General features: G+C 36.1%; 6 protein-coding genes and 3 long non-coding RNA genes across 14 annotated transcripts in view; 5 read left to right on the top strand and 4 right to left on the bottom strand.

The window, feature by feature from the left end:
• Positions 1–2715: 2715 nt before the first annotated feature.
• LOC135800693 (netrin receptor DCC-like) lies at positions 2716–24336 on the bottom strand. Its single transcript, XM_065313998.1, has 13 exons — positions 23752–24336; positions 7673–7999; positions 7469–7610; positions 7332–7400; positions 7064–7269; positions 6474–7007; positions 6056–6403; positions 5540–5998; positions 5302–5486; positions 5013–5247; positions 4705–4952; positions 4572–4646; positions 2716–4508 (listed from the first exon to the last, which is right to left on the bottom strand). The coding sequence occupies exons 1-13, from the start codon at positions 23840–23842 to the stop codon at positions 4245–4247; spliced, it is 3183 nt and encodes a 1060-aa protein (XP_065170070.1). The 5' UTR covers positions 23843–24336; the 3' UTR covers positions 2716–4244.
• On the bottom strand, positions 9414–10009 carry LOC135800669 (uncharacterized). The gene is made up of 2 exons (XR_010550209.1): positions 9563–10009; positions 9414–9500 (listed from the first exon to the last, which is right to left on the bottom strand). It is a non-coding gene; the product is annotated as an uncharacterized lncRNA (long non-coding RNA).
• A 597-nt stretch (positions 24337–24933) lies between the features above and the next one.
• Positions 24934–25584, top strand: LOC135800441 (uncharacterized). The gene is made up of 3 exons (XR_010550152.1): positions 24934–25081; positions 25138–25369; positions 25428–25584. It is a non-coding gene; the product is annotated as an uncharacterized lncRNA (long non-coding RNA).
• A 359-nt stretch (positions 25585–25943) lies between these two features.
• Positions 25944–28344, top strand: Fkbp39 (FK506-binding protein 39kD). Of its 2 annotated transcripts, XM_065313912.1 has the most exons (5): positions 25944–26203; positions 26316–26512; positions 26573–26780; positions 27102–27158; positions 27253–28344. In XM_065313912.1, exons 1-5 carry the CDS (start codon positions 26194–26196, stop codon positions 27996–27998), a joined length of 1218 nt encoding a protein of 405 aa, XP_065169984.1. In that variant the 5' UTR covers positions 25944–26193; the 3' UTR covers positions 27999–28344. The 2 variants fall into 2 exon arrangements, with proteins under 2 accessions (XP_065169984.1, XP_065169985.1); XM_065313913.1 differs by lacking the exon at positions 27102–27158.
• Positions 28345–31371: 3027 nt separating this feature from the next.
• On the top strand, positions 31372–45951 carry form3 (formin 3). 2 transcript variants are annotated; one of them, XM_065313324.1, is made up of 13 exons: positions 31372–31904; positions 39978–40209; positions 40268–40427; positions 40491–40524; positions 40657–41536; positions 41595–41656; positions 41712–41900; positions 41961–42061; positions 42118–42188; positions 42244–42351; positions 42413–42483; positions 42556–42935; positions 42996–45951. In XM_065313324.1, the coding sequence occupies exons 2-13, from the start codon at positions 40027–40029 to the stop codon at positions 45368–45370; spliced, it is 4614 nt and encodes a 1537-aa protein (XP_065169396.1). In that variant the 5' UTR covers positions 31372–31904; positions 39978–40026; the 3' UTR covers positions 45371–45951. The 2 variants fall into 2 exon arrangements, with proteins under 2 accessions (XP_065169396.1, XP_065169395.1); XM_065313323.1 differs by having other exon boundaries at positions 39991–40209.
• Positions 45945–47930, bottom strand: msl-3 (male-specific lethal 3). Its single transcript, XM_065313325.1, has 8 exons — positions 47654–47930; positions 47534–47602; positions 47367–47476; positions 46775–47311; positions 46519–46713; positions 46325–46458; positions 46179–46263; positions 45945–46126 (listed from the first exon to the last, which is right to left on the bottom strand). Exons 1-8 carry the CDS (start codon positions 47753–47755, stop codon positions 46066–46068), a joined length of 1293 nt encoding a protein of 430 aa, XP_065169397.1. The 5' UTR covers positions 47756–47930; the 3' UTR covers positions 45945–46065.
• Positions 47931–48455: 525 nt separating this feature from the next.
• The window catches only part of Tomosyn (syntaxin-binding protein tomosyn), a 62945-nt gene continuing 39311 nt past the window's right edge, over positions 48456–72089 (top strand). For 3 of the 4 annotated variants that reach the window (XM_065313220.1, XM_065313219.1, XM_065313221.1), the window contains exon 1: positions 48457–49453. In XM_065313220.1, the coding sequence (XP_065169292.1) occupies positions 49331–49453 (123 nt within the window). In that variant the 5' untranslated portion in view covers positions 48457–49330. Of the gene's footprint in view, positions 49454–72089 lie in introns of all 4 variants that reach the window. The other variant, XM_065313218.1, reaches the window with a different exon arrangement.
• Positions 53408–53999, bottom strand: LOC135800974 (uncharacterized). The gene is made up of 2 exons (XR_010550263.1): positions 53728–53999; positions 53408–53663 (listed from the first exon to the last, which is right to left on the bottom strand). It is a non-coding gene; the product is annotated as an uncharacterized lncRNA (long non-coding RNA).
• On the top strand, positions 68275–70143 carry LOC135800662 (phospholipase A1 1-like). Its single transcript, XM_065313962.1, has one exon. It carries the CDS (start codon positions 68282–68284, stop codon positions 69155–69157), a length of 876 nt encoding a protein of 291 aa, XP_065170034.1. The 5' UTR covers positions 68275–68281; the 3' UTR covers positions 69158–70143.

Here is a 72089-nt window from a genome sequence, read left to right on the forward strand (position 1 = left end):
GCAAATAGGCCCCAAACGTTTAATGTTAGGTTAATAAATACTTAAACAGTTCGTTTAATTCTACATCGATTATTTTCGTAACTTTTTTTTCTAAGATTAACCGTTTAGGCCCTATTTGCAAATTTTAGTGAAAACTGCATTAGATATCAAAAAGAGAAATCTTTTGACTTTTTTATAACGAAATATTTTATTTCAACAAATACAGATTCTGTAATAATTAGAATTTTTGAATTCTGTTTTTGATTTTAGACAGTATATTAAATTTTAAATCGGAAACATGTAACACAATTGAAGATTAAAGCCATTTTGTCACGTAAAAATCATTTTTTTAAATTAAAATTGCAAATAAGGCCTAAACCGTCAATGATAGAAAAATCATTACTTAAATATTCAATTTAAATATTTAAATCTTTCAATTATTTCAAAAGCTGCACTAGCTGAAAAGAAGATTTCATCATAAAAAAGGCAAAAGATTTCTCTTTCTTATTTTGGGAATTAAAAATTGCCGGAAAGAGCCGCCAAAGAATTAAGAACGCAACCGACGGCACACGACAATCATAATCTTTTTAATTTGTACATTAAACGAAAACGAAACAATGTATCGAATTGAAGAACAACGGTAGGATTTGAAATAGAGACAAAATTATTTGTGTGGTTAAAGACCACGCGGTTGAAGTAAAAACAAGTTAAGTCAATAATGGATTTGATTTTCATATGGCTGAAGAAATGCGAGAACATACCTTGATGCAAAATAAATTTTGGCGCGTTTGGCATATGCAAAGAAAATACGAAATAAATATGAAATACGGGTATGGTACAAAAAGAGTATCCGACGGCCGACGGAACATCACTCACGCTTTACCTCTGCGTATGTACAATCCGGGCTTAAAGAACGCCGCATATCACTCGCGCACAATCGAAGGAGCATTTAGAAACAGTATGATACATAACGCGACAAAAAATGAAGAAACTCTAAATATTGAGAGAAAGAAAATGTGCGTCCAGATTACCTGCCGACAAAAATGAGACTAACGTGGTACGCACGCCAACTGCGTGGCGACCGCACAAAACTGCAGGAGATAAAGAAACTTGTTTGTTTGTACCTAAACATTGATACTTTCAGTGTGGTGGTGCAAAACATGAGAAGAATTGTACTCAGACTATGCATGGAACTATTAATTTTTATTAAATTTTTAATCGGATTCTGATAGATAATTTAATTCTACATCGTTTATTTTAGTAACTAACATTAACTGTTTATACCCTATTTACAATTTTAGAGAAAAATGCATTCGTTTTTCGTAGACCTTTTTGTTCTTGACATAATCGCCAAAAAAATCGACCCTGTTCTTCGACCGAAAAATCAACTTAAGCGCAGAATCTGCATCTGGAAGAGTCGCATGTCACATCTCGATCGAAAAGTGATCAAAATCAATGAAATGACAAATGTTTTCCCTGTTCCTCCAGGTGCTTCCAGGAAGAATAGACCACCAGTATTTTTGTCCACCGCTTGCATTTATGTTTAGTATACTGGTTTTTGCTGTTCTTTCAGCGACGGCACATTATTTCGAACGAATTCCTGCAATGTATCAACATTGTATCGCAGCTCTCGTTTTAATTCTTGGTTGAATGCATCGTGCATCGATCGATTTGGCGCAATCATTCCTACTTCTTTTCTGTTGATTTTCTTTACTATAAACCTTGCTGAGCCCGAGACCTTTCCAACGAATGCAAAACCGTGGAAATCGGTTGGTGCGTTCTGGAGTTATAGCGTCAGGAAGGAAAACCCAACTTATTTTTATGTAGTAGAAAATGATGATATACCAATACAACTATCGAAATAAGAACAAATGAATCTGCAGACCGAGTGAAGAACGCGGATCAGCCACCGTTTCAGCTGACAATCGGTCCAAAACTGCTAGCAGTCCGCTAAACTATCCAGACACATATTTACTTGAGTCCGACCGAAACTGGTTTTTCAGCCGAAACCGCAACTGTAACTTACATTTAAACATCTTTTTCTACTTCCATTTATAAAGCGCCAGTTTTCCACGTTTTTTACCCACTAAAAGTGGACATTACGTACGGGGCGGAGCTTGTGCCTGCGCATTTGCCTACGGAGCACTACTTTGTGGTTCTAAGAACCGTGCAGCAGTTGACGCTATAAAGGTGGAAGTAGAAAAAAGTTGCTTACACACTTTACTGATAAGCATGGAGAGAAGTCCAATCTGCATATCGTTTAAAATGCCCGAGGTAAATAGAAGACATTGAAATTTAAAAAAAATACAAACGCGCTGTACGATGATGTTCCAAAGATTTAATTTGAAAATATGAAAAAGGACAAAGAATACTTACTTATTCACTTATAAACTTACCATTCGATCTTTAACTGATGTGGGTTGTAGAAGCCACATATCGTCGATACAAGATTGGACGTGACAATTGATTGAATTTCTTAAGCAATTTTAAATAATATGTAATAACACAAAAGGACAACGCTAGGTTTGTGTAATTAACTATTGAACTATTAAATTGTATTTCAACCGATGCCGAATCAAATTCACATAAAACATGTCGACACCCGCGACTACAACAGCCACGTGCATCGAAAGTCTTTCCGCCTGGCGCGAAGTATGCGCAGTAAGTTTTACGTATATGTCGGGATTGAAGAGCGCGCATCGAAACGAGACCACAATAAATATAGCACAAGCAATATAAAAACAATCAATTACACTTTTTTTGCATTATGTACAATATAATTATACATTGTATAAATAATTAACAGGTTGGTTCCAAATACAATATAAAATCTTACTGCAAATAAAATAAAAACACAATTTTTCTTTCAAGTTCAATAAGTTTGCGGCTTGTAAATAATATTAACAAAAATTGGAACTAAAAACTTTGTAAACTCAGTTTCCCCTCTCAAATATAATACACACACTCTAGTTAAACATTCAACATGTAAGGAGCTTCTGTTGTGATCTTTGTCTGGTTGTTTGATTTGGTTTAGTGGTTTACACTTCGTGCAACAACATAAAAAGAACTAAGTAGTTAGCGGTAATAAGACACCCTGAGAATAAAACGTAAATATACATATATAAAAAAACTTAAAAATTATTCGTTTGTACAAATACAGGAAAGTTCCAAAGTTCTCGACAGTGTGTACGTGCGTATGTGGGTAGTTGCAAAATCGAGGTAGATATTTTGTATCGTGGTAAACCGGATAAAACTAACGTGCGGAATGTACTTTTGCTTTACGTGTGCAACTTTTAAGTAAGACTGAAGTTTGGTAACAGATAAGCCCTCAACCCTCAAGTCGAGAGAGGAATGTAACGAATATTTCGCGCAGCAGAGAGCGACAAACTATAAAAAATTGGTAACTTAACAATCGTCGTTGTAAAAAAAGTCAGTTTTGTTTGTTGTGTTTTTGTACGAGAAAGGCACAGGTTTTAAGAGTGTGAATATTTCATAAAAATTCAAGCACGTCCGAAATTTATCGAAAGTTTTTTCGTATTGGTTTGTGTCGCATGGTAATAAATTGAATCGAAAGTATGAAGTCATTTCCAAGAAGTTACATCAAACATTCATGTCAATAATTTTCAAAACATTAACCATTCATTAAATGTAAAATGTATCATCCAAGTGCTGTTTTGTTTTTGTAAATTTGAAATATTCGATGTATTGATGATAAAATTCATTCCTACCAGTCTTGTCATTTTTCATGATTTTCAAACCTTGTCTTGTGTTTTACGATAATTATGTATGTACAAACATTAAATGGATCGTCGCCTAACACCTAACTAATCTACACGCTGTAATACCAGTTATCATAGTCATTAATTAATTCTTAATTCAGGTACTGGGATATTTTATGCTAATAATATTGTATGTACAGCTGTTTGTGCTGTTCTTTTCATCTTGCAAACTATTTTTGGCAGTTCGGTAAAGTTTCAAGTTTGTGTGTGTGGTAAAATAGTAAATAAACTAACAGTTAACTTATAACCAAAACATAGAACCATAGCCACCAGTTTTCGTAATAAAAATTGAAACAAAACAACTTGTAAATGTTTAAAGCTACTGCACGAGGCAAATCATTAACTTATTATCAATATCAACATTGAAATACTGCTCAGTCGTTTTTTCATCGTTTATAGCTGCAATTGCTCGACCCGCCACGTTTGATTGTTTCTTTCTGTCCACTTTCAATTGTTCTATATATACGTTTACAGTCGCCCTGTGCTTCAACCATTCGGTTCGAGCGTGGGTTGTCGAAGCGATGACGCGGATGAAACAGAATCATTTAGTAAAACTGTGGATTGTGTCGAATTCAAGGTGTAATTCGTGTCGACACCGTTTGTTTTTAGTGTGCCATTGCCATTCGCACATCCTGACTTTGTTATCGGGCACACCTTTTGCAGATTCGAATTGGAATCTTCTTCATACTCTCGGTCACTGCTATGTAACGTGCTCAATTCATCAACCTGTTTTTTAGCTTTCTTATAGTACTGCAATAGAAACACCAAGTTAAATTATTTTTGTTCATTAGTTCAGAATTATGAAAACTTTACTTGAGGATTTTCTGTAATTCTTAAATTCGTGGCGTGCCCGTTCAAGTAAATACCATTTGGATATTCTGCACCACCCTGCGTTTAATGATGTAAGCATAAAATTACTGCAATTTCCGTAATAAAATACATTTACCTTCGTGTCCAGAATAGTTGTCGGTAGCATTGAAATATGACCGTTTCCGTTAGATTCTACCAACTGTTGCAATTCGTGAGCATTGTGACAGCGTTGGCCGTTGACTTGTTTGGGCCTGGTCGCAGATCCCCCATTCTGAGCAAACCTTCGATTTGACAACATCCGTCGTTTGAGATATTTAAAGATGATAAACGTTCCGAAACAAGCAAATATGCCAATAAATGCTATCCCAATACCTATGGCAATACCTATAAAATAAACTCATTGTAAAAAAACACTAAAATTCCGTTGTTTAGAACTAATCTTACCAACACCCTGCCTAAAGTAAATGTCATTTTGAGTCGCTTTTCTACCCTCAATTTCATCGTGAGCCACAAAGCCACCATCAAACGGATATTTGGTGTTGATCGTGAGCGGTTTCGTGATGCTTCCGTCTCCTGCATCGTTCACAGCAAAAACTTTTACGTAGTACGACTGATCCGGATCCAGACCATGAAGAACGGTGGAAATTACGATTTCGTCGGAATCGTAATCCCAGCAACCCTAAAAACAGTTTATTAATTAACTAAGTATTCACTTCCATACAACCCAACTTACATCATTACTGCGTGGCATAAGGATACTACTTTGAATCCAATTTTCTACCGAAAGACTCAAATTCATCGAATGTCGGACAGAATATTTTATGATTCTGCCATTTGAATGCGATGGAGGTGCCCACTTGACGCATGCTGACGTGCGTGTTAATACTTTATATTCGAGCCCCTGTACTTCGCTTGGTACTGTAAGTCGCAACTAAAATAACATATCTTCTTAAATTTTAAATATTACTTACCATCGGACGGAGTTGATATAAAAAATGAGTGCGAAAATAAACTCGATTGTTCGCCCAAATGCGCCTGCAGTCTCACCTCGTAGTTAGTTCTCGGGCGTAAATTATCCAATAGTACAGTCTTGCCAGTCGAATCAAAATCTTCGATGATTTTGCCATTGACTTCGCAATTGCTGCGAACGTCCTGTTGAACGTAGCACAAAGTATACGATGTTTTCAACGGGTTCATGTCTGTCCAGGAAATATTAATACTGTTTGCAGTGAGCACATTCGCGTTGATCTGAAGCGGTGGAGTCGGAGTCCCGTCAGATGTTTCATTGTAGACGCTATTAAGATGGTTGCCCTCACCTGGTTTTGCAACCAACTCGTTCTGATCGGGCATTGAGTATTTTACGACGTCGAATGCCCGAGTGGAATTTATTGATCTCACACGAAATTCGTATTTTTCTCCAGAGATTAATCCTATTATAAAACACCATTAGTGATACTCTGCCTTTTTGACACCAATAATTTACGTACCTATTATATCCACATGAAAACCTGTAACATCCATAGAGTTAACACCATCCGACGTAATTTTCCTCCATTGAACCTGATAGTAGTGTGTAGTTTCATTGCAGGGATTGAAATCACTGCTCATAGCCTCCCAGTGTAACGTAACAGAACTGGCAGTGTTTAATTTAACAGCCAAGTTTCGCATCCCTCGCACACCGGTGTTGCAAGTCACGTTTGCAAACTCGTCACTCGCCTGTCTCAGGTAAGTTCGGATCAGGAAAGTATACTGGGTGTTTGGATGCAAATGTTCGACCAACTTAAAACTTTCATTCCCAACGAAGTCTCGAAGAGGTTCAGATGCAACCCCAGGTTCTAACGACCATAATAAATCATTCGAGTGTTAGTAATGAATTATTAAGATAGTAGTTACAACTAAACTAACCTGTTTTGTGAGCTATGACAGTATATGCCACCACATTAGGCTCTGCTGTCCATCGAAGACACATGCTTTCAGCTTCATACGGTAAACAATTAATATCCCATGGTTTGCGAGGAGTATTGCTAGACGAGTTTAATCTTACAGAAGCGCCAGTCCATGCACTCCCAACCTGATTTTCAGCTAAACACTGGTAAACACCACTGTCGGAGGCCGTTGGCGAACTGATCAGTAACCCCCAGTCGAATTGTCTTGTCCGAATGTGTGATTCAACTTCAAATGCGCGTCCGTTTTTGAACCATTTAATTTTGGGGGCGGGCACTCCTGATGCTGTACAATTCAAACGGATATTTTTTGCCAACACATAAATGCCGGAAGATGGTGTACTGTTGAACACTGGTGCCTGATGAACATTAATGTGGTATATCTTTTTTAAGCTGCCCTCAGGCGCGGAAACTAAGCAGGTGTAGCTACCACCCTGTTGGCGGGTGATGTTATGTATAGTAAAAATACTGTTGTTTGATACCATAATGTCCTTGCCTAATAAATATTATGAACATAGATATAAATATATTTGGATTTTTTAAAATATTTACCATTAAACCAATGAATATGTGGTTGGCGCGTTCCATTAGTGATACAATACAATGTGACATCGTCACCAACAACGCTAGTGATATTGGGTTGCTCGTCGAGGGGTATTATCCCCGTTGCTGGTGCGCCTGGAAGGTTGCTTGCGACCGAAAGGTAACCGGCTTGAGACTTTTTGTTCTTTTTAAGTATAGTATTAACTACTTTGCACCTAAGAGACAGATTAATGTTACATGAAATATATTGTCTTAGATTCGCACACAAAAAACGTACCTGTAAGAACCAACGTCCGTGGAATGTACATTTGTTATGAGTAGTGAGCCCGTAGGTAGAGGAACATATCTACATAAATCCAAAGCAAAGGTATGATTATTTGTTGCTTCAATTAAGAGGTAATAGTTTTAAAGTACCTTTTGTTTTGAGGTAGCGGAACTCCATCGCGCTCCCATTGAACGGCAGCTTTCGGAAGTGAATTAATACTACACGGTACAATAATCGGTTGCCCTTCGAGCGCCTGCATGTCATCAGGTTGGTGACGAAATTCTTTTAAATCTATATGACATCAAAAATGGTTCGTTAAAGATTTTCAACAAGAAACATATGTGCAAACTTACATGCTATTTTAAGATTGACAGTTTTGATCAAAACAGCGCCGTAGCGCTGATGTTCGGCGAGGCATTGATAAACCCCTTCGGCGTTGGTGGCGTTCAGTCTTTTCCCTAGTTTGAGCAAGACGAGCGTACCATTCTTGTAGAGCTTCCAGCGGCCGTCGTCCCTGCTTAGAGGCGCGCCTTTGAGCAGCCATCGAGCTTGGACTGTCCCTGTCGGAGAGGAAAGCGAGGCGCGCGTCCAAAATGTCTCCAAATCGCATTCTAATCGTGCTGTGTGCCCACGAACCACAAAATATTCTTCGGCATCGTGTGCGACATACGAACCACCGACTGCAAGTACAAGAAAAACGCACATAAATAAACGAGGTAATTTAATAAAAGGACTTTTTATTTGAAATTAACTATAGGCATACAAGAATACTAATGCAACGTGTGTAGTACTCGCGCTTGGTTGCCTTGCTTAATCCGGTTATCCGGCTGAAATAACGGGTAAGCGTCGAAAATTTCCTTATGCAAACAAAACCTGCCGCCTTGTGCGAAGTAAAAAGTTTAAATCCCCCTGATTGACATTACGCGCCGCTGGGGGTGTTCGCCGCTATAATAAAAAAATAAAAAGGCATTATTCCAATCCGCTCCATGCCCCGTTTGCACCACCTTCGCATCTTGGCTTTTCCTCATTCCTCATTTTTTGCGCTCGCAGCTTTTCGCGTTTTTTGTCTTCCCAACTTGCGTCCGCCTAGAGGACGACGGTAAGTACTTTTCGAGGGTAAATGTATTGCCTCTTCAATTCAATCTAATCTCGTTCGAGAATTCTAGCTTCAACTTCCACTCCTTTTTTCAACTTTTTTTGATAGTTGTAACCTCAATTGAACTCAAGGAGTCTGGGTATTTTTATCGCCAAAGGATCAATCCAATCCATTTAAATTTCCGGTAAATTTTGAGATTAATTACGTGAGGTCGGAAGGTTAGCGAAAAATCCTGCCAGTAGGATTAAGACAAATCGAACAAGCGAAAATGTGCGAAACGAATGAAAAGTGGCGTTTGTTCACAGGCCATGTTAAACTCATATTTAATGAGTTCCTCGATGCGAACAAAAACGGAAAGGTTTGAGCGCGCTCGTCGAATTTTCAATCATTATTAGCACGTTACACGCCAAGAATTTACGGTCGATGACGGCTAATTCTTGCGTGGTGAAAAATTGATATTATTAAATACCAGCAACCGAATATACCCGAACAATATGAGCCGCTTATTTTGAAAGTGGCCTAACTCCATTTATCTTCAAATCGAGATATTGAAAGTTTTGCGTTTCAATGAATTTAAAAATATACGTATAAGATACTAAGGAGTCATACTGCTTAAGCGTTTCTAAGGATGTTAAATTTAAAGCTCCTGTTAAAATAGTGGCAATTATTAAGTAAATAACGTGCGTTTCCTTATCAAGAATGGAGTTGGGCCACTTTCAAAATTAACAGCCAGATTCATTATAAAATTAGAAGATGCCCAAGTCCATTCAACATAATTTAAGATGTTTCAATTTGAAAAAAAAAATCGTCTTGGTTTCATAGACAGCTTCGTGAAGTAATACATTTTGTTTGCTAAAATCTGCCAATCCCCAAAACTTCTCAAAAATATTCTTTCTTTCTTCTTCATTATAATTTTTTGTGCACGCATTCCGACTACCACAATCTTTGTTTTCGATTTTTTTTTTCATGATCAATACTTCCGGTTTGACTGCAATATCTTTTTCCTGAATTCCGTTTAATCTTTCGCACTTTTTGGATATATGGTGCATCTATCTTTTCTCCATTGTTATTTGAATCTTCATCCTCTGACGATTAATATTGTTCTATAACTCTTTTTCTTATTCGCTTTTTTTTAATTATTACTTACTATTTCTTCTTCACTATCTGAACTAAGTGGTCTTCTCCAGTTCTTCCTCATGGGTGCAATAATTTCTATAATTTAATATTAAATTTTAAGTTTTATATTAATTAAACGTACAGGTTAATTAACTAACGCAATTGTCCCAAAAATGAGGTGAACTTGTAAATACTAATTAATTGAAATTACCTTCATCGCTGCTTTCCGACATTATCAATAGTAAATATCCTGATGTAACTATAAATGGAGTTAGGCCACTTTCAAACTACACGTCTTAGTTATTCAATTAATTCGGAAAACTTATGTGTAAAAAATGTACCGTATTTTCTCTGAATATAAGCAATCTGAAATGCGTCACTGATAAATAACCTGAAGTTGTACTTGTAACCATGGTAACCGGTAAAAAATTGAAAAACGGAGTTAGGTCACTTTCAAAATAAACGGCTCATATAATATTGGTTGCTTATAAACCTAATCATCTCATTTGAATGTTTATTATTTCATAATATTATTTTTATTCAAATATAAGCCATTTTCCATAATTTTTTTATTTATTATTGTGTCATATTCCCAGCTCGTCGCGCAAATAAAAAATCATATTCGCCTACAACAATAAGCGACCATTTGTGAATAATAACAGCACAAACGACAAAAAAAGGCGCCAAGAAGAAATGGACGTGGAAGTGTTATGGCCCACACGATTCGCACAACAATAGAGTTATTATTGGCGTGCGTGATAAAGCGCGGCGATAAGAAATCGTAAAAATTCCTTATTGGTACATTCATCGAGAAATCGAACGAGGGCGCCAATGGGTGTGCAGCGCAATAAAATCTGAAATATTCCAAATTATGAAATCAAACGATAAGACGATAACAACCCATGTTGTACGTTGTTAATGGATTGAAATAACTCATTTCAGTCCCACTGTATCATTCTATTTCGAACCCCAGACATGACACAAATTACTTAATTACGAATACATTAGATACCACAGTATAAACAGATTTATCGAGTTGCTATAAGATATTCTTAGACTTCGTGACGTTTTCTTCAAAATTTGTTCTGATATTCATCGCTAATGTGAGCAATTGTGGCAATTGACAATTCGCTCATTTTTCCCGTCTTGATGTACGTGATTTTCTTTATTGCTCCGCTGTCGTGCATAAATCGGCAAGTTGAAATGATGGCGTGCTTTCGGAAACTTTCCGAGCGGGCCCATAATTCATTTCACAGTTTCCTCACTCTCCTCTGGCGGTATACGACATTTATTTCTAAATCGATGAAATGCTCGCGCACATGAAAGTTGGCACGCCACGACTACCTGACTACCTAAATCATTATCAAACGATCGTCAAAAGTTGCAAAGTTGAAGGATAGCACAAGAAATTCTCTACGCAACCGAGAAAAAAAAACAGCAAACAAGTAAGATGAAGGAAACGTATGAAACTTAACAAAAAAAGTTTTATTCACTGGAGTTTTATGGACGATACTCTTCTTAGCCCGCTCTCGCGTCCAGGGAAAAGAAAGAAAACGTTAAGGCACGAATCGACATTACATCACCGCGTATGCTTGAGAATAAGGTCGCGGATAAAGGCGAGAGAAGTTCGACTTAAGGTTGGTTAAGGTTAAACGCAAACAACAAGGGCAAGGGCAAACCGGGGGCGCGAGGTGGACCGGCTAACGACGCCATGAAAAACGATAATTTACCAGATTCGCAAAATTGGTCGAAGAAAAAGCACTAAAACGCGCAAATTATGAGTTATTATTCGCGGAACTCGCTTCGTTTCTCAACTTGATTTAATTTTCCTTCACAATTTTATTGATGGGTTGGTATCATTGAAAATACGTAATCAAGGTAACATTTTTTTTCTAGTTAAACAGATTGAAAAATGTTTAATGAAGTGAAAATGATCGGGCCATTGAACACATTTTCTTACCAATCATTCAGTATTATTTGGAAAATCAGAAGAATGTCTTAAACTTGGAAATAAGTTCAAAATAATAGGTTTCTTAAGATTATTAAGGACATGAAAATAATGTTGACATTACTGAATTAGAAAATGCATTTCATAACAAAAACAACAAAATTCGCTTAATGCAAAATCTTGATTTCTGTTTTTTTTGACAGTTGAAGCAATAAAATCCCATTTCCTTTTTCAGCTGTCTCTTAAATTTTCATCTTCATGATATTTTTATATCTTACAAATATTTTGTAATATTGAATAAAAATCAAGAAATAAAACCAACCGAGAATATCCCAGAAAAACCATTCTTTTAGCCAAAGAAAATGATAATATAATGTATCGCAAAAACAAAATAGAAAGAAAACCGATGCCAAAAGTTAATGGAAAAAAGTGAAACTATCTGTTAAATTACGTTGAACATAAGTGTCTCCACATGAAATCCACATGCCTAGCAAATAACAAAACGCAACAAAATAAGAAAAACAAAGCAAAAACTTTTTCATCAAACAAGCTGCCAAAGTTATGAAACAGTAATGAATATTTCGTAACTTTCACTAACTTTAGTTAGAAGAATTATATTTCCTATGACATTTCTTTGACATATATCTCTGAGTTATGATAATAAACAAATAAAATCATAAACAGGTAGGTGACATTATAGTAAATGTCAAATTAATCATGCAAGAGACGCAGAAGCAAGCAACATTATCGATAATAATGTTAAAAGATATAAAACAAATATGATTCGTTTTTTAAACATCTTTTATTTGTATATGAATTGGCACGCGATAAAGCGTAGATTACGCTTCATGCTTTGCAAATAGTTACAAATCATAAAATTTACTCATCAACTGCTGAGCATATGCGTAGAAAGTTAAAAGTTGAGTCATAGCTTCCTCTCACACAAGAAAACAAACATTAACTCTAATTTTATGCACCGTTTTAATATGTATTTACAAAATTACGTTACTAGGCTTGTATCTTTTTAACTTACTATCCTGTATACTATGACATAATATTTACGTTTTTAGCCGAGATATTACGTTGAATTTTTTCGCTCAAAAGCATGCCAAAACATTTGTTTTCATCTGAGCTGAACCTGGCAATGTGGGCAAAGCTTCCTAATTATGTGTTATGTTGTCTTCGACTGTATGTCAATGCCAACGAAAATAACTCGTCGCCCGTAATGTTTTATTAATTTAATCTATTTCTTTCAATGCGTAGTTTAGACGCAGTGATGACGTGAAGGTACCAAATTTATTTGATTTTTATTTTCCTGTATGAAACTTTAAATGTAAATGTTATATTGAGCCATAAAGTTGGTTAATGATAGAAGCACTTTTTAGGGGATTAATTTCAAGTTGGGTTTAGTCCTGTCGGTTTATACGTAATTTTATACAGCTACAGTTTGTTATCCTGTCATAGTGTTATTATTTTTCTTCCTTTATTCCTGCTTTGTTTGCTGTTATGATCTGATGTGTTCTTGGCAGGCGTGTTATTTACCGCCTGAGGACAACAAGCACGCCACAACGTGTTACATCGCCCGGCACAATGTGGCATTAGTTATCCTGTCGCAGGCGCGAACATTTTACTATACTTTACAACAACTGCTGCTGCTCGCGTTCATTTTTATTTTTACTTTTATGCTAAATGCGCATAAACCCAGCCGCGCGCGCTCACATTTTACTGTCCTTAGGGATCATCACGAGCAGAAAAACCATCGCAAGTTGAAATAAAACAAAACGCGGAACATGGATGAGTGTGGTAAAAAAATGTACGGTTACGCTATTCGACCACGAGAAAATTGCGATTTTCGTGAGGAATGAGGGTGGAGAGTCAGCCGCATCCATCAAGCGAGCTGGCACGTGGCGGCCACCGATCCAGAAAAAGTTTTGTGGAAATGTTTTTACTCCAACCACATGTACTATATTTTATAACATTCGCCGTGTTTTACCTTTTTATCTAAATATGTGTTATAATTATGAAATAAAAGATAATGATAATGCTTAAAGAATGTTACGCGTTGCGAGCTAATTAAATGCACCGCTCAACGTTTTTCGCATGGCTAGTTAGAAATCTACACAAAAATAAGAAAAATTAGAAGATAAAAACATAATTAACCGACCAAAATGGTGTTGGTTGTAACCTGTAGACTCATTTATCTAAATTTCCCTCCATCTCTCAAGGAAAAAAAAACTAAGGAAAAATATACAAAGCACAGAAAGTAACGCCATGCACAAAAGCGAGGATTTATAAAAGAAACCCTAAAAAGGAAAGTCCTGTCGAGAGAAAACAATACAAAGGTAACTCTGCAAAGGTTGTTTGTTCTTTCTATGCGGAGAAAACAGGAAAAGTTACTACAAAGAAAATCTTATAAGCGTTTTTCTTTGTATGCCGCAATTACTTAAATTAAAATTTAATACACTATTTATTTAATCAGTTTGAAGTGCATTACGCCTTCTGCTTGTGGTAACCTTTTGCTTGTTGAAACGTAGAACGTTGGCACAACGGACCTAGTATACCTTTACACCGCAGCGCTGAGAAATGGGAAACGGAGCGAAACGAGGGCAATCGCATTCTTCGTGTTCTCACGCTCGCATCGCCATCGTCATCATCAAACGAGCGCCTAGAGTACGAATGATACTTCAACCCGCAGCAGAAAAAAAACGACGCAGTACTAAGAACCAAGAAGTTCAACACACCGAGGAAAATTATACAGAATTCAAATTTAAGCGCTAAAGTGTACCGAGATCATGTGGAAGGCACACAAGAAAAACTAAATAGATAGAGAAGCAAAAGAGATGCACGATGAGGAATGCGTGTGTCGAAATTTGTTATTATACCGCGTGAGGACCGCGAGGCAAAAATCAAGTACAAGGTCAAATACCTAAACATTCTCCAATAGGAAGCACCTAAATCTAAATATTGAATACAAACCAAAGGCAAAAAACAATCAGGTGATTATAGTATGAATTATTTTAGTTTGAAATACTCGCTGGTATTGGTATTTTATGAGTAATTTAACACATTCGTTATGCTGCGTAAATTGATCTGTTTTTCTGCCGAATGTATGCAGAATCAAACCAATATCTCACCTGCCTTCACCTCTCTTTGAATTTCAAATATTCATCATCATTAAGTCAACAAAAAACGCGATAATTCAGAATAAAGCCGTTGATGGTAGGTATTATCATTTCATTATCACATGTACGCACAGTGTGCGTACCAAAGACGCTTTGCATGACAATAGTCGATTGTTTATTATTTGGCGAAAAGTGCCACCGTTCAAAGATGAACATTGTCCGTAGGCGACACACCAGGAAATTACTGTTTACATTAAATTTTCAAATTTCCATGCCTTGATAAATTCGCTCCATCTGTGTGTGACAGGTTTTGCACGTGCCGGAAGAAACACGCAATTTTCGTTTGAAAAAAAAAAGCACGTGAAAATGAAATAGAAAGCAGCGCGTGTATAAAAAGCGAAAAATCTTTTGTTCGCTCTGTTTGTTTGGCAGTATCGTTCGCACGCGAGTTTCTTTTGTGCGCGTTTCATTAACGAGCATTTTATTAATTCACTTTTTGAGGCTCGCGCGATCATGGCCAAGCCTCTGGGACAATCAGGACGCATATCAATAAACGTTAGCGATGTCTAAACAAAAACGTCGCGGACTCAAAGAGAAAAAATCCCTGGGCAAATTAATACTGAATGTTGTCCCCGAAAGTAACACAGAAACAAGCAATAAAAAAAAAACGAGGAATAAGGGAGCGAAAGCAATGTAATTTATTTGACTTGACGGTTCGGGTTCATTAAACAAGTGAGTTGGGATTTCGCAATGCAGCCAAAAAATCCACTTCAGATATTCTGCTGACCAAAACAATTTCCTTGTCATTTTTTTCTACCCCGACTTGGGGATTTACTCTAAAACATCAGAAAATTTCTGCTTTTAAACACAATATAATTGTTGATATTCTTGCAGCAGCGATAGGTCCGCAAATAATTTATATTCTCCGTAATTATTGAGGGAGCTCCCAATATGCCCCCTGGGCGGGGTGCTACACGCCGGTGAAACACTTGTAAGCGTTCGATTATTACATAAAACGCCGCCGCCGGCTCGGCAAGAAATACGCGCACGTGAATCGATTTCCGGTTCGAATATTTTCCGGACAGCCAAAAATAAAAAACCAAGACGAAGCAAACGAGCGGAATAAAGACTTGGGAAGCAAAACGTAAATAAAACAAGTAAACAGGATCCAAACTTATACCACATAAGAATTTGAAGGAAGAGTACCCAACCTGTAATATCAATTTGATGAAAGATGATGGCGGCTAATGGAGCCTGATGAGATTTGTTGTAATTTTTCCTGACGCTGCCTTTCAAAGCAAAACAAAACCGACCACAGCGGAATAAGAAAAATCAAGAGTAGACAAATTGAAAAATAAATCTTCCAAGAAATATATTTCCATCATCATCAATAGTTTTCCGAGTATTTACTGTCCTTTTACAACAAAAGAAAAATAATGAAGGTAAAAGCGGATAGAGTGATTTGTCCGCTTGCACAATAACGAAATGTGTAGGTTGGTTCTATATCGGCAGTTTCCCGGTAAAAGTTTTTCCGTCTCTCAACGTGTCCCGAGTTGTGGGCCTGTGAGTTGCGATCTGCGATCCGCGACGGTCGTCATGCCGACGAGCCGAGCGAGGAACGTAAGGCGTCGCGGCGCATTTTTCCAGCAACCTGCTAAAATTGAAAATCCGGCGCGACAGCTCAACACAAATCCATTGTTTTCCAACTACAATACAGGTGAATTTATAGGTATCACAATTCCAATAATTAATTCAACCACTAAATTAACACAATCACTAAATCACATTAAATACAAATCAAATAATCGTGTATTAATTCTCTCATTAACACACTGTATAACAATATGGCAATAACCTGCTGATATATTCAACACGCATCTCACCGTTTAATACATCATTGTTTAACACAAACCAAATCCAATACATTGCCCCATTTACCGGGAAACAAACAAATGCAAATTAAAATCCCGATTAGAGTGAAATTTGCTTTGCAGATTTCGTAAATTTCCTGTTTTCGTCCTCATCTCATTAACACCTGTACAAAATGGAAGAGTACACTCAACAGCCTCCGGCAGGAAAGCTCTTCAACAACACAACATTGCTGAACAAACAACAAAAACAAAATAAACAGGATGAGCAAAATAAACAAGCAGAAAACATTAGCGCTCATAGATTCAACGCCCAAATAACAAGATTTAATTGAAAATACCGTACCTGCTGTCCACGGAAAAAAGACGAATATATACGAGAATAAATTGATATTGGGGATGATAGGACTTGACCCCCTCGGCGATGCGAATATTGCGCATGAACCCACCAATACTAACTTCATACAAAACATAATGAAAACGTGCGCACAAAAACTTCCTACACATATCTATCTACGCCTTTATTCTTCTTCAATGACATCTTAGAATTTCCTTCGAGGGCAATTTTGAATAACTGTCCAAGAAATGTTCCACCCTGAGACGTTCCGCATGATTCCCTAATAATAAATTCCTCCACGATGTAAAACGTGTGGAATTTCTCATGAATAAATTTTAACGCAATGCAGCAGCGAGTCCAAAGCTACCCAAGAAGTTGATTACTTAGCATTCATATTTAATTCAGGATTTAATTACGCCCAGCAGATACAAGTGTACGCATTTTCTCGTTGATTAATTTATATTCCGCGGACGTCTTTCATCTGAAACCCATTCGCATGTTTTCGAACACCGCTTCGAGGGGGTCAGGCCCTTGAGTCTAACACTCGCAAGCCTTTCATCTCGAAATCGAACCCATCTTGGAAGAAAGATGAAGGTTCTCGTTGGCGAATTTTACCACCTTCAAAGACAAAACTCATTTCATAATCTGGAATCTTGATTATCGTTAGATTCGGCGCCAACACTTGATATGCTTGATGTTTCGTATCTTATCGATATCCGTCCGCGTTCTGGTGAGAAATGTTGTTTTGTCATCTCGTTCCCCGAAGGCTTTCCGGCTTCGTGCGTTCGAATTAACGCCAAATAATTAACAAAACACGACCTCCGCGAACCCCCAGCATCGCCATCGGCAACATTCATTTAAAATTCCACCCGAACCGAATATATCGAGTATTCCCGGATACATCAACCCTTCATCCACGTGCAAAAGGCGTATGATTACAGGATTGGAAAATGCTGTTACGGGTTACCGCTTTCCATTGGAATGTATCAATATACTTAAATCCATCGCAAGTTGAAAGCTGAAAATGAATTCCCCGATGAAATTTTCTACCAGTTTATGTGTGTGTACGAGTATATTTAACGATTATAATTGAACGTAACTGGATTGCGCGCGCGGACTGTTATGAATGTTGCAACGCGGAAAGGAATTCCTCAAGTTCGACCGCCACGGCGAAAGCAGGTTACTAGCAGATGATGATTCTAGCATCCGTCTTGGACTTGTTATTACCAAGCGCTATTACCTGCACCTATCATACGAAGTGTTGCCATAAAACGCAGATTATGAAATAATTTTGTGCGTGGAAAAATTGATTCCTATGAAATTCGTAATTCGACCGTGGTGACTATGCTAACATTGGCAGGAATATGCCAAGAATCGTCAGCGGAAGCAACGTGGGGGTCAAGGCCACCAACGACCAACATTGACCAATTTACGCATGACGGCATGACACTCACACAAAGCGCCAACAAAGCCAAAACACAAAACGAAATAAACGATCAGGTTAAAATTTCGTCGCATAATATATGAATTATATTTCCATTGAAGTTAACCTCCAAAGCAGAGGACGACATAATACAGCACAGACATACAAAATAAAAATAATATAATATTCAAATTGAAAAGTTCTCGTCATACACATCGCATATATACGAAATAAATTGATATTGAACACATCCATCGGCATACAAGGCACGAGGACGTCAAAAACGACGTAGATGCATACATTTATTGTTTTGTCAATATTTTATGCCATCATATGTAGCACATGTGCTGTTTATGAACTACTGATGTACACAGTGCACGGCACAGCTTTCATGTTGCGAATCTGCTCAACGCTACTCGTTCCACTATTCTATGAATGAATCGCAATGCATGGGAACGCGGCGGACACTGCATTCCCGTTCTCATTCCGGTTTTCGACTTTATACATACCAACATGCAACACACAACGTTGCAATTCTCAGTATGACAACTTGACAATTACACTCATTCATTTTGGAATAAAATTACGAATAAGAAATATTATGGATAATATATTTCATTCAACCCGGAAGTGGTAATTATTTACACGCCTTGTCAATTTCGTTCAATTTTCACATTTTTTACTAGCTGTTCCTGCAAGAAGCGCATGAAAATTACGCGCATTTCACGCGTTATTAATTTTCGCATAATTAATGTTGTAGATAATTAGTGTTAATTAACGCCTGCACTTGGTCGATCAAACCAGCGTTGCTCTACGCGCGGTCACCAACCATAACGTTTACTATCAAATTAAAAGCAAATATAATCAAACTAATAGTATAATCGTTGCTTTTTATAACAAAAATTATTTCTGTGGAAGTCAGTCGAGGATTAAAATAAGTGTACAACCAGCTAGCCAGACGCAAAAAGTCAGAAAGGGCTCGGGATTCAGCTGTGTCTAACAAGTTCAGTAAACAATGCGGATTCTTGGTAAACTAATTAAAATAATTGCAGTCTGGTTGGCCAAGTAATTCACAACAAGTTTTTTACTGACTAGAAAGCAAACACGCACTGACTCCTGGATATTTTCCAAGAATGAACAACTATACATATCAGAAACTATAACAAATAATCTGTGATATATAGATGGTAGTAGAAGAAGTCGTTGGTAAGTATGCGATCAGTCATTTCCTTTTAGTACGGTTATTGCTTAGCTGGGACGGTTGTCGTTGGTCATGTTTGTCAATGGCTTCGGACCAACCGGTCGATGCCGGAGAGCGCGAGAACGTTGTCCGGGTCAGTGACGAGCCGCGCGCGCGCGTTCGTGTGTACATAGCCGCATACCAACTATTCATACAAGAATAATAATATACGCTCTTACACTATGTGCGCAAATGTGATTGTGCGAGTCGCGTTGACCAAGTGTAACCAAAAGAGCGACGTTGCCATCGGTGCAATTGTAGTGGTTCCACGTTATGTACCTTGTACCTGCACTCATATTTTATTTACAGTTGCTTGTTTGCACATACTCGATAATTGTGCGCATTATTTGTTCACTGCTCGAGTCGAGTGCGCATGACTAACTAAATTAAGGCCGCTAGATGCAGTTTCTGGAAATTTAATTTAGTAGTTGATGTATTTATCACGTCACAACCCTCCCAACTATCCGTTGCAAGTACCTACATACCACTTTGAAATTGTTCCTGCTGCAAGTGTGTAGGTGTATGTTGCGGTCGATACTCTAGCCGTGCATTCACTTTCCACCTCAATACCTACCTCACCCACTCGTCATTCCAGCTAGGTACTATCACTAGTACTACAGGAGTAACACACCGCACACGCAAGGCATAATAATAGAAAGGGTGGAATGCACGGTGCACAATGCATGATTCATTACTGCTAGTTATACCAAACAGGGTAGTTTGGGGTGATTTAACAACAGCCATCATTAAAGCGACTTGAATTGTACTTGAGAATTAAAATTGATTCGACTAGCATATAAATTTAACTCAGAAATCTTCATTAGAACAAAGTGCGTGAGTGTTGCAGGAAGTCGGATGAGTATTACTAGGACAGAAGAGCCGATGATGCGTGCAACTTCCTGCCCCTTCTTATTCATGATCTCAATGCATGTCAACTATTGTAACGGGAATCTCACATGCGCTTGAGATGATTGCAAATATGAATGTCAACCAGCATGTGTCTCCATCCTCATTCTGGCTTCCATCCACAACTAGATAGTACGACATCGACCCATTCAATATGATAGCGCAGTGCGAGGAGCGCGAGAGAGTGGTCGAGTTCAATGCACCGGGAAACCCGCCGGCGACCCGCGAATATGAGCCGCAAAACTGCAACTCACACACAAACACACATACGCACCCACTCTGCTCCCATCCCACGAAGAGATAACAACAATTTCACACATACATAGCCACAAGTTTGTACTCGGGTGAAGTAAGGCATTGTTCATTTGGTTCGGAGCGTTATTCAAGTGGGTGCACTATGCATGAACGTACTGCAAACACCTCCCACATCAGGAATATTCATAATATGAAAGAAAATCAATGGGGCAGAGACGCACAGCTGAGGAAAACTCTGATTGCCGCACCCCAGGATATAAAATATAATTAATGACTTTTTATTCTTTTGTCTTGGAGAGGAAATGAAAACGATTCCTTCCTGCGCGTCCCGCACGTGTGTGCATCAATCATAACCCATTCACAAAGAACGACGCCTCCTTTTCAGTTGACAGCACTACCTTGCTCGACTCCTGTCCGCCGCTGAATACGAATTTCCAATAATTGCGGACACGGCCAAACGAATGTTTCCTCCTTCCTTTCGCCGGAGCCAATTAACAATCAGGCAGCGTGTGTGTGTGTGTGTACGCGCGCGGCCCGCCGAAACGATTATTTATTACATCCACGCATTCGCGCGCGGTCATGTTTATTGCTTATTACATTAAGCCGTGCGCAATGTACGCGCAATAAAACAAAACAAAATCCAGCAAATCCAAGCAAATGAAAAACTAATAAGATTAATGAAAGCCGCGCGGAATTAATCTTCACGAGCAAATAAACGTCCAAACACAAATTATGTCAGCAATAAATGTACAAACAAACGCAACGAGTGCGAGTAATAGTACGACTTAAGAGCGTTGCGTGTTTGATGTGTCAAGTTACATGTTTCCGGTATGCGATTCCGAGGGCAAAAATACGAATGTTAATAAGAAAGCAAAAATAAAAATTAATTGGTCAACATAAAATCGAATGACATCACGCTGCGAGAATGCCCGATAAATACGAAACCGTAATCCATAGAGCGTTGGATTTGATTTCGAATTAAAAATATAATTATTCCTAACAATAGTGACCAATTAGCGAGCAACCACCATTGAGAAATAGTGCACATAACTAGTGTGAGAACGAGAGCGAGTAGAAGAATGAGAATGAGCAAACGGAGCAAACGAAAACGAAAAAAAAAAAAACATAACACCGAGGCGGAACGTTAGCTGCGGCGCAAAAATAGCAATAACCTCGTCCAAGGCCAGAAAAGTAACGCGCTTGCGTTTTTAATGTGCGGGGCGATGAATACGACGCCATTAGTGCGCGCAGCAAGCGCGAAAGAAATATGGAATCGCGCGCGCGCGCACAAAACTAATTAAAACATCTACGATTTGTCTCGGGCAAGTCAAGTCGCCAACCATACTGTGTAATATGAATATTAGCTTCGTATCAATGACATGCATTGTTACATTTCGCATGTGCTCGCCCAGAACAATTATTCCACTTCATATTTTTTATTTGCACACATCATAAATCTCGTGCATGCAAACAGGCAAATCCCACAGTGGGTCTAAGTAAACAGATGCATTATTATCAAAATTATCCAACGGCTGCTTCGAATCAAAATTCACCAACGAAATTCCATACGAACAAGTGAAGCATATTGGGATGGATACATATTGATATTCGTACATTTGATATTTGCCAAATTCCATCCGATAAAAAATCGGAGCGTGAAATATTTACATTTATAATGTTACCACTCACCCGTATCAGTCATCGACTTACTCGTATTATGACACAGACACATAATACGCAAAATACAGTGTGTTCCATCACAGATAAATTCAATCAAAATAAACACATCTTATAGAAATGATGACTAATATTACTATTTATATACAAGTATCTATAACATGAGTCCCTATTGTAATCGTCGTAGAAGTTATCTATTTATCTATCAATTATGCGCATATCACTATCAGTTGTACGCATTCATAACCCACAAACGCGCATATTTTCCATGTAAATACAGAGTGCATTAATAATGCCGTGAAAGGGGACTCGCTGATGATAGATACAATAATAGTGTCGCCGCAATGTTTGCGTTGTAGTCGACGATTAAATAGTGAGAGCGTAGACGCACGCGAGCGATAACGCTCCGGTGCAATCGTCGACTATAACCTAGCACAACTTATTCGCTATTGATAATAACATATCACAGTGCTTGTGTGCTATATGAATGAGGGTCGAAGTAAATATGACTTTAGTTTACATATTAAAGATGATGATTGAGGTTATGTCAGAAACATGTTTGCGTGTTATCGACAGATTTTACGGATCGAAAGTTCTTCATGCTTCAAGGCATGACAAAAGCACCAAGTATAATGAGTAGCAAACCCGTGTTAACCACCAATCGAAAGTCAAGAAACCATCAACCTCGACAATTCTAGCATTCTGCCAACTGTCCAAGTGTGTAACAACTGTTTGGATGTGTGTATACAAATTTTCTCAGCGTAATAATCGAAGCATAACCACCCTAAAGCCCAATTCGGATTGTTTACAAAACCGCAACTCACAATACAACAGAAACAACAGTAGTGAAATGAATCAAAGTTGGGAAGCGGGCCCGCAAGTCCATTACAAAGATTCGCTGACTGAAACGGTCCACAAGTTTATAGTTTATTACAAACGCTTCAAATACAATAGATGCTAATGTAAATGGCGAATTGACTAACAGGCGAAAAATGTAATCCATTGAATTAAAAATAATGAAGCCATTTATACATCGTTTGACAATATTAATCGAATAAAGTGTTCCGACGGAATTCCTCAATGGTTTAATTGAATAATAAATCGAAATTTGGACTTCTATAAATCGTGACGTCATCGCCAAGGTTAACTTATTCATATTTGAAGCGGCTAACCAACTGTACATTGCACAAATTAATCGGGAGATAAAAAATTGTGTGTGAATTCAGATAACTACTTGTGTTTCACGAATTCAATTCAGGTATTTTAAAAATAACTTCCTGTTATAGAAATATCGGTATTGATTCTCGTTTATTTTGTGTTCGCATCAAGGAAAATAAACAAAAGTTGTTTGTTTTGTGGACTTTAGGTTAAATATACGTCGGATTTATTTTATTGCAGACACCATTTTCTGTCGAATAGATAGAAGATTTGAAAAGTTACTCACGTTCGGTGCTGGCTGCTGCAGTCGCAACGATTCCAAGCTGCACGGCTATTGCAAGCACAACGCCGAATTGAAGTGTTTGTTGTATCGCCATAAATGCGCAATCATTTGGACACTGCACACTGTTTGTACCGACAAAATTCTACACAAATTTGTGTATGTTTAGTTAAGTTTAGTTTTTTTCAACCGGTGTTGGTTATTAGTTAATTGGCCACGGGCGCAGGTTCGCAGCGCACACGAAATTTCCTGGTCGGTCGGTCGTCAATCCCAGAGTGTGTTGTAGGTTGTATTATGACAACGCACAAGGTAGAGATGATGGTAAAGTTCGAGAGCGAAATGCGATTCACTTGTTTTGTTGGCGATCGTTGTTTTTAGATACACAGATGCGCGCAGCTCGACTTCTTCAGCTACGTGTCTTGTCTATTGCGTCTTCTAATTGCGTTGCGCCGAAATTCGCAGTGGAAAGCGGCGATGCACACACTTTACACACACGTTCTAGCTCAGCGCTTCGTTTACGTTGGTTCACGCTGGTTCACACACAACGCAATGTTTGTTGAGCATTGAGCACGGTCGGCACGGCGTACAATGTTATGTTCTGTGTTATTATTGGCGCTCGGCGGGGCAGCGAATACGCGCGAACCTACACGACAAAATAGGTGCAAATATTAAACACGAAGCGACATCTACAGTGGATTTTTAAAAGTAAAGTTTTGTCTTCTGTAACTCCACTGTAACTTGATTTATTATTTTTGTTGGGGCTCAACACAAAATCAAGTGTAAGAATCTCCATTCTCTTAAAAGATAGTTTAATTAAACACGACTAAAGTAAATTCAAAATTAAAATCCCAAAACGGTTAAAATAATTTTTGCTACTTTCACTAACTTTACTTTATGCAAGAATTTAGAAAATTTATTGAATTTTAGAAGAAATTAATTGATATTTTTAACTTAGTAAACGAGCTTGACTTTGTAAAATTAATGATTTAATTAACAAATTGATCACGTAGTTTTGATGTTTTGATTTCCCATTTAAGAAAATTTATTGGAAAATCAAGGTCTTTACGTTGAACGCATCGAATGACAATACATTTTGTTTATTAAATCATTACTTAAGTCTCCGATGCACGGACATGATAAAATGCATTGTATGATTGCATGTTTAGCATATTAATTCGTTGCATTAATATTAAATATCAAGATTAAAATTCATTTTAGTATAGATTTTATTGCGATAGGCATGTGAGCAGGAGCCTATATAACATCGCCATGCGACAAATCAGAATTCAATTTCTAAGTGGCCACCAACGCCTTCAAAATGAAGTGTTTATCATTGGTAAGTATACTTATTTAATTTTGAGTTTTAAATACTTTACCGTCTTGATTTTGTAGATTATTTTGCTTTTCGTTGGAGTTTTTCTTGTAAAATCTACTCCAATTGGTAATCCATTACCAAGACCTGTACCAGCACCACTGCCAAAAGCAACACCAGGTCCCTCTCCCAATGCAAACCCAAATGCAAGTCCTCAGTTTTATTATCCATCAGCATACGCCTATTCGGGATATTATGCTCCTTCGTATTCTTATGGATGGGGAACGTATCCTTATTCGTACGGATATTATGGTATGTTATATTCTTGCATAGTTGGCTTCAATTAAAAATATATGCATTTTGTTTCTAGGAGCGTATCCTGGGTCTTATTTCTATTATTAAAACAAATGTTGAGAAACTTTAAATAAAGTGATCCATAATAATTTATCGAAAATACGCTTTGGTGTAATCTGATTGCGCAATATTATTAAATGTAGCAAAGTTAATAAAATATATGCTCCTCACAACTTATTTCATTTTTAAAACTGCATTATTAAATATAGAAAACTAGTTAACATAAAAAAATAGCTGACCCATTTTGGTTTTCTATATTGCTGCCTCGAACATTAACAAAGTTTATCCAAACTTCAAAGATTTGTCAAAGTTTACACTTACTATTTTGCAGTACTTGTGGTCGTTCATTTTCTTTATGCTCTTTAGTAATAGTTTTACTTATTTATAAAAGTACAGTACCTCACACTTGTAGAAAGATACAACTAGAAAGTGACAAGTCCTCTTCGGTTTCCAAGTTTTAAATTCAAATCTAGTAACTTTTGTTTTCCTTGAAAACAAATGAAAACATGCAGCGCTAACCTCTTAAAAGCACATTTCGTTCGACTCGCGCGCGTTTTCGTTCTGATCCGGCAAATCTCCCCACGCTTATAATCTACAACGTTCTTTTTCGTTCGCCGGCGTGCCATAACAGCAGCTTTGCTCCGCAGTCCGCCAAAAGTCTCTAAACGTTCACTAACTCACTGCTAAGACGATTCTAACGTTTTAACAGTTTCTAACGGTCAAGAAATCAGTCTTTTCCAGACTTTATTTATTGAATATCTTCGTTTTACACAACAAACAAAATGTTTTGGGGTAAGTGTTTCCGACCCACCTGTGTTTATGCGAAACATGACCACGTTTTTCAAGAGACCACGTGTTTTTAAAACTATGTTACTAACGCCGTTTTCTTAATCATGTTATTTAGGACTCATTATGGAACCTCAGAAGAAGTACACGCAGACTGTCAAGAAAGCCTTCCACATCTCAATGGCTGCCCTGGACAATGATACTGCCACAGACGAGTACGTCCAAGTAATGTGCGGCTATGATAACCGTAAATATTTGCTCTGCACACTCCATAAAGACAAAGTCATGCAATGTGCTTTGGACTTGAGTTTTGATGTAAGATTTATTTGTCTTGTTATTTTGTTTGTGGCTTTACAATTCTTAAAATTATAATAGATTGGAACTGAAGTATCATTCATCACAAATGGACACTCACATGTTCACTTGTCTGGTTATTTGATTCAAGATGAGGACATGTTTGATGACTTGGAAGAGGAAGAAGAAGAGTGTGAGCAGGAGGAAGCTGACGTTAGTGTAGGGAACGTTAGCGCTAGCAACATCGTTTCTGGCAAACGATCAAAGCCCGGTAAAGCAGAAGGACAACGTGAGTAAACTTATTTGGATGTCTGTTTAAAACTTGGGGAAGTTTTAAGGTTAAATTTGAAATCACCGCCATTTTGTGAACGGCAGCTGGGTGCAACATAATGCAATGCATTGGCAATTCTTTTGTGTTATCATTTTCTTTCATCTATTCATTTTTGAGTACCTGGAGTACACCTTTTTCTAGTTGAATTTGTTTAAACTAGTTTGTTGTCTGTGTATTGTGTTGCATATCACAGTACACATTCTTATAAAATTTCTTATTCCTATTCAATAATTGTGTACATGAACTCTCCATGTTAACTAACCGGAGGTTTTGTTTTAGTTAATGGCTTGTCAGATAAGATTAACAAGAAATTGAAGGCTTTGTCTAAAAATGCTCGTGCGTATACCATTTTTTTATTGCATGCTTTCTGGCTTTTTGTTAATTATGTGATAATGATAAAATGTGTCAACCAATTGCTAATTTCTTATAGCTCCAACTAAGAAACTGAAAACCATGGATCTCTTGCAAGACATCGATGATGGAGAGGATGACGAAGACGATTCGGATGTTGATATCAATGACTTGCTTGAAGAGAGCGACGATGAAGATGATACCGGTGTGGATGAAGCTGACCTAGATGATGATGAGGATGAAGATGATGAAGATGAGGACGGCGAAGAGGAGGAAGATGATGAAGAGGAGGGTGAAGAAGAAGAGTCTGATGATGAAGAAGAAGAGTCTGATGATGAAGAAGACGAAGTCTTTGATATGCCTCCCCAGAACGGCACTGCTAAGAAAGGCAAAAAGGCCCAGCTTGCCGAACAGAAAAAGGCCGCACAACAAGAAAAATCGCCTAAAGCCGACAAAAAGTCTGCTGCTCAACAGGCAAAATCTCCCACAAAGAGAGTTGCAGAAGGCGGCGTGCAGATTGAAGATATCCGCGTCGGATCCGGAGCTCCCGCTAAAGCCGGCAGGATGGTGAGCGTTTTCTATGAGGGTCGCTTCAAGAGCGGCAAAATTTTCGACTCTTCAACCAAGGGCAACGGCTTCAAGTTCCGCCTGGGTCGCGGCGAAGTTATCAAGGGTTGGGACGTAGGTGTTAGCGGTATGAAAGTAGGCGGCAAGAGGCGTATTGTTTGCCCGCCGGCGATGGCGTATGGCGCCAAGGGCAGCCCACCAACCATTCCACCTAACTCTACACTCACGTTTGAAGTGGAGCTTAGGAACGTTAACTAAGTCCATCTTGATCTGCGATCCCTACTGATTTCCTGAGAAGGTTAAGTTTCAAATCACAATATTTTTGGCGCAATCGACGCGATACTGATTTTTATATTTTAATATTTAGAATGTAAGATCTTCCGAACAAGGAAGTTGAGTTGAGCATGGAAATTTAAAGCTGAGGTTATGATAATAAGTTAATGTCGAGTAATATAATAAGAAAAGCGTTGAAAATTTGAGTTGAGAAGGGGAACTGTTACACTTTTTTGATTATGCGTTAAACTTGTGTGTTCTTGAAATGAAAGTTTTGTGTCTACAACACTTGTTTTTATGTACTGTCAGTATAAATATAATGTTATAATTATTATGTTTTCTTGGCTATTATCAATACTGCCCTTGTTAATGTGAAACTTTTCAGTGGAATGATTTCAATCGAATTTTTATCGCCAGTTAAGTACGGTTGCGTTTGATTTACTTCTGCAATTTCGATATCATTTTAAATGTTTATTCACAGTTGAATAACAAGTAATAATATATACTTAAAATGAAATATTCTTATAGCTAGTTTGTATAGTTATACACACAATACCCATAATAAACCAAAAACTTCTTAGTGTTGAGGATTTCAAATTAAACAGGTTGCAATAGTGCCTTTATCATCAATCATTTAACTAAGCTAACAAGAATATTTTGTCAAATAATAAACTTCATTTGACCACAATTGAACCTTTATAGATAAAAACGCTAGTAGATTCTTGATATTTCAGTGTTTTTACCTCTTCAATTTGTTTTCTTACATTCCACTGGTTCTGCAGTTTCATTCTGGCTGGTAGCAGTGGGGTCTTTTCTAACAGCACAAGGGCATGACCAGTTTGATAAACACTGCATATTAAGATCTTGCTTGGCTTTAGTGTCTTCTGCCACTTGGCCATCAACCCCTTCAACTTTTTTCTCCCATGGATTCCAGAATTTTAGTAGAATAGGTTGAATGTATCGATGGAAAATGAAGAGAAGCAGTGGAATTATAAAACATGGCACACAACCAGCCATTCTGTGACAATCCTATAATTCGATTCATTTAATAATTTAGGATCTTGATTGTAGTAATATACTTATACTAGAATTATTGATAGATTATTTATAATCAATACTTACAAGTTATAGTACTAAAATTTTGTAATTCAGCTATGTTACAACTTATATTGCAGATGAAATGGACAGGAATGCAGATAGTTTGTGTATAAACTGCTTGTCATTCGTTAAATGTCAATCATTTGGAGTTTATACGTAAATAAACAATAAATACGTTTTGGTACCTGTCACTTATCCAGTGCTAACTACTCAAGGCAAGTAGGAATTATTCTAATCCGAGTTGCAAGTAACCTAGCATCTAGTGAGGTGCATACTTGGTTGCGTACCATAACATGAGGTTTTTTAAATAAATGATAACCGAACGGTGTAAGCGACGAAACTTTACCAAAAGAATAACGAATTGCACTTGAATTGGACTAAGTAAGTATATTCTTCAATTAGGTTATTTAAAATATTTTATTTTTGGCTGTTAGATTTCATTTAAGGCAGTATTCTTGTCAGTCTGCAAAAATAACTATATTTGAGACTGCTTCTTCATACCTGTGGTCAATTCGGTAGGTTGGGGCAGCGTAAGGGACTAAAGAAATGCATCGATTCAATGTTAACCAGGTTTCACCCACTACCTTTTGCGGGTTGCAGTCATGCTTAACTGGGCGCCTGCAGCAATCAAAACATGGTCGCATATTTCTAAGCTCCATTCAGTTCTCTTTAGAGTTCCTTATTTTGAGGAAGCAAAGACTACATTATTAGTATTAGTATTACTTTTCACGATTTAAAAACCTTACTATTGGGCATGACGTATCATATATGAATGTGAAACATTGTTGCAAAAGTATTCTTCAATGTACACCATGGAAAAATATTGATATTGTCTGCTCTAAATATTAATTTTATTTATTTCTCATAAATTCACTTGTTTGTACCTGTCTTTTCGGATAGTGTGGCAGGTTGGCTTGACAAACATGTTCGTCCCACGTGCGAATCACATCGAACGGTTGTGATTCGCCCATGATACATAAATTACGAAAAAATCACAGCAAAAAAACATCTTCGCTCTTCAACAATCTTCCACTGACTACTGGTTTATCAAGAAAATCAAGATTGCTAAATTGTATTTATTTTTATGTACACAAAATTAAAATATTCAAAAACACTTCCAGAAAGACTAAAAATTTAGTTACTTATTTAATAAGTTGTAAAAGATAAAAAAAAAACTGTTCAAGTTACATCTAAAAATTGACTGATATTAACCAAAAACTAAGAAATATGAGTTGTGATTGAGTTGCGCTATGTGGGTAGTAACAATTGTCGTATGTAAATTACGCAATTATTAACAAAATGACAGACCGAATAAATTATTTATTTATCGCTATAGTGCGACGAAGCACTAGATTTCCAAGCAATCCGAGAGTGAAAGTGCATTTAAAACAGCTTTAAGCAAACGCAAAACAGCTGGAATCATCACGCCGATTACCACATCTCCTCACACATACGCCATTTTCAAATAAAATTATTTAAACCCTCTGTATATATATATAAGATATAACAATTAATAAAATAACAATTTTCTAAATCTTATACGATATACTTATAAAACAAAAGGATTTAACTGAATAAAAATCATAAAATGCTAAACTATGTGTTAAAATAACGGTAAAATGCTTTAATGAATTAGTTAGATTTTAGATTTTAAGCTTTTGTTTTGTTAAAATTGTGTTAAGTTTTTAAGAGACTATCAAACTCTTCACACTGCATTCTTCCTTGTGCTTTTTAATTATGTACCTATTAATTAATTTTGTGCGATGAGAAGAATCCAAGTAAGATTCTCATAAATGTTTATTACTAAAATCATTAACTTTCGAATAATGAGTGCATCTCGCGTCGAGCAGGTGTTTTCAAACAATTGCAAATTTTACACACGCACGCAAATACAATCAGGGCCGGTTTAAAATAAAAATTAACAAAATTAAAAAAACACACAAAAATCGAAAATTGTAAAATGTTTTTTTAATATCTGATTAAATGACACCAGAAGGCGCTGCTCTTAATAAGCCCGATATTGAATTCTGGAAGAATCGCACAAGGTACTTACCCAAAATGATGTTAAGTAATGTTGAGGTCATATTGGCTTATGAAAATAGTAATTACGAGTCCATGCCTGCACTGCAATGCAGGCGATGGCGTCGTTTGAAGTTTGAACGTCGTTGAAAATGTTGAAAATCGCATCGCGTCCGAAGGCCGTCCTCCACGCCATCGCCATCGCCAACAACCACACGACACTCACACACATGGTGCTTGTGTTCGCCTGCCTTGCAACTCGTTCGGTAGTTGCGAACGAGAGCCAGTTCGGTTCGTCCGGTCCTAATCAATTCACAATAAAAAATTTAAAATTAAAAAAATTATTAAATCGATTTTAAAAGCTGAAAATACTTTTAAAAAGTTTTCTAAGTTGTTTTGAATGTGTGTAAACTTTTATGTAAAACATTGTGTGAGTGTGACAGCGATCTGCGAGAGTGCAGTGTAAGTTGCGGGATTTTCGATGGTCTGGGCTATTTCGCATGCGCAGAGCGCATTGCGTGACGTGCGAGGCGCGTAGGGCGCTCCCTTGGCGCGCAAACGTGCGCCCAATTCCCATGTGGTCCCGAAACGCGCGACCATCGAGGAACGCGAGGCTGAGCGAGCACGCAGCGCTGCACGCGGGACCGGACGCGACCACGACTCACGATTGTCGTTGAATATATTTCACGGCGAAGCGAAAACGAAAACGAAATTTTACCCGCGCATAATGTGCGCCCAGGAAAACGATTGAAAATCCAACGATTATAATATCACGTAAGTTTAATCTTCAATTAATCTACAATAAATCTTTCATTTTTGTTTACGCCACAACTGATTTACGACGGTATTAATGTCTGTCTAATTATTCATAAAGAGAAAACATTGCAGAATGTATTAAAAACTCTTGGTTGACGTTTCAGTTATTTAATAAGTTGACATTGAGCCTATAATGTAATATTGTGCGCATTTTATTAAACTAATTTATTAATTAATGAGCCATCGCCATATTTGGGCGCTCGCTTCGTTCGCCGCAAACGTAATTCGTATTATCGTTATTATCATTAATGTCATATTTATTATAAGTCATTATAATACTTTTTTTATTCGCGCAATATCGTTTAAATGTGATTTTTTGCGAAGAGAATGTTACATGTTTCATATTTTATATTGCTAGTAGCAATTTGCTACATATTTGCAAATTGAACGAATATCCAAATTCGGATCGAATTGCCAATATTTCAATTTCGATATGTGTATGATTATGGACCGAAAAGGATAATAATTGCAATTTTAAAAGTTTACGTTTATAGAGTTGCTTGTAATTTTGTTATCATTTTGTGTCAAAAGAATTTATATCAAGTTTCTGAGAATTGATTGTAGTATTATTGAATTCTAAATTTTAAATTTTTTTTTAAAGTTTTATGGAAACTTGTATCATGAAATACAAAATACAAATTTTGGCTTTTATCAACTGCCAAGTGGATCATTATTTTAATAAATAAATCAATCAAAGTAAAAACAACAATACGAACGTCACTTTTCCGATCGGTCCTATTCAGAGGTGTGCAAAGGCACTAAACACAGGCACACAATTGTAGTTTGTTTAAGTTTGTGTAAACGGAAAGTAGGTTTTTACGTGAGTTTAATAAATTTAAACAAAAATGTAATAAAATGAAATTAAATACAACAAAACTAACAATTTCAGCAAAAATATCTGCATGAAGAAAGTTGTAAATGGCTAATTGTAGATTTTTAACGATGAAATTACTAGTATTTTAATATAAAATATTAATCATTTTAATTTTTCAATTTTAATCATTTCAAAAAGTGTTAAACGTTCAAATTTGGTTTTTGTTTGAGATCTTTTCAAGTGTAATAAAATATAAAAAACCTCAACAAATATGCAAATGACAAAATTTCTGTAATTTAGCAAAAAAAAGAGCGACGATTTACATTAATATTAATATTAATTTAATTAAACATTATTCTTCACCTTTATAATTTACTTTTTTTACCACTGTGCAACATGCACCTCACAAAATTAAGCCATTAAAACTGACAAATATAGCACATCATAACAAACACATTAACGCACGCCATTATAACGCTTATTAATCGTCATATTATCACTCTCCCACTTCCACACTGGCTGCATTCGCTATCTGAATACATTTCTGCATGTTAATTAGATTAGTGTTCCTATTAGATTTTGATTAGGAGAGTAACCAGTTCGCATTCAGCTAAGCGCGCGCAGATCAGTGTATTATATTGTAATGGATTGTGTACGCCGTATAATGACGTTAATTATGATTATTGGATTTCCTAATTCATCGCATAATGGCTCATAAATCTGAAATTAGGCGGGCAGTAATTTATTATACGAATATATTATATCAGGATATTTTCGAAAATGTAATGCGACACCGCGACACTGAGCAAACATTAATAAATTTCGTTGCATAAAAATTTACACTGAGTTATGTAAATTCTTGTTAAAAATCGCGTTTCATGTTACCGACATTATTATAACATTATAGAAATATATTAAAAGTTTTATGTTATTACATGCAACATAAGTTTCTCGTTTTAATATCGGATTACTTGCTAATATTTAATTTTAATAGATCAAAAATATACGTTTACCCAAAACAAGCAGTTCCTAAATATTTTGTACGGCTTAATCAACAAATGTTGTCTTAAATTAATTATTATTAAATGATTTTGTTTCAATTTGTTTCATATTTCAGAAATAAAAAATTCTAATAAAGAACGTTAGCGCCAGGATGGCGTGGGATGAATTACTATGATTGAATCTCAATATCAACTTTCGTCTCTTATTTTACATTCTATATTTACATTTCGGCGACAAAAAATACACTATATGCCTTTCCTTGGTTAAATAAATCTTTATATTAAAATCTTTCAAAACTAGTTCGGTGGTTTTTACGTGACAGCGTCACAAACAAACAATAAAACTCATTTTCATTTATAACTAGCTTTTGCCCGCGACATCGTGCCGCTAGTGATTAATAAAAATGTAATTCGGTTTTCCTCTCTTGTTCTAGACATAGTATGAGTCAATTCTATCAATAAGATTCGCAATTTTATTAAAAAAAATTAATTAAATAAAGAATTGCTAATAATGCACCTCAACGTGCCATCTCGGATTCAACTATTTAACTATAACTGTGAATGAATCTCAATGCCAACTTTTATCCTATAGAAAAGGGCTGTCTTTAGGGTTTTTCCCGCAATTATTCGAATTTTTCTCGTAAAAACCATCCTTGAACTTTAACGAATATTTAAAAAAAGAATTGTCCAAATTGGTCTAGGCGTTGTTGAGTTATGCGCTTACTAACAGATTTTGCGATTCATTTTTATATTATTGATCTATGAGTTTCGGTACAAATATGTTATTTTACTGCCTAAACAATAAAGTTCAATATCATTCCAGTTTCGTACTTTCCCGATAATAGTCTATGTACCTACCCAAATTAAATACATATTTAAATGTATCAGATTTATAAACAATTACAACACAATATCTTAACATTACATAATCCCGTATGCAATTTGAATATAGTTTTTGAATATGAAATTGAAATTGCATTGAGCAGTCGATCTGGCTAATGTGATATATGTATGTCTGATTATTATTAATTTATGCAAGGTGTAGACAAACGTTTTCATGTATGCGATGTCGCAATCATGGCTGTGGATGTCGGAAACCGTCGATTTGTTAAATCTGAATTGATAATCGTGCATAATTGGAGCAAGAAATCTGGGGATTAGTTAAATGTTCCGTGTCCGTCTGTCGGATCAGCTAAAAGCTTTCATACATAACAAAACATTAACATATTTAATACGTCAACACGTAAAACTTTTTAATTTCAGGCAGAAATGATTTAAATTTGAAAAGTCGAAATAATTCGCCCCAAAATTTTATACAAAATAGATTATAATTGTCTTGTTTCATTCGTTGTTTGCCAAGCTGAACCTGAACGATAAAAGCAGTCATTAAATTTTAACGAGCGAGTTATACCAATTAGAATTACTTTTATTGCTTAGGCCCCGACACAGTACGCACATCTGACCTGCAAGCAAGACGACGCTTGCTCTTTCAATTTGTATCCAATTATACAATTACGACCCGCACATTTCATCACCAGCATGGACATAAAATAACAAAACATTTCATTAAAGCTCTTCTTACATTCGAAACAAGATTAAAACGTTTCGTATTCTCTTAAGGGCATAATTTCCGTGTAAATCGATTTTAAAATTTAAACGGTTTTAATTATAATCCATCTAAAAACTCTAAAAATAAAGGTTTATACTTTAGAGTCTTTATACTAAAAAGTTGTGATGACTAAGCGTATGACTGCAGTCACTATTTGATTCTAAAGGTTTTCTTGCGGTTTGTCGTGGGTAAATGTTGGTGTGTCTTCGGATGTGATGTTGGCGATTCGTAAATTATAGCCGCCTGTCTCAGTTACACTGTTAGACACCCGACGCCATGTTGTTTGCGCACATGTGGCAATCTTGAAAAAATGGCGAAACAACAAAACGCTTCGAAACTCGACCGATGCACCTACGCACGGCACACGCTTAAATTATAACCTGGGAGTTTATTTCAAGATGTTAATCTATATCTAAGCTTAAATTGTTATTTTATATTTTTGGAAAATTATTTTTTTTTTCAAAAATATTTTCAGCTTGCTTAGTGATGAAATCGAGCGATAAAGCATAAGCTAAGTACACTCGTGCGCCATTGTGGTGAGTTACGGGTTTATTCATCGTTTGATTTCACATCGCACGAAATGTCACACTCGCGGCGCGCACAATAAGTAACATTTATCGATTTACACTCGGCGGTCATTAGACCGCCCGCAAACAATGGGAAAACGCGCAAGTAGCGTGCGATATGACGGCGGTGCTAATGTGATGTAACGCGATATTTATGCTTCTTTCTCTTGGCCTCTCGAAGAGAGGACTCCAAAGCAAACAACAACTCACAAGTCCAATGAGGCGTGAAGTTGACATAAAAATACTAACCAGATGGCGCTGTTCATTGAATAATAACGTCATTATTTAATGATTTGATCACCAAGGCATGAAAATTGTAAATTTTTATAAAATTTTTGAAATGATTCGATCCAAGTTCATAGACAATTTTCTAAAACAAAAAAACACACATGTGATTCATGCCCGTGTAGTTTAATGAGGATCGTATCATGATGTGAGATGTTGCGTTACGTTTCCTTGAATCGAATGGCGTCGTTTGACGCTCACGCGTTTTGCAAACTCTTCGTCGAACAACTGCAAACAAACGCTGCCGAGTGTCGATTGCCAGCAAGCCAACACAATTGACATCTTAAATTTCATATATCTGAGTAGATAAAATCAATATAAATTTGCTCGCAAACAGCAAAGACATAATAAGCAGCAAATATTAAACAAATTTCTATGCGCGTTTTAATTTTGTTTTCCTATTTGAAGTGTAGATTATCACTTATCGAGACATCGATTTCTATTTGCCTATAAATCATTGTCGTTGAGTTGAATAAATATTTCAACGCATATGTTTCCTTCTGGTTTCCTATGTTTACCTGTGAATTTTACTATTTTACTACTATTTACTTTGTATTGATAGCGGAAATACAAAAATGGCAGATCATAAAAGTTTGCATTCTGCGCACGAAAATGCGATAAATTCTCTTTCAGTGAATATGCTATACAAATGCTGGAGGATTTCCTACATTCTTTTTGTTTGTTTAATAAGCGGTTTGCTTATGAGATAATTGAGATAATGATAGCGTATCGACACGACACCGACGGCAGTAATTGCATAAATGCACAACGTGTATCAGTCAATAAACAAATATGACAATTACTGGGTACTAGTGAATTGTAGGAATAGTAAGTATGTTGCACAACTTACTTAATTACTAAAATACATACAGGATGTGACAGTAATAATCAAGTTTTGTTAATATTTTGCTAAATGAGTAATAAAACAATCTTTAAAATTGGCGGTAAATGAAGATGTGTCAATTATGGCATTGAATTGCAGAAATGATATTTGCAATTGTTATAAGTCAATATATATTTATGATTTTCTATTAATAAAACACAAATGGCACTATATTAAGTGAATTCCATTAAAACAATAAAATTTTCTTGCATTTTATGATGTTTTTTACTAATTTCCAATGATGACTTTAAATTCACAACAAAATGACTTTAATTCTCCGTGAAATATGACCTTTTCTCTTTTGTTATTTATGCTTTTCTTTAAAATTATTTTGCATTTGTTTGAATTTGCATAAAGTTTTGTTTACTTAAATATATTTTTTAAAATCTCGATGATACTTGTTGATTGCATGGAGTTAGTCTTGTTCAAACTTAATTTGAATAATAACCAGTTGAGCAAACACTAATTATCCGCTAATTATACAACACTCTTATTGTTGCCCTTATAAAACCAGCGACGAGCTGTGTTTCCGTCAATTCCAATAAATTTACCGCGCAATTTACGACAATATTACATACATTATTGTAATCGCTTGGTTGCTGCACAAAATGCTTACTAAACACCTTGATAAATATCGAAACGTTTTTCCGCGAGTTTAAAAATTATAAACTAAAATCTAATTTTTTAACAACTAAACAATAAATTTCTGCAAAATATCTTATTCATTGTAAATAATATAAATATATTTTTGAAAATTATTGCAGAGAAATAAAATTTTATTTTGTTTTCCAATAAAAAATCAATAAATAATTAATTTATTTTGTAATAGCAAAGATGGTAACCTAACCTTCGATCAGTCCAATGTCGACTTACGACTATCAGCGAGTATTGATCAATCAGTGCTACTTCTATTTACGTCTCGGATTTATGCCCATATGTCAGTTTCCATTTTCTTTTACAGAATGTATAACTTATGCTTGCTAACTACAGTGTGTTTAATTTGAAACGCATGATGCTGTAATATTTCGTGAATGTTTAATTAGTGTCTCCTGTTGATGCTGAGACCAACCAAGAAGAAAAAATGCATCGATGTGTGAACTAGACACATTCGCGCGATGTGTGCGCCCGCGGCCTGCATTGAAGTGATAATACCAAATTGGGAAGAATCAGTCCAAGGTGATGATCTAATAACGCCATTTTAAGCGTGGCACCGCACATTTGTGCGCTTGCGGTATTAAAAATTAAAAATATGGATATATAAAAATTAAAATCTGCGACACATATCCATTAATTTCATAAAATTTTAAATTATCTAATATAATTAGTTTATCAAAAATGGCGACCAAGGTATAATCAATTAATGGCGCCAGGTTTTTTTATTATTCGAGCGTCTGGTTTGATTTTATTCGTCATATTTCAAGTGGTCAAGTTTTGGAATGATGAATAATAAAATAAAGTAAATATTTTGAGTGCCAATCGTTGGTTTGTTTATTTGTTTAATAATTTAGAAGGTTTTTAAACTTGCACAACTATAATTGTTATATGCTCACTAAAAAGTCAATATTTAATTTTTTTAAATAAAACTTGAAAATTCCAGTTATGGAAGAATGAAATTGAAATTCAACGGAAGTAGAATTGTGCATTTTCATCATATTAGAATTCAAATTGCAATTTTCAGATGTCCGTCGTCTTCCTGTTCGGTTCGTGCCTCCGGTGGCAGCGGCGTACGTGGCCAAAGACACGAAGTATTTAGGTGTACATATTAGGCAAGCGGCTGACAAGCACTAAATGCACATTCGAGCAACAAACTTTACTTACTGCGCTTTTCTCTCGGCCGGAAGATGCAATATCGCATATGATATTCAAATGCATTGCCATAATCACGACGAGTTGCACCATAAATATCCAATTACACGTGTTCTATCATCAATTTCGATCTGGGGTGAACTTTCGTACGAATGCAATTTGTACTTGTACGGCAGCCATGTTAATAATGTGTTTACTAATGCGTAGATTTATCGAAAAGTTTTCACTTGTTATTTGTGTTTGTTTTCTGGTTTATTGCGCTGAGTTTAAGTAATAAAATTTATTTCACGGACATTTTTAATGGAATTTGCTGAATTTAAACGACTATTAACGAGATGGACATGTTCCCTGCATATTTTGACACAGTTTATTGAACGTTAAAGTAGACATGATAAATATTCTCCTAGTCGGTGTTAACTGCAAGCGCAAATATCAATAAATCGACTTGTGATTCATTACAAATATCAAAATACAAACTTGTGACGTCAGAGCTTATTAAAATATATAAATTCAAATTAATACAATTGTACACAATAAGAAACCGTAATAAAAGAAAAGCGAAATTGAGGACAAACGAAATGGAAATTTCGCCCGTAAAAAGATCAATAAACGCAAAACGCTCGCCGGTTACGCTTCACTACCACATAGAAATCTGAGTTCCAGTTCCGCATAATAATTTATTCCCTTTTCATCCACACACCCACATAAATATAAACTTAAACTATGCAAGAAATTACACTCAACTAAAATTGCAACAAGAAATCCTTAGTGCTGAATAAGTCCGATAAGAATTAACGCATTAGGGTACACTGCAAGGAATGTTTACTAAATTTACTTGAGCAGGATTGTAACTCGGAACAATCGAATGTTTTTCGCCGCCACGAACCAACATACTTGCGCTGGATGTTAATGTTAGTTGGTAAGTTGGCAGGCGTCCTGCGTCCTGCAGAGTGCTCGATACGCTCGCATGAGTCGCACAAATCACGCTCGCGAAGAAAACATTTAATAATTATTTCGTGCGCGATTGATTAATCAAATTTTAAATTAGCATATTTCAATTATAATAGTTGTGTGTTGCAGTTTAAAGCATTTAATTAAAAATTTTAATTAAATAAAATGGATTCACGAATTGGTTTGGATTTCATCGTTGAGAATCCGGAATATGTGCGAAAATTGGCGGCAGCGTTGGATACCAGTAATATTGCTGTGAAGAAACAAGTCTTCGAGTTGTTATCTGCCCTTTGTGTGTATAACGAGCAAGGACATGCACGAGCAATCGAAACACTAGACCATTACAGAGTATTTAATATATTTTTATATAAAAAGTGTATTTAATGTTAAAAAATATTTTTTTTAGAAATTAAAAGGTGAACGTTATCGTTTAACGTTAATCGTAAAAGAATTGGATTTTTCAAATGCTGTGGATTATCAAACAGCGCTGGTAGCGTTTGTGAATTGTTTAATCATCTCGACACCGCGACTCACCGATCGTATTCGTCTTCGGAATGAATTTATAGGTGCGTAATTTATGGTGTTAATTTGTGTTGACCAAATTTGACTTATGTTTCCTTTGTACGCAGGATGTAACTTGCTTCCGGTGATGAATAACCTCAGGTGAGCATTAAACCGTTATGAAGTAATCAAAATGATTCATATGTACCTATTACTCATTTGTGATAAGAATTTTACTATATGTCCAAAACAACGATCCAAAGTTTAAAAAAATTGAAAAAACATTTATTTTAGAAAATGTGCTGAAGCAGAACCGGAATTAGCTGTCCAATTAGACGTTTTTGACGAGCAACGTGATTCTGATGAAGCACAAAGTATGCAAGGTCCACATGGTGTGGACCTAAACTCACCATTGGATGTATTTTATGCAATTTTGAAACAAGTTGCGGAAACACCACAAGAAATACCATTTCTCGCCATACTTCAACACCTTCTTCGTATTGATCCCAAAGAACCAGTAAGTGACATTATTTGGGATGCAGCGGAACGCCTTATCCACCGCGCTACCCTTTTGGAGAATCAAGATGATGCCTCTCGACTTCTACGCTCACCAAGCGTACAGAATAAGTTTTTTTGTCAACACTGCCAGCATCAAAAATCGGAAGCAAATCAACGTAGATCAAGTATTAATTCAAGTCCATCGAGTCCACCGCCTCCCCCACCGGGACCACCTCCACCACCACCTCCATTAAGTTCGGGTATGCTACCGCCTCCACCGCCACCACCACCAAATATAGCTCCTCCTGTTCCTTCTGGAACAATGCCACAATTGTTGCCCAAACGAGATGATAGAACAAGCTATCATCAAGAAAATGTAATGGTGAGGAAACTGCCGCAACAGGAGATACCAGCACCCAAGATTAAAATGAAGACTATCAACTGGAATAAAATTCCGAGTAATAAAGTCGTGGGGAGTAACAATGTGTGGACACAGCTGGCTTTTAACCATGAACATTCCCCAATGGCGGATATGGATTGGAGTGAAATGGAAGGGTTATTTTGTCAGCAGAATAATTCGACTTCTGCGCAGAATTCTCCTCGAATGGGTCATAGGGATTCGACTGCTTCCACTAGTGATGTTACAGATAGAAGAGTACGGAAAGAAACATCAGAAGTAATATTATTACAAAATGTTATTTAATAACAACTAAAACTTATTTTTTAAATTTCAGATTACTCTCTTAGATGGCAAGAGGAGTTTAAACGTGAATATATTTTTAAAACAATTTAGAAGGTATGTTGATATCAGTTGACCAACAAAAAATGTTTTTAAAATATTTATATTGCAGTTCTAATGCGGATATTATCCAAATGGTAAAAAATGGCGAACATGATGAAATTGGAGCAGAAAAACTGAAAGGTCTATTAAAAATTCTCCCGGAAATAGATGAACTTGACATGTTGACATCCTTTGATGGTGATTTTGAAAAACTGGGCAACGCGGAAAAGTTTTTGCTACAACTTACTAGTCTTCCAAAGTATAAGAAATAATTTAATATGATATCTAATGTTATCTAATTATTTCAAAATAATTTCAGTTACAAGTTACGAATTGAAAGTATGCTCCTCAAAGAAGAGTTTGCTTCCAACATGGGTTACCTCGAACCAAGCATCAATGCGATGATAGCTGCAGCTGAAGGTACATAACCTTACTTAAACGCATTTATTTTAATTTAATAAATTTTATGTTTCCAGATCTTATGACAAATAAACCTCTTCAAGAAGTGCTTTATATGATTCTTGTATCTGGCAACTTCCTTAATTCTGTAAGTTTTCCATCGTAACCCCAAAAGTGTGTTTAAAATAAGGTTATGTTGATAGGGTGGTTATGCGGGTGATGCTGCTGGAGTAAAACTGTCTTCACTTCAGAAGATTACGGATATTCGTGCCAATAAACCCAACATGAATTTGATTCATTTTGTTGCCCTGGTAATATTTTCTTAATACGTTATTTCGCTTTTTTATTTTTTGTATATTATTCTTCTTATAGCAAGCAGAAAAACGTAATAAATCCTTGTTATCATTCACGGATAATGTAAATATCTTAGAAGATGCCGCAAAGTGAGTAAAAATTGTTTAAACAAAAACTAACCTTAAAAATGTTCTATTTTATTTTCATAATTTGTTTTATAGGAATACAGTTGATCAATTACACAATGAAATAAACACATTAGAAGCGCGAATACGCAAGATAAAGAAACAAATTGAATTACCAAACACGGAGTGGGATATTAAACAACAAATGCATGATTTTTTGCAAATGGCCGAACACGAAGTCACCAATTTACTGCAAGTAATGGGCCAGTTGGAAAACGTGCGCAAAAATCTCGCGGATTTCTTTTGTGAAGACGTCAATTGTTTTAAACTCGAGGAATGCTTCCGTATCTTCCATCTTTTCTATTGTAAGTTCAAACAAGCGTTATTGGAAAACGAACGACGACGTGTTCAAGAAGAACAGGCTCAAGCGCGAAGACGACAAAGAGAAGAATTGCTCGCAACTAAACGACGACAAAGTATGTTAACCATTATTTATATTAGAGTTATATAGTAGGCTATGATCTCTTTTTGTTTAGTGGAAAGTTTAGCTGCAACGACACCTGACAACGAAGCATACGACATGCAAATCTACGACAATCGACCCGGTTACCCCCAACGGAAGAAACGAATTCCAACGACTTCATCAGCTATGACTTCTGAAGACGAGTTATCTATTCAAGGATCACCTTCGGTTACCAGAAGGAGACTGGGTAGTTTCAACGGTAATAATAGTGATTCCTTTGGTCGAGGAGACGAAAAGTCACCGGATATCACACCAACGGGTAGTATACGACGACGTAAAAGTCGTGTTATGACTGAGGAGGACGAAGGTAGTTTAATGGACTTCCTAAGGACTTCTGGAAACGATGCTAGTAGAGAAAGAAAATCTTGGGGTAGTCTGGATAGGTCCTGGGCAAGGAGAGCTCGTGGATCTTTCAGAAAGAGACCTGCATTGTTAGGAGCTGATTTTGCTTCTGATAGAGAAAGACCTTCAAGTCCATCGCCATTGAGTGAATGCAAGCCAATTGTTCCCGACCAACCTCATAGTTTGGGAAGTGCACATGCACATACTCCAGAAGAACAAAAACCAAAAGAGTGGAGGCAAAAGATTGAGTCCTGGTTGCAAGCAAACGAGAAAGATGATAGTATACAAAAGAGACGGGAAGCAAACCGTAGATCATTAGAGGTAGACTCGGAAAGTGATAGAAGTAACACCCTTGATACTCTACCAGAAGGTAAACAGGTTTATTCTGGGAGTCAAAATACGTACAGGAAAGTTCATCCCGATTGGAAACCTTCCAGTACAATCGATCGCACTGATGTGGTCGGGGCAATGGAGACTGTGGAAGATGTCCAGCCACAATTCAAGGACAAATCAGCTTGGCGTAAGTCCAATCTCAACGTTGCCAACAGCACAGAACAAACGAAAGAGAATTCAATTCGCTATAAATCAATCACTCCTATCAATTCGCCTCCTATAGAAGCAACAGAAGATTTGAATCAACGCAAAGAATTAATTAGTTTGCTTGGGGGACGTCCAGCTACTGATAAGCTGACAATTTATATCCGCAAACCTAGCGATACGCCACCACCACCAACAAAAATGACAAAAACAGAATCGTTTGATGTAACAGCCACTTCCTCATCACCAAACATCAGTAATAAAGTAGAGATTGATCAAGATAACATTGAAACACCTCCAGCTACAAGGCGAGTGTTTACACCTACTCCAGTAGATAAACGTGAACCAGTTGCACCTACGCCTTGCAGGAGAACTCAGTGTAGACCTACAGATGAGATGGATGCTACATTATCATTGGGAGATGGTCAATTCGATCGGTTTTCAGCTGCTAGGCGTACCAGACGATATAAACGTCAACAAGAACAGCAGGAACCAACTGAGGCGGTTGTAGAAACACAAAAAACACCGGTGCATCAGATTGAAACCAGTGTAGAGACTGTTCAACCAGAAGTGCATTATGATAAAGATACAAGATTAAAGAACTGGAAGGAAAGACTTGTTTCTAAAGACTTAACCATGACAAATCAAGATAAAGAAGTTAAAGAACCTAGAAAAAGATTAAGAAACCTTACTGATATCAATCAAACTGAAATTAAGATGGCGATTGATAAGAAAACAACACCGGAGAGTATCACTAAAGATAATAAACTGAAATTAGAAAAGAAGTTGTCAGCAAAAGAAGAAAATGATGAAGGTTTCGAAGAAACCCAAAGTCTCATGTCAGAATCCCCTAGCCAAGGGGCTTCCTCAGGGAACTACGAGACAGATCCGCAGGAAACAAGCGCTAAGAAAGAAAAACCCAGCACTCCGAAGATAATTAATAAACGAGCAACACCCGAACGTCCATCTTTGATAAAATCACAACGCGAAAGTAAAACTCAAAATTTAGTGCAGAAATTTAACAGATTAGATAGAACAGCGTCTACTAGGACATCTCCAACTTCTCCATTACATAAAACCGCAACATTACCACGGCGTACGTCAAGTTTAAGACGTGACTCTTCCACATCAAACTCTTCTTCAAGAAAGCCTTCGGTACAAAGATCAAATTCGAGAAACTCAATTGTGAGTTCAAGAAGTTCATTGAATAGTGCCACTTCCACGAATACCGTAAAACGTGTATCGCCATTAAAGTCCTCAACAGGAAGCAATATATCGAACAAAATCGGCTTGGTTCGTGTACCAAGCATTAAATCCACAAGTGGATCATTGCTTAACAAAACTCCTTTAACTTCGACTAGAACGGGTACTGTTACAAATGGAAGTGGACTCAATGTAAAGCCACCAAGACCAAGTTCATCGTTTATGAAACCCACCACATCCAGTTCTACAAAAACTACCACTCCGACTGTTACCAAAAGCACATTGCCTTTTAGATCAGGACGTTAAACTATGTACGTATGCGTTTTTTTACGAATTAAGGTTTACAAATCCGTCCGCAAATGTTGGTGATAAAATTTATGCAATAACTATACGAGTATAATTACCGATGCAAACGTTGTCTACCTAGTCATCTTAGGAAATTGCTTTCAATACTGAATTTGCCGCACATATGAAATAGACTCTAAAAGATTTAAACTGCTACTGGTGAACTAAACCTTATAATTTAGACTACATGGCGGGACAATAACACTAGGCAACCAACATCACCCATTATTATTTTGTAGTATATAAGCATAACCTATATTTCATGTTAAAGTGATTTAACTGACTAAAGACTAACTCCCTAATTAATTTCTAATCTAGTTTGGTAAGTTTCATATGCAGGAAGATATAAAATAGAAAAGTGAAGCTTACATACATTAATTTATATTCTTAGATGTTTTAAGAATGATTAACCATTCGTTTTAAGTCGTTGTATCGATTTATCCGTATAAATAATTATTTATTGTATTACTTTATTACCAATGTAACACATATGAAATAATTATATCTTCGATTTTGTTACCAAATAAAACGGATATCACTGAGATTGCGTTTATTTTGTTTGCAACAGCATTAAATAAAATATTACAATAAATAGTAAGATGAGACAGTTTAAAAGTAAATTAAAATATTTTTACACAAGATTTTACCTTTTAAAATTATTTGTGTCCGTGAATATAGACATCGTCCGTATACCACTCCTTATGTTCAGCTAAAAATCTAAAAACAAAAGTTTTAACAAAGAAATAGAAATAAATATTTGAAAACTTACGCCATGAAACTTTCCAAGTGTGTTATCAAAACCTTCATCTTATTCTCGGGCATTTGTGTGCTCGACAATAGTTCTGGTAATTTCACTGTGGATCAAATAATATATTCAAATTTCACATATAACTTATAAATTATTGTAATTTTTACCAAAGAGCCTGGCGAGATGGGTAGCGCCATATTGTAAACATGGCGGTTTGGGTTCCTGCGCATAGACGTAGTCGGGAAGTGCCTTCCACATTGCAATTTTGAAGAGCGGACTGATTACATCAGCGCTATTACCGCTACAAAACAAAAATAATAAAGAATGCATTTTGTAAATAATTAAGATAAGTAAAACTTACCTGGCAGGTTTACCAACTGATGAATCCGAGTGGACACTGCCGTTGCTATTAGTGTCTAGACTTCGGTAAGAGCGTAATGAACGTCGTCTTGACGCTGGTCGGGTTGATGCATCACCGTCGTTATTTTGCTCGTCTTCTTCGGTATTTGTAAATTGAGTAAACTCGTGAGATTCATCGAAATTTTCAACTTTTACACTAAAATAAAAAAAAACAAATCAATATATTCATGATTATTTCGTTTAATGTTAGTACTTACAACTCGGTTTTAATTTTAAGATGTGGCGCAGCAACTTGCGCTTGTTTAAAATCTGTCTGCCCTCGTTCTGCGTTATAAAGCAAAACGTCCGGCAAACAGAAATCGAAATAGATCCTTAGCCCATCAAGAAACTCCTGAACAATATTGATATTCTTCTGCAATACTTCTGGTTTAATTTTCTCGCGTTGTCCATTAGTGCCGTTCCGCACGCGATTATTGCCTTTTTCTGACAGCAACTTCTGATTGTTGATGTAACACTTCCAATATGTTTCCAGAATGGTTACTACAGATGGTAGCGCTGGCAGGCGATGCAGTTTATTACGTTCGTGTATCTGCCGGTGGTCGTTTTCTAATATTTTTCTCAATTCTGGGGTAACTTCAAGTGGAATAGTGTCTTCCTCACAAGAGGACTCCTCTGAGCTTGTCAGCTCTTGGTTTTCATCCTCCTCCTCCATCACGACATTATCACAACTTCCATCATCTGGTAAAACTGGACTAGTTTTCTTTTTTTGTTCCTTACGGTACAAGTAAGAACCGCTAAAAATGAAAATAAAAATCAATTTTGATCAGATTAAAAAAAAAATTAAATTACAATTGTAGTTTTGATTTTTGAGCCAAATCGCGTTGTAGTTGCCTATTCTCTACGGTATCCTTCAGGATAAATTCCTCACTGACGCATCGATCCCATGAAGGATTCCAACCCTAAAATGTCAACATAAACAAACACTAACAAATTGAAACAGGTTAATATAAGCTTACTCTGAAGTGAATGAGATATTCGACAGTTTTGCGCCCTTTGTCATCCTTTTTTACGATCACGTCTTTGACCTACGAGTTCACAAATAAACACCTGTGATAATACTTTTTTTGTGTGTTTACCTTGGATTCGTAGAGCACTTTAGCTTTTGTTGGATCGGGCTCGTAACATAGCACTTTCTCGCCTTCTAAAAATTTCAGTTTCAAGCCGCGAGTAGAAACCATTCCACCGAACGATCGCTACAATGGAATGTGAACTAATTTGCGCGGCGCATTATTCGGTATCTGCTTGTGTATTTATTAAAGAATTTACCGCATTATGTGTTTAATTGAGGAGCCAAGCAGCCCGCGCCAGTCGCGCCATTTGCGCTGCAACCTGCGCCATTAATCTACTGCGCTTCTAGCGCCGCACTTGTTTAGTGCGGAAGCGGATAAAACACACAAGCCGGTAAAGATCGGGCATACTCGTCAAAGTATTATTCAAATAATAAAACCATTAATTCTTTTATTTATCTAATAACATCTTAAATCACAAAATACCTATAAAAATCATTAATAATTAATCTTCTATGAGTAAATTAAATATAATATTTAAAAGTATTAAATCTTTGAATATAATGGGTTTTAAGTAATTCATTACTATTTAAAAAGAAATATTGAAAGTAGAAGAATTTGTGCATTGTTCTGAACTGACAAGCGTATAAATTAACAAAAATTTGTATTTTTAAAAAATTACATCTTGACAAGACATTTTGTCCTGAGTTTATTTCATTATTTAAAAATCACTACGGAAACATCTATCATTCAACAGTAAGTACGTAAAAGTTTTAAAATGATTTATATTAAACAATTGAATAAAATTGCAGGCGTCGTACGAAAGTGATACAAATTCCCAGTCGAGTCGTACCTCGCTGTGCGGACGCGCATCGCGCATGCGCAACATGTGGCCGACTGACTGTCATATCGATCAGTCAACAATTGACAGTCGTGCTTGTTGAACAATAACAAACTGCAGTAGGAATGATCCAGAACGAGGCGCATCCGTAGCACGCGTAGCAAATAAGACATTTTAATTTGTAGTCGTAGCTGTAGTAATCTGTGTAGTTGTTTTCCTGCATGTTCAGTAACTCCAACCGACGACGAAGTAGACGGACCGCATATTCTGTCCATGCGTAAGTGTGTGTTGTGTGCGCGAGAAAGAGAGCGAAATAATCGCACTTGAGAGTTTCTCCGAACGGTGGCGCGCATTTTCCTGCAGCGCGGCGCGCTAGATTCGGGGGCAGGTCGGCGGCGGCGGTATCGACACCTCCCGCGCCGGCGGCGCACACGCGCAGAGTCGTCGTCGCCGCGTTGCAGGTCGCAGCGCAGCGTTTTTGACGCGGAGGCACGTCGCCCCGCAAGTTCGCGACCAGCGCTGAGTCCGATCAGCAGGAGCAACCCGACACACACACGCACACACTTTCTCTCTATCGTCGCGAGTACGACACCTGAAAAATCCGGCGAAAAGTGTTCGCACGCAAACAACTCCGTGGCAAAGCGCGTAGCACTCACCGAATCAACTGACACACGTTTGTCAGCAATCTCAATAATATCAACAAGCAGAAAAACCCAAGCAGAATATAAAAAAAAACTTTAAAACTTTGATTGGTAACGTCAGAAAGTTGTTATAATCTAATTGTGATTACGGTTATGTCAGTGACCGAGTGACTGAGTGACTGACTGGGTGGCGGCTGATTTTATTCTTGGGCAATGCTGCAATGAGACTCTGGGCGATCGCGAAGACGCATTGACGAATGCGCAATGAAGAAGTTTACGATCCGCAGCGTTTTGGACACCTTTCGGACGTCGGTGACGCAGCCGACGCGCACCGACCAGGAGGTCGTGCAGGAGACGCTCCGCCAGGATAACTTTCAAGTGAAGAGGGTGAGTCGCCCTAGTTTCACTTTCATTTCACCACCAGCGCCAACCGAAATAGATCACAATCTAAATAATCAAATATTTCCAAATTCAAATCATTGTAAAACAAATAAATAACAAAAAAATTTAATAAAAACAATGTTCGTTGACATTTCAACATCAAAGGACAAATTTATAAATATTTGTGTGGCATTTTAATTTAGTAAAAAATGGAAAAAAATTAAAACGTAAATATTTTTGTTTGGTGTTGAGGGCGAAATTATGTAACACGCTCGCATCCTATTATTTAATCAATAACTTCAACATCGTTTATTAACATAATACGTCCGAACACACGCCGAACGGTTCGTGTTTGGTTGGCGCTCAAGTTTGGCGCGTTTTGGAAATTGGAAATTACTGACTAAAACTAGGCCACCGAAATTTTCAACGACTATGTTTAGGTGCACCCAAAGCCATAATTTCCAGCAAGGAAGCATACATGCGTTTAAAACAACAAGAGTTTGAATAATTAACGACTTGTGGTTAGTGGCTGTGTGTGGTGCATGACGTACGTATTGAAATAATGTGATTAATATGTGTATTGTCAAGGTCAGACGCTTCCTCACTTGCAGGAGCCGTCGTAAAATATCAAATTAAGAAAGAAATTCCTCCTTTTTATCGCGTGATTTTAATATTTTGTTTTAATACGCCTCTGTTTACTTGCATTCAGGATGATGCAATGTCTTGAACAAAAGGAAAGACACTGTTCTATTAGATGAGCAAATATTTATTATTGGGTGATAATTTCATCCTGTATTAAGTAAGTTGTCGCAACACATTTGCATATTAATGCAAATTTCGTACATATACAGAATTATTTTACAAAATAACACGATTATTATGCATATTTTCGGCATTTTTTTACATGGTTTAATGTTTTTGATGAAATTAGTGGAACATGTGCGTTTTATGCAGGTGTAATTTCGCCTACTTTAATTATAATTAGATTTGATGACCTGTGTTGCTATTTTAAATTTAGTATCGTGTTTATGCATAAGAATTGTCCACGGCGGTTAAGATTTTGATTTTTATACTATACGAATATTAATTTTACGGCTTTCCGGTTTTCGAAAAATTAAAGAAAAAAGGTTTTAGTGAGTTTTTAACACTTTTATTTAAATAAAATTAGATAATTTTGTAATAATTTAACGTTATTTTAAGTTGATGACAAAAAAACATTAATTATGTAATTTTACGCCTAATCAATGATTATTTAATTAATATCACTTGAATATTTATGATCCAATGTGAAAGTAGTGGAATTTTGTTCTATTTAGTGTTGTAGAACAAAGTACATTCGATTTTTGTTAATAAAACCACAATTTATGTAAATAGCAGACACCAGACGCCATTTTGTTTAGTTACACTTGTGTCCATGTGACCATGTGTCTCTATCCGGAGAATGTGTGTGCGAACGATTGTGTACAGTACTATAATTAAACAAAACGAACGCCGCGACTAATTTATGCCGTCATTTATTATCACGCACCGATAACGCACAATATTTATACCAGCACTACCCGAATAAATTCGGTGTGTTTGTGTTTAAACGCTTATAGTAACCACTAATTTAAAACCTCGACGTTTGTATAGTAAAATCAATGAAATGAAGGTGTGAACTTAACCTAACCTCATGACGTCATCGCGTATATCTAATGTGCACGAATCCCGTGTCTGACATGTTTGGTTAGGCGCGACAACATGACTGTAGTAACAACAACAACAACAATTGGTTATTGCTCGCGTTTATACATATACAGTGTGTTTACATGATGATTCTTGATGAAATCTTCAATTTCTATGCATTGCGAACACCCTGTGTGTGTGGATGTATGTGTGTGAGTGTTTAATTATGCGTGCATTGAACAACGTTTGTTGGATGTAGATTGTAGAACGTCGAACATTGTCCTATCGGCGTTCCTGGCTTAGATAACGCAAATCCACGCTCGACACGCAAATTTGTATCGATTCACCAGTACGCGTGCGCGTATATTATAGTATTATTCATATGCGATTGAATCATGTATCACAAATCGACGCCATTTATTTATCATAAAACCTGCAGACCTGTGTGATTTATTATAATGGCCATTGCGGATGAATTGATGAGGTCATTAGCGAGCGATAAATTCGATGATCGACGGCCGGCGTGAGTTTCATTCATGGCGCGATATGCGATCGGTAAATGCTGAACGCGCGAGAGAGCCAGCGAGAAAAACGCGATAAGTTGAGTCAATATTTTCCATTGCGCTGGCTATAAATAGTCGCCAAAATTATACACTGTTAATGTGTAAAATTTAACTAAACTAGTTGACACGGCGAACTGGGGACTCTCTTATCAAGAAATGTCGTGTTGAATTAATTATATTAACTGAATTTAATACAGTTTCTTGGAAAGATAAAATACATACTCCAATTTAAATCATTTTAACAATAACCAGCTTTTATCCCATAGTTTTAGTAAAAATGTAATTTATTTTTACTTCCTTGTACAAGACGGAATTTTAAATAATAATTTAATTTTTAATAATGATAATAATGCACTTTTGCGCCATCTCGAATTGAATTATTTCACGGTAACTATTATTGAATTTTTATACCAAATTTTATCAATTACTAGCTTTTGCCCGCGACTTCGTTCCGGTAGAGTTTAATAAAAATGTAATTCGTTTTTACTCTCTTGTTCTAGACATACGAGTAGTAGGTGTCAATTCTATCAATAAGATTCGCAATTATATTTTTAAGAAATTAATTATATAAAGAATTGCTAACAATGCACTTCAGCGCGCCATCTCGGATTCAACTATTTAACTATAATTATGATTGAAACTCAATGTCAACTTTTATCTTATAGAAAAGGGCTGTCTTTAGGGTTTCCCGGTAATTATTCGAATTTTTCTCGCTGTTAAAACCATCCTTGGACTTTAACGAACATTTAAAAAAGAATTGGCCCAATTGGTTTAGGCGTTGTTGAGTTATGCGCTTACCAACAGGTTTTGAGATTCATTTTTATATTATCGATTTAATGTCCGTTAAATTATAATTTTTGACATTTTAAGGATTATTGCGTTATACGGGACGGAGCCGAATTGAACAAATCATAGATTCTCAAAAACTGTCCATCCGGTCTTGAGTTATAATTGCTGTTACTAACTCGACTTTGTTTCATCTGTATATAAATAAATATTAGATATTTCACTAATTTGTAAATGGGCTAATAATCTAACAAATTAAAAAATTAAAAATTCGATTTAGTAGTTCTTGCGTTTTAAAAAGCGTATCTTTATGCATCCATAACCACAAGATGGAGCCTCTTACTATTTTGCTATTTATTTGCTTCAATTTTTTTCTTTTGTAACTTTAAAAGTGCAAATTTAAACAATCATGATTAGATCAAGACGCATCAGTACACAATTGGCTCGTCAAACAACATTGCGCGTACTTGGCACGGCTTTATTGAGTCATATGTCAAGTCATTTCTATTACACGTGTTACCAACATACGTATTGGATTCGAAAACATTTTCTATCGGTCACAATTGCACTTGTAACACTTGTGCTTTGTATATTTTCCTTGTTATTTGTTGCGTCTTCGTGCTTGTTGCGTCCACTTCCTGAAAATAAGCAGATTATACCAGTTGTCGGATGGGATGGGATGGCAGGTGAAGTTGAAGTTTCGATTTTACTTGTTGAATGCACTTTGTATCATCGCCGAACAGCGCTGTATGTCGTTTTATCCACTTATAACCTGCGTCGAAAGTCGAGCGGAGGATTAAACTGATTTCTAAGGTTCTAAGGGTTTTCGTGTTTTCCGTGATTTCTCTGGTGAAGAATTTTCATAAATCAAATCGCAAAAATTAAATTATGCAAGGAATGTTTTATAAATAAATACAGGTTAATTAAATTATGATTTTAACGAGAATTAATTAAATTGTCTTTATTTAGCGTTATTTTTATGGTAGGATATTTATATATGACCTTTTTAAAATTATTTTTCTCATTTTTCATGTAAATATTCACTGTAAATGTTTACAAACAAGCAAAAAATATTTCACGTTATAAAAATATGCTCAGTATAGGTAAATTAACAACGAAAAAGTTATCATTTGCTTTATCCTACGTGGTATTTTTGTTGGAGATGAGTTGAGACCAGTGGATTTAAATATTGTTGAATTTTGCTTAAAAAATAACGAGGACATGAGAATAACGCGCACGTAACATGTTTGTATAAAAAGGGCTTACATTTTCTTCATGTTTTTGGTATAATAAACGGTGTTATAATACTGTAAAAAAGATTTTCACGAGTTAAAATGATTAAAATAATGTTTTCGCTCTGGGTATATTGGATACTTTTGAGCGTTTCCTACGTGCCGCGACGACAATTATCGTAGAATAATACCACTAGTACGTGTTATCGGAGCCGGGCGTTTAAATAAATTTCGAACGTTGACGTGCAATTTAAATTGCCACGCTGAGAAAACAGCGACGCGCGCTGGTACGTTAAAATTCCAAGTGCAAAACAGAAAAGAAAAAACGCATTAATAATTGCACTCGACGTCAGCCGGAATAAAAACGTCAAGTGAGAGACGCGGACGCAAAGTAAACGAAGCACGGCACGTTTACAATGCACAAATTGATAAATTAAATAAGTGCTAATGAAGGAGACATTCTTTTTTTATAATCATTAATTATATTGAAAGTAAATGCTGTTGAGATGCGTGCAACACGAGTGCATTGTTTCATTTTGATGGAAATTAATTTATTATTAATTCTTTCATTCGGACATATTGTACATTTTTGCTTCCTGCGCAGAGTACACATTAATTTATATTCAAATGGCTGGAATAATTTGTCCGTTTTGTGACGGAATGGTTGATGATGTTGATATTGATGTTGTTGATAAAACCGATGAATCCGAGTTTTGCCGCGAGTGAAATGCAGACAAATCCGGGGGATTTGTCGCAATTCTAGCTACATTTATGTTTGCCCAGCCCAGGCAGCAAAAAATGCGGTGGAATATTCAAAAGGTATTGGTTTATGAAAAAAAAAATGCAAACAGAACACGATGGTGGTGATTATGCATTTATTCCCTTTTAACTACAATGCGGAATTCGCATCTCTTTTGTACGTTTTAAACTTATTTTATTTTATTTTTTAGTAATGAATGAATAAATAAACATGATGCGTAAAAGCAGCGTTGGTTTTGAGGGTGCGTCGAGGGCTGGTCGACCAGGAAGGGATTAAATTGAAATTTCGTGTTCTGCGCGCATCCCAGATGATGTATACTGAGTATGTGTACGCATAAATTCGTTTACCACACACACTTATCTATTCACATGCACACGAAGCAGTAGGTACAGAATATAAAACAAAAAAGTCCAAGGGTGTAATTTTTGTTTAGGTATTTTAAATTTCTTTTTTTGTATTTATTCAAATTTATGTCTTTTGTTGTATGCGCATATTTCGTTATTCCATTATGAGAGAATTATGAGCTCATTTGCGTAATGTTGCTGTTTATATGGATGCAAGTTAATTATATTTTAATTAGGTGATGACGTTCTAAATGGTCATGAACGACTTTATATTTTATAACCTGATATAATATTTAATAGATAGGTATTATTTTGATTGTTTGAAACTTGGACGACAACCATGCACTTGTGCACATGTTAAATTGCGAATTTAAATATGCACTGTGTACGTTTCCTTTTCACTGCTATACTAATCAACAAATTTTAATGAATTTTGGTTTAGGGATAGTTTAGGCCTTGGAATAGGACATAGGCTACTTTTTGTTGTAAAAATAAAAATTAGAAGGTATAAAATTGAGGTTATAGTATAATACTTATAGGGGTGATATTAAGAATTTAAGAAAGAGATTTATTCGGGTATTAATATTATTTATTTAATATTATTTAATATTATTAATTAATAATTAATTAGAACGTTTAACTCACCCTGTAATATAAATATTTTATGATAAAGATAAAATGTTCCATGGCGTTGTACCAAAAGTGTCATTTAATGATTGATTAAACATTAAATATCTGCCAACGCACCACGCCGAATATATTATCCCCGTTGTTATCTTTATCCTCGGTAGTCAAGCACGGCCCTTGTCGTTTTTGTGATCATTAAATTTCCTTTTAATTTTTTAGTATTTTTCCTCCCTTGGCATTGCCAACACTTTACACCGCTCTGCCATTTGATTCCATGCGTGAAAAATAACGATTTCGAATCATAATTAAAAGCGGAGCCGTAGCGCCATCTAAACGAGCGACTCGACTTGAATGCAAATGTTAATGTTAATCCATACAGGGATAACGTAGGGATGAAAATCAACGCGGATTCTTCACGCGAAGAACTGAATAAAAAGAATAAAAAAGATTTACACCATTAAAAATAATAAAGATGGCGAAGATGTGTGAGACAAAGAGCAAGATAAACATCCCTGAACGATTATGGGTTGTGCACTGTGCTGTGCTCTCTGCGCTGTAAATCCTCTCGAGGAGAATTCATGAATTTTGACCTGTTCGGGATTTGAATGGTGCTTCAGATTCACGGATCAGTTTTACTGGCGTGAGCGTTGCGCGTGGTGAGGATGAACGTCACAAAATGGCGTCCGTCCACCTTACGCCCTTTTGCGCCCTGTGTATGTGCAGGTGGTTGATGTCTACCCGCAGGCAAATTGTCGAGATCGAGTTGAGTACGCGCACGAGTGTCATTACGGGTTTATCCGTCGATGGGGACCGTCGCCATTTTGCAGAACAAAGAATCTATCCACAGACACATATATAATATAAACGTAATTTTTCTAAATATTCTCTTTTACGATCTAATGTATTACCTAAAATTTGATGGGTTGATATAACTTATTATACGACTAGTCGTATACGAAGTAAATGTTATTAAACTTATTGTGTGCGCGACGCTAGGCAACACACAATACACATAAACGGTGACAATGTTTGCGAAAAGTTGCAAAATCTCAGTGCTGCAACAATCTAATGTCTCAATAAATGTTTTACGTCTTTTGTGTTTGGTTATGTTATGCTTGGTATTTATGACAGCTGTCAATTTAATGCCACAAGGGTTTAATCACGGCGATATCACTGCTTATCGATTTTCCAACTGTGAACAAACACGTTTATAGGATTTAATTTAATTACCAAAATTATTAAATTTAATAATTGTCTAGTTTATAACTTTAAAACGACCATCAAAGTTACATAGACAATTCAAGCACTTTCCAAGTTATAAATTACTTGGACGTTGCCGTTGCACGAACTAAAACTGTGGCCTTCTGAAGGGATGAAACTCAGAATTTGGCGGTGAGTGCAAAGTCCAGCCAATAAATCAACCGCGCTATCTGACGCTATCAGAGTTTCAAACATGAATAATCGAATGGGAGATAAAAAAAACGAAACATTTTCAAGTTTTCGCAAGGGTACTGTTTGCACTTAGCATCGAAATTAATTATTTATTCATTCTGTCACAATAATTAATGTATTTGCTTTATTACTAGTCGAAACTATATACACTCGTACACACCCACTGAAACTTGTTCTTGCCGAGGGAGACTCTCTGGTAAATTGCGCAGATTTCAAGTGTCACCCGTGTAATTAATGATTTATCCGAGAAAACCACCACCGATGGCCTAGATAGAAGGCTTTCGAGAGCAACCAGGCTGAAAACTCGCAACAAAACTTGAAACAATACTGAAGCGAAACGAATGGAAATGAATCCCAAGTCGCGAATTGGAAACTGCGTCTTTTCAGTCAAAGCTTTCTGAATAATCAAACAGCCTAGCATGTAGAACGTCCTAGATGTATTTGAATATTAGATAGGGGATAAGATAAGATAATCTACTAAATGAAATGGCATGCATGTTGTGCCTTGGAATATTAATCAAGTTAATCGACTCTTGTGTTTATTTGTTTTTACGGCTGATGTGTTGCGTGTGTTGCCTACTATCAATCACTGTCCGTTATGGTTACTAACCTGATTTTTGCTTGTATTTTGCATCAGAAATTGTTATTTTACAGTTGAATTCTTTTTTATTCAATTATTCAAGTTCGTTGAGAGCTTTTTCTTTGATGCTGTAAATTAGTAGCGCGAAAAAAATCGTTTTGTGGTAAATTGCGCCGCATCGATTTTGTCATTAATCATGCCTGAAAGAATACGGAAGCGGAATTGTGACGACATTAATGCGGAAACCCAAAGTGGAAATTGGAAAGAAATTGTTGGAAAGAAAAATGAAGAAATGATATTTGGAGTAAAATAGGATCTGTAAACTATATTTTTAGATTTATGAACAACCACAAACGCATTACCCACTTCAAATGTCGCTTCGATACGCAAATGGCTATAAAATTTCCAAGTCACGAAGTTATATAAAACTATCTTTTCTTGCTGTGACGTCTCATCATTCTATGTCCTCAAGATGCTTCGAAACACAAAATTTATTCAATGGATTTACAGCTTGAATAAATCTTGACGGCCGCATGCCAAACCCTTGTTTATTCTTTAAACACTCAATTGATTGTTTCAAAAATTCTTTGAATCCATTATAATGTATGTAGATGGCGTTGCTTGTAAATTTCTAGGGGGTAGATGTCACTAATAAAATACAAAATGATAGTTTTAAACTGTTGGGACGCTAGAAACGACCAAGATAGTAATGGAAGTTTAATTTATAGACTTGCAGCATTCGCAGATTGCAAAGCGAGGATAACGCGAGTCCTGCGAGTCCTGAGCCATTAAAATTCAAATCGATTTCATTGTGCAACTGTAGAGTACTTGCGAGCGCCATGTTTTTTAGTTTCTTTTAATGTGCAGAGACACAAAATGAGTATTAAAAATAGTGTATGTGTTTTATTTAATTGAGTTTGTGTATAGGTACTTTCGGTTAGTTTTGCACTTGAGTAAATTTATAATGGTGGAGGCGCTGGGCCACGAAGTAGCTGATATTGTTGGAAGGTATTTATAGCTGCGGAGGTAATGAATTCGCAATTTTCGCAACTTCCTGCGGTCGGCCTAACGACCACTCTGTTGCGAAACGCGGGCCGAAACGCGACCTCATCACGGCCGCCATCTCCGTCCCCGTGCGCGATCCTTCCGCTGACTGAACGCGCATTTCCTGCGGAATATTAACCACATGTTTGCAAATATAGAATACAACATGCGTATGGAGCTAAAAATTAAAATGAGTGTATAAAATATTTTTGTCTTTTTAATAGCATTTTTGTGCGAATCAAAAATTCTTATTAAGTAAAACTATGTCACTTTAAATCTAGTTTCCTTTCTGTTTGGTTTCTGTTGGCATGTTAAACTTTTAAAAGTATTCCCCAAAGATTATTCTTGTAGGATTAAGTATGGCATTTGCGTTGGCTGCAATTGCACTGCTGCAAATCCGCAAAGTAAAGTTTATCACAGCGTAAAAATGTCATGCATTAACGTTGTTTAAAAGGTTTTTTTAGCCGCTTCCAAAGTACACCTACTTTTCTACGTTTTATAAACAGTATTTTCTTTTCGGATAAATTTTTTTTAACTTTAATTGTAACTACATTTCAATGTATCTTTCTTTTTTACTATTTCGTTGATTGCGTGTTTTTGGTGCATGCTCCAATTATATTTTTAACAAACCATGCGTGTAATTGAATGTAATCATAATGAATAATTAGTTACGAACAAATAATTGGAAATTTAATGCAGCGCTATGCGCACGTGTGCAATTAATTACTGCGGGGCGGCGAGTCGAACGCCGCGATTATTACGTTATCAATCAATATTGAATTATTTTTGACATGCGGCGACGCGTAATGAATCTACGATAATTAATTCTTAATTGGATGTTTTCTTTTGCAACTTTTTCGTATTTTATTCCTGCTGGAATGGGTTTTATTGCGTTACTTTTCATTGCGTGATTAGGTTTTCCTCAGATGTACATGCAACATTCTTTCTCACCCCTACCTCTACTAAAAATGTTTTATTCTATTTTTAATTGAAGTAAAATAAATGTTTTTATTCGTTTGGATAATGAATAAAATATTTGCAGAAATGGGTTTTTGAGTATGGTTTGTATTAATATTTTATTCCTAGGAAACATTTTCTCAATTAGTGCTGTAAACCAAACCTATAACACGTTTGCGAATCGAATTATTAGACCCACAGGCAATTTGTTCGTTGTGACTACGAACGCATAGAATAGATTGGGACGTTTACAAATTCATTAAAACTGGACGTTCTGGCCACTAGTGAATAACCGCATAGAAGGGCGCCTGTGTGGCAACAAATTGCATGCGATTGGAAAATTCCCTAAACTCAATTTTAAATTTTCAATTTTCCATCGCAGCCATACGCTAGAGTGGAATTTAATTTGCAACAGTCAATGAAAAAAAAGTTTTGCGCAACATTTTCTATTTTAATTGCTGCATGAAGTTTTTGTGTTTTCGCGTTTTTGTGTTTTCATTTTTGTCCACTGCAAATTAATTAAATTTGATTGAACTAACTAGTAGTAAATGAATATTACTCCATCGATATATGATGGCTATGAATATTTGAAAAGACACTGCGTTAATTAAGCTTAACATGATAACATGAAGAATGAACGAACGAGGGTGAACATCAAGTCGTGTCACAATGAATATTTGAGCCGCTTATTTTGAAAGTGACCTAACTCCGTTTTTCAATTTTTTGCCGGTTACCATGGTTACATGTACAACTTCATGTTATTTATCAGTGACGCACTTCAGATTGCTTATATTCAGAGAAAATACGGTACATTTTTTACACATAGGTTTTCCGAATTAATTGAATAACTGACCCGTGTGGTTTGAAAGTGGCCTAACTCCATTTATAGTTACATCAAGGTATTTACTATTAATAATGTCGGAAAGCAGCGATGATGGTAATTTCAATTAATTAGTATTTACAAGTCCACCTCATTTTTGGGACAATTGCGTTAGTTAATTAACCTGTACGTTTAATTAATATAAAACTTAAAATTCAATATTAAATTATAGAAATTATTGCAAGCATGAGGAAGAACCGAAGAAGACCACCTAGTTCAGATAGTGAAAAAGAAATAGTAATTAATAATTTAAAAAAAGCGATTAAGAAAAAGAGTTATAAAATAATATTCCTCGTCAGAGGATGAAGATTCAAATAACAATGGAGAAAAGATTGATGCACCATATATCCAAAAAGTGCGAAAGATAAAACGGAATTCAGGAAAAAGATATTGCAGTTAAACCGGAAGTATTGTTCATGAAAAAAATTTCGAACCAAAGATTGTGGTTGTCGGAATGCGTGCACAAAAAATTATAATGAAGAAGAAAGAAAGAATATTTTTGAGAAGTTTTGGGGTTTGGCAGATTTTAACAAACAAAATGTATTACTTCACGAAGCTGCCTGTGAAACGAAGACGTTTTTTTTCTTCAATTTGAAACATCTTAAATTATGTTGAATGGACTTGGGCATCTTCAAATTTTATAATGAATATGGCTGTTAATTTTGAAAGTGGCCCAACTCCATTCTTGATAAGGAAACGCACGTTATTTACTTAATAATTGCCACTACTTTAACAGGAACAGTAAATTTAACATCCTAAGATACGCTTAAGCAGTATGACACCTTTGTATCTTATACGTATATTTTTAATTTCATTGAAACGCAAAACTTTCAATATCTCGATTTGAAGATAAATGGAGTTAGGCCACTTTCAAAATAAGCGGCTCATTTAATAACTTTTGCCGTAGATACAAAACCGAACACTAAACATATGTTATACTTAGGTAATTTAATTTTTATTTTCTTGAAAACTATTAAATTAAGTTTTTAAACACTATAATGCAATAAGTTTTAAACGATTTGCTTTACTAATTTAATAATTCTCTTCTACATTCAAATCCAATGTTTGAGTTTAGGTACAATTACCGAACACCTGAAAATATCCATTAGTAACTCATTAATGCTTACTCAATAAATACCAGAAATAGTTTACCGATTGATTAAGTCGATTGCTTGATGGAGTTGTTGATTGCCAGCGTGATAAATGGAATAAACCTGTGCGAACGCGATGAAGCCTGAAAGATTTAACTCGATGCGGACGGTCGTGAATCTAAGCCGGTATTAAAGCTAAATTAGAAGGTAGCACACCACATGCGGAGCGATAAAGACCTAATTGGAATGTATTACGTTTACTTACAAACAGGATGGAAAACAAACAACGCACAATAGACTTATTTTCAGTATGATTGTATTGTGTACATAAAATGTGTGAACATGTTCTGGTTAACTCCTACAGTTGAGTTATTGACTTGCGTCAATTTATATTTCTTACTTTATTTATCAGTGTGTATTTATTAGGACAAATAATGATACGATACGATTTTCTTTGTGTCGAAACACTCGAAACTCATCGAAACTTTTGTTCGTCATGAGTTGAACTTGAGTAGTTTAGTTAGTTCAGTTAATGTTATTAAGCTTTTTTTTTTGTTGCGCTTGTTTGTACGTACTGATATTAAATTATTAGGTATAGTCAACAGGTCAAAGGATAATTTAATAATGATTATATAGCAGAAAATAGTGTATTTGGAATTCATGTTTTTCTTTATTTCAAACATTTAAAATTAACTTTTCGACGAGTACCTACTTGCGCAAAAATATGTTTATTATGTTTACATAAACGATGAGATTGTTCCCTGATTAAATCTTAAGCCAAGTTCTTTTAATCTTGCCTCTCGACTCTTGAAATTAGTTTCCAACCAACAAGTTTTCAAGAATTACGAAACTCACAACGCATTTCGCTCCCTCAAGAGGATTAAGAATTTCAAATATTTAATGCTTTTAATTTACACTTGAACAAACAGATAATATTTATTCAAAATATATTTTTTTGCTGAAATAAAGGTAAATAAAAGTAGATCAAGCATGAGACAAGGACGACTTCGAGATTAATCAGCGCTATTGTGTCTTGAACATAATTAATCCGAGACGAAGGATGCCAGCAAAAAGTGGGCCGTGTTAATTGGTATTAAAGTCTTATGAATTGGCTGAACAGCTGAAAAGTACAAATAATTAAAACTTGATTTGGGTCAGGGGCATGTTTTTTTCATTTCATTTTTGAACTGTTTGTGGAGAATTTAATATCGCAAACATGTGGCATTTATAAACAGCCGAAAAATGAAGCAAATTTCCGAATTCCTTTACACAAGCTCGTATTATACTCTTAGCGCTAACTCGCTTGCTGCGGTTTGAAGTTTGAAGTTCCCATCGGCGCGCGTTTTCCGTTTGCCGCAAATCGGCGTCGCGGGATTTGCGAATTTCCGCGGTTGCAAAGTTGGAACTTTCAATATAATATTCAAGACAATGCTAAATATATGTAACGTACCTCCTGCTGCAGCGTTTGCGAAGTTCAGAGTTCATGCTCGGCGAACATTTCAGTAATGTTGGAGCTTCGTTTGTGCAATAAATTTCGCGAAAATATGGCAATATAATTTATGTGCACCGCTTGAAAATATTTCGCAATCCAATAACAACTACTACAGCATAATTTTCGTAATTGCTTTCATTCCACAAACGTAACGCAAATGCAAATTTTATCGCCCAGCCGACTTTTTAGTTTACTTTGTTTGAGGTTGTGTTCAATTTGCAAATTGGGTTGCATACGATAAACACACTCAACGGAATATTTAATTAAATTAAAAGTTAAGAAAACTTTCAAATACAAACAAATAAATTTAATTAAAAGTTACTTAATTGTTTGTTTTATAGTGATTGTACAATAATTTTTATTATTATTATTATTATTAGACAATCTCGAGCGGCGAAAACTAGCAATCTTTGTATCTAGCACTGCAAGTAGCCAACTTTAAGTAACTTTACAGACTCTCTAGAGGGATTTGCCGAGCACTCGCACTCGTAAAATACAAAGTAAAACAGATTGTACTTACACGCGAGAGGCGGATGCATTAGATTAGGCGGCGAGCGAAATGGAAGCGGGAGTAAAAGCACGCGCTGCCGTCGCATGCTTAAAAAGAACATAGGGGAGGAAAATATAAAAGACATAATGTTCAAATCTCCTTAGCGTTCGTTAGCCTGCTCGCGATCCGTTATCGAACGTACGAAAAGCCAAAGAGAACCGAATAGAATTCAATATGCCGCATTGGGCCTGTTTCAATCTATAAATACAACACATCTACACTCACACATCACCATCTGATGTTTGTTTCTTCGGACGCCATATTGGATTATGTTTATTTTCTTCTAAAAGCGATTGTTATCCACTCTGACACGTTGATGTGACCTGAATTCAGGCTTGTTTTTTTTATTTCGTGCACTCTCGTCAATTTATTTCGCACGCCACGCCCCGGTATTCTTATCTCGGCCGCCATCTTGTAGAGGTAATGCATGTAATGCATCTGAGAAACGTTATATTCCGTATAATGTAATGTCAGTAACGTAAATGTGCGTTCATACCCGCCGTCACCGGCGCCTCCACCATTATTACTCGTATCCAAAACGACCAAAAACTTTGCGAATAAAAGCACGGCGAAGCTGAAGGGCGTTGTGCAGCTAGCAGCAAGTACAATGATTGCGTCTGCGATGGTAGAAAGGACACACAAAGAGTAAAAAATGGCCGCGCATAAAACGAGTATCGTGTGTGAGGGTGAAAAAAGTCGAAAAAGTCGTTACAAAGTCTAGGAAATGGAAGTAACACAACGCCAACGCTTTGTCGGCGTTGCTGCTTCATTACACATATCCTCGTGCAATTTTCTATTTGCCAAGTTTTCAGAGAAATCGTATCACACTGTGAGCGTATGCATTGCTTTAAGTTTTATTTTTTATTTATGCATATGGAATATTTCATGCTAATATTTTGTTTGTTTTTGTTCCAGGTAAGCACTGAAGTATTTTTCATAAAACCAGAAGGTCGCCTAAGGTAATTTCCAGAAGAATTAATTTACTTGATTATATACGACCGACCTACAGCGTACAACGAAATCATTTTAACGTCGTATTGAAATGTGGAAATGCAATATTTGAAATGATAAATGGCAAACGTTTATTTAAGCTGGTATCGTTTATTGAATCTTTTGTCCAGTCTGTTATAATATTATCGTTTCACCTGTCGGCGACTGCTAGCTCGAAGGTATGCCACCCACCGAGCGCTGAACAAATGGCGGCAGCCGTGAATGTCAATTTTGCGCTATCGATATATTTTGCCATTGAATTTCTAAATTAAACTGCGCAACGGAAATGCAAAATGTGAAATAGCAGAAAACAATGTGAATATTTAATGGAAACTTGTAGCAGCCCTGAGGCTTATTTACTTGCAAAACATAATTTTAAAATGTCACAAACGGTGGTCTTGTTTTTTAATTGAAATTTTTTTCTCTTGGTTAAAATTTATTTCTACCACAAAGGAAAATACAGGTGAGCGTGGATTAAATAAGATGAAAAAAATAAATTTATTTTACAGAATTTATCTAAACGTGTGTGTGCATACTGATAAAAGATCTGACACACGGTGAGGAGATTAAATGATAACCGAATTTCTGTATTCAGCATTTTAATTAATTTGATATGTTTTGTAATTAAATACAAATATTTACGGACGCGCACGTCACAAAGCGCTTTGTGGTGTCATATACTCACGCATATTAAATAAATATATTCGCTTAAATTATATTTGAAAATTTAAAAAACGTAAACTGCCGTTGCCTGCCGAAAATATCGAATGCAATTCCCTGCTTAGCCATTCGCGAGCGCAGATATAATAAAATAATAAAACATGCAGTAGCTGAAATGTTAGTCTAGAGGCGGCTATGCAAATAGATCTGCAAATATGCAAATTCAGCGCGTCGCATCCCTGCTCCGGCAACCATCCCCACGAGGCGTTACGCTTATATAACCATGCGTTCAAATGTCGTACCAAACTGAATTCCAAAGTCGAAAGCTTCGAAAGCTCTGAAAGTGACAGGCATTAACTGATAAAATCATCACGTCGAGTTTGAAACTTTCTTCAATTTGTACGCTTAAAAAGTATACGGCATTTAACTTGTAAGCATATACCAACTGTGCAGAAGCTAATTTATAGCTAGGCAACTCAAAGTACAAACATTAGTAATGCTTTGTAATACTAGTTGCAGCAACCGTACAACTAGATATCAAACATTTACGTTGTGTTTGTAGCTTTTGTACGTCTGATTTCCTTTGTTATTATTTTGCGAAAGCGTGGTCGACGCAGATGCTACGCGATGCCCAAAGACGACGCGTGGGCACAGCGGAAATGGGCTTGCAAATGGATCGTGATTAACGTAATTGGAATCTCACAGTGGAGATTAATTACGATCGTATTTTACTACTAAAATTACAAGTGCGCCGCATATTGTTGCTAAAGCACAAAAAATAATCGCATTAACTCTAGAATTTATTGGTTTCTTTAGTGCCCTGTATGTTACGAGTGTTTTATTTTGCTGATGCAATTCTTTACATTGCTATTCTGTTTTTGTTTTATGTATTTTGCATTTACATTTATCTTTGCTTCCGTTTGCATAAAGATTTCCGGTTTTCCGGTTTTTTCTGTGTTGCATTTTTCTGCTTGATGGTGATCTAGGCGTTATCTGAAATGACTGACCGAAATTCCAACTTTATTGCCTCTTTGTCTCCATTATTTTTCCATCATAATAATAAAACAGACATTTGATATTAACAAATCTCAAATATTTACGTACGTCTAGATAATTATAATTATATTTTTGAACTCCCAACGTCTAACCTTTCAAGGATAAATATTATGTTGAGAAGCAGCAATATTATATGTTAGTTTTGTGGGTGAAATTGTAGAAATCGTGAAGGGATCGCGTGTCTGTCCGACATTAAATTTCGCCAGTTGTACGAGTTTCCTTGTGTGTTGAGGTTGCACGACCCGAAAGTTTCGGCCGAACGATGTGCCCGCAGGTAGATTTATTACGTCAGACGCATGCGAAGGGTACGAATCTACGTTTTGGTTAGTTGACCGGCGCCTCCACCAAATCTGAAATTGTATTTGAACTGATTGCAGTGTAGCCACGACAAATAACTCATTTGCATGGAATTATATTGATTTGTGTCTTGGGTAGAATTCAGTAGATTAGTTTTTATTGGTTAAGTGCTGATTTTAGATTAAATAGTGGTTTGACTAGTTAGAGCGGAAGTTGGTGGATGCGCCGGAGAGATATTTGCCCACACGCAAAGTTTCCAACAATTTGTGCAATTGCAAACATACTCTGCAATTTGCACAAACGGGTAGAAGCTCATGTTTTTACATCGTTGATGGGATATTTACATAAAGTATTATTTCCTGTGTATTTTGCTATTCTGTAATAAAAATATTCATACTCGTACTTAAATTTTAAAATCAATTATTGATATTTATTTTTTCTACAAAGGCGTAATTGAACGTGAATTAGGTAGAATTATTCAAGACTTGAATAAACATTTTACGCTGCTGTGCTGCGAAGTACAGACGATTTCCCTTGAATGGTGATAAAGCGTTTTAGATGAGCGTCCAAAGCACTGATTGGAATTCGAAATTACACACGCTGCAGTAATGAATCTCAGTTCGATGTTTTTCGAGTAAATTAAATATCACCGAAATTAGGTCGTTATTCTAGGAATTTTCACTGAAAGACGACCTTTATTTGATGATCTCTTTGTAAACATGACTTAATTAAATTAAGATAATATAGGATTATGAGTTTCCATGATAAAAAAAATGTATATTCAAAGTGATAAAAAAAATTAGGAATTTAAAATTTAATTTTATATTTTATATATTGCTAAGTTTTACGTTGATGCGCATGCGCACATTGCTTAACTTTACCCTTGACGATAAAAAATGCGTATAAATTATTTTACTTTTCACCGCATTATTTATACATTCCGTAATTGCTGAAAAGTTTCTTCTCGCACGCGTTTGAATGCTTTGCATATTCGCTTGCTCAACAATTTCGCAATTATTGCTCGCTTTTTCGCTCGCCGCGGCAATTTGTATGTTTGATGTGACGGTCGCGCGGCGCTAATTTGCTAACTCGGGCGTGCATCCCTTCTGACCACCATCACAGCCAAAAACCGCCCAACCCTTCTGTAACACCATAACACCACACAGTCCAAACCCGCGGAACGTTCGGAAATCTTCACTGAAACGAACGCGTGTAATCCAATTACTACGCGCCCCTTTACCAGAACCGCACCCTTAACACCAAACCCCTCAAAAAACGAAAAGCAGTTAATCAGTTTGCATAAATTTTCCTAATAAAAATCGAGTTTTTGTTAACAGAAAAAACTTTTTTGAAGGGTTAATTGTGGGCTGCGACCAAAGTTATAATTATCGCAGATGATTTATGCTTGTGTTTGTTGGATTGAAATAAATTACGAATTATTTCTGTTTATGGAAATTTAATTTTCGAGTGAGTTTTGGAGTTTGTAAATCCATTAATGCGCATTGTCGCTGAACAATAATAAATAAATTTTAAATGGATCAGAACAGGAAAATGCGATTTCCGTGCAAATTAAAACTTGATCTGAAATAACGTTATTCGAAATTGTATAATGCGAATATACAACAACGCGTAAACGTATTTTACGATGAAAATTACGAACGCCATAATTACTTCGGTAATATTTAATAATATTTTACGTACAGTAATATTTATATAGACATATAGTCAATATAAATATTATGTCTGCAATACTATAATAATTTAAATGTTGCGTTATTATTGTTCAGTGTATTGTTAATTGCCTTATCATGAAGTTCATTTTATTTTTATTTATTGCTCCTGTCGTTACATCGGACTCTGTGCGTTTTTATCTCACGAATCCAAATGTTAATTCGTTATTATACAACGCCAAAAATCAATCTCCATGGTTAGCCGCCTTCGATTCCGATTGTACCACAGTATTCCTTGTCCATGGCTGGATGGGTATTATTTATCCGCTACTAAACGAACCCCTACAATCAACGGTGGACGCTTACCAGCAAGTGCCCACCTCATCCGGTTGTTACAATGTGGTCCTCGTTATTTGGAGCGCTGCCAACACCCCGGATTATTTATCGGCGGCGAAAGCTGTAGTTCCTACTGGAAACACCATTGGCGACTTTATTTCTAACCTCTATCAAGAATCCGTGCTTACTGGAAGGGTCGATTGCACGGGTCATAGTTTAGGTGCACATGCTTGTGGTAATGCTGGTAGACGTCTCAATACGCTGGCATTGACGCCCTTTGAAGTGATCACTGGTCTCGACGCTGCTGGACCAGCATTTACATCTATTTTAATTCCGCTTAATATGAGCTCGAAAAAGTTGTCCAAGGGTAATGCTAGGATTGTGGTTACACTGATGACGAACGCTGGTTTAGCCGGAACTGCTGTGCAACTGGGAGATGTTAATTTTAAAGCTAATGGTGGTAGTTGTCAACCCGGATGTGCTCCTTTGAATTTGGTGTGCAGTCATATGCGTGCTGTGGCATTATACGAGGAAGCTGTTCTGCATGACTGGTTTGTGGGAGAGTCTGCATGTGGGGAGACTGCTGTGTTCGGCAGGTCTATGTCATTGAATGTGGTGCCAGGTAGCTATGGATTCACGACTGGTTCCAATCCGCCTTATGGACAGTGCAATCAATAAAGATCTTTCAGATGTAGCGGTAATCCTAATCTGGCATTATGGTCAAATAGATTTTGGAAATGTCCTTCCTACTTTTCTTTTCATTTCTTCCTTCGACTAAGCTGGTCGGAGACTTTTTTTTACGTGATATATGCAATACGTTGCTATGGCATTTTCTAAAGAAGGTGTGGTGTTTTTTTTCTTCGAAAAGTTGTTTTATGATTATTTAATAAAAGGTCACAAAACCGAACCGAACCGAAACGCTAGGCAAAGAGTGAGCCACGTAGGAGAATCGTAAATTTTCCTTTTTTTGGGTTACCATTCCAGAAAGCAAACTCGTAAAGAGAATTTATGAAATTTTCTTGCGCTTCCCTGCAAAAGCTTGCTACATTAAAAGCTGAAAAATAATAACGCGTGAAATTATTACCAGATTTTGACTTTGTTCTAGTTTTAAATTGAAAAATACAAAAATGTGAATTAAAGTAGTTTATGACACTCTGTTAACATGTCCCAAGAGTTCTATTCATTTTTTTGGCGGTAGTGGTGGTGTACATTACCAAGCGAACGGGTGTGGAACAGCTCTAGATAGAGTGGACCGTTGTTCATGCCCAGGAGGACTATACACAAAACCGAGGGCTATTCTCTTGAGATGATGACAAATGGAGTAAAATCGAACGGACCGCCGAAACGCAGATAATTTGGTTTTAGTCAGCAGAATTTCGACCTAAACAAATTTTATAAAATCAAAAATGCTCGAAATGTATTATGCGGTTAGTTTGGCATCTTTCCGGTTGGTGAGGATGTTTGAAAGGCAAAAACTTTGGCTAGGCATCTGGATCATGTTTTGATTCGGTAAAAAACAAACTTAACCTAGAAAAACGAACATTTGGAAAAGCGTAGGAAATCTAGTAAGCAGAAAAAAGTGGGACGACCGGAAGTCAGGTCATTAAATTGATTTTGCCGGAACAAACATTTTTTTCTGTATCAATTTGCGCAAGTCATTAACTTTCAAGCATCGCAAAAAGTTTCAACTTTTCAGAAATTCTAATTACTGTCGACGAAATTTGTTCTTGGTTCACACGTTTTCTTTCTTGTTATATTTGTTTGCTGTTTTCTTATTTTTGCACATTTTCTGCGTAAAGTTTGTTTTATTTTATGCGCGTTTCCCGAGAGCCGGATACCTTCCTACGTCTAACACCGGAATGTCGTGGCCGTGGCCGACACGTAACTTTCCGGAATCAAGGGGTGCGCTCACTTATTGAGTCGGAGGTTTGGGGAAAGCGGGTCGGGTCAGGACGATACTGTTTGTCGAAAATATCGAGGGAGAGGAACGTTTGCAACGAAAAACGATTTAGTCACAGCCCATTTGCTGGAAACCTTTTTTTCTTTTTCGTTTTTCACTCTCTTGATGCGCGAAAGAGAAAATGAGAAAAGAGTCATAAAGTTTACGAATTTTGTTTTTCCAAGATTACTTTTACATTTAAACAACATTTGCAAATATTATTGATCTGAAAGGTACAAATCTACATAAATTTAGATTTGGGGTAAATTCACTTGGATTATTTTAATACGTGCTGTATCATTAATAGTGATCATTTCAGGATTATGTACTTATGAAGTTTTGATTTAGTGTATTACATGATTTAATTTTAGCATACTAATTAGATTGTTATGCATATAAATTATAATTGGATTTTCTGCAATGTAGATGTGAATTCAAATACCTATTTTTGTGATAATTGACAAATGCTGACTGAATAATAACAATTTTAACATCAAAGTAGATTATATATAGTTGGAATAAAATATATTTCATGTTAAATCTTGTTGTGCATTCGATCTAATTAGTTTACTAAAATTAGTTTGATATTATTTTAAAACATTGAGAATATATCACAAATCGATTTTATCTAGCGAAAAATTTGTATAAATGATCAGAATTATTAGAACAAATAAAACTTTTTGAACCATAAAAAGTTATTGCAATTCATAACTATAATCTCCATTTAGTGCTTGAACATGGCAAAACTAATAGGCTTATTTATCATGCGGGCGAATAAAAATGAAATGAAACATTTGATGGTATTTTGTTAATGACGTAAATTTGTAGTTATCAGCATCTATCATGTATCAAATGATCATTAACGTATAAATCATAATAATCACCAAAGTTAGTAGGCAGGTTTCTCATTATTTCCTGGAAGTGAGCAAGTAATTGCTTATTTCCTTCCTAATATTCTGTTGAGTTTGTAGTTTCTACTACATTTATCAATGTTGCTAGTCTATCATAGGTAAGATACATCGCATAAATCTTTACTTGTAGGATTACTTGTTGAAGCAAGAATCTATTGAAGACGAAAACTTTAGATATACATAATCATGAACAATCCATTGTGTCCTATATTATCTTGCATCTAAGACTTGAGTTAATTAGTTTTTGCTTTGTCTAAAGTTATAATCTACAAATTTGTTTTAATAGAACAACACAAATTAATATTTATTTTTAAACACCGTTTTGTGCTTTCTGTGTAAGGTGATTAAAAATAAATAGTGGCCGTCTAAAATACTTCAGTGTTTTTCTTGGTTCGTAATGGATTACTTAGCATTTACCTGCTTTGAATGTTGTCGGCGCCTCCACCATTTCACGACGTAGCACACCTGCGGCCAAACCTTCAACATTTTCACGTTTTCGTGCACGAGATAATCTACCGATGGCATGTTCAGTTTTCTTTCTGCGTAGAAAACAGCACACATACGAAAAACACGGTTTTGCTAAATATTTGGAAGAAAACTATATACCTATACATACATACATAGACAAAGCCAAGTGTAGTTGAATGTTGGTGAATGCACTAATAATGTTAACAATTCTCGCATGTTCGAGCACAAAAACAATCGCGCGCACTAGACGAAAATGTGTAGCCGTGGAAATTCTAGAAATGCGGAACACAAA

The sequence above is a fragment of the Atheta coriaria genome, unplaced genomic scaffold (assembly GCF_025399875.1).
Source record: "Atheta coriaria isolate IRGN ID8LTWV9N9 unplaced genomic scaffold, Caltech_Dcor_3.1 hic_scaffold_10_pilon, whole genome shotgun sequence".
NCBI lineage: Eukaryota > Metazoa > Arthropoda > Insecta > Coleoptera > Staphylinidae > Dalotia > Dalotia coriaria.

What these genes read in the sequence shown, in the direction of transcription:
- LOC135800693 (XM_065313998.1), bottom strand. Translation starts at nt 23,842, where the DNA reads ATGGCGATACAACAAACACTTCAATTCGGCGTTGTGCTTGCAATAGCC. An exon ending in TGCAGCAGCCAGCACCGAAC is followed by an intron (nt 8,000 to 23,751) that starts GTGAGTAACTTT and finishes TTGTACTTGCAG; the next exon opens with TCGGTGGTTCGTATGTCGCA. An exon ending in TTATGCCACGCAGTAATGAT is followed by an intron (nt 5,248 to 5,301) that starts GTAAGTTGGGTT and finishes AACTGTTTTTAG; the next exon opens with GGTTGCTGGGATTACGATTC.
- Fkbp39 (XM_065313912.1), top strand. An exon ending in CGGTAAAGCAGAAGGACAAC is followed by an intron (nt 26,781 to 27,101) that starts GTGAGTAAACTT and finishes GTTTTGTTTTAG; the next exon opens with TTAATGGCTTGTCAGATAAG. An exon ending in GGCTTTGTCTAAAAATGCTC is followed by an intron (nt 27,159 to 27,252) that starts GTGCGTATACCA and finishes AATTTCTTATAG; the next exon opens with CTCCAACTAAGAAACTGAAA.
- form3 (XM_065313324.1), top strand. Translation starts at nt 40,027, where the DNA reads ATGGATTCACGAATTGGTTTGGATTTCATCGTTGAGAATCCGGAATAT. An exon ending in TCTTCGGAATGAATTTATAG is followed by an intron (nt 40,428 to 40,490) that starts GTGCGTAATTTA and finishes CTTTGTACGCAG; the next exon opens with GATGTAACTTGCTTCCGGTG. An exon ending in TACGGAAAGAAACATCAGAA is followed by an intron (nt 41,537 to 41,594) that starts GTAATATTATTA and finishes TTTAAATTTCAG; the next exon opens with ATTACTCTCTTAGATGGCAA.
- msl-3 (XM_065313325.1), bottom strand. Translation starts at nt 47,755, where the DNA reads ATGGTTTCTACTCGCGGCTTGAAACTGAAATTTTTAGAAGGCGAGAAA. An exon ending in CCATCTCGCCAGGCTCTTTG is followed by an intron (nt 46,264 to 46,324) that starts GTAAAAATTACA and finishes TTTGATCCACAG; the next exon opens with TGAAATTACCAGAACTATTG. An exon ending in CACTTGGAAAGTTTCATGGC is followed by an intron (nt 46,127 to 46,178) that starts GTAAGTTTTCAA and finishes TTTTGTTTTTAG; the next exon opens with ATTTTTAGCTGAACATAAGG.
- LOC135800662 (XM_065313962.1), top strand. Translation starts at nt 68,282, where the DNA reads ATGAAGTTCATTTTATTTTTATTTATTGCTCCTGTCGTTACATCGGAC.